Source organism: Lynx rufus, unplaced genomic scaffold, assembly GCF_022079265.1.
Source record: "Lynx rufus isolate CCGP_SWC_20201006 ecotype Redwood Valley unplaced genomic scaffold, mLynRuf1.p SCAF_15, whole genome shotgun sequence".
Classification (NCBI taxonomy): domain Eukaryota; kingdom Metazoa; phylum Chordata; class Mammalia; order Carnivora; family Felidae; genus Lynx; species Lynx rufus.
The window spans coordinates 21,889,718-21,959,162 of record NW_025814829.1 but is presented as its reverse complement, the minus strand read 5'-3'; the positions used below and the strand labels follow the sequence as shown (position 1 = coordinate 21,959,162).

Sequence of the window (69,445 nt, the reverse complement as noted above, 5' to 3'; positions counted from 1 at the left end):
TGCTGCCCGACGCAGGGTAGAGGTGCAGCAGAGAGTTGCAGGGGGACGAATGGAAAAGACGGTCACAGCGGAGCTGCTAAGGCCTCAGGGTTTGCTTTCGGGGGAAGATGGGGCTTAAAGACCAGCAACAGCACTTGAGGGTTTTCAAGGTACTGAGCCTCTCTGTCGGTTTCCTGATCTGTAAAGTGCATATAACAATCAAACTTCACTTAGACGATCATTGCAAAATCTGAATGATTGGCACATGAAGGATTTCATGTAGCACCTGGTATGTGTGAACGTAGAATTTCTCTTACAACCCTCGTTTTGTCTGTCAGCAAATCCGGTAGGCCCTTCCCTTAAAATATCCAGCCACTTCTTATCTTCCCATTGCTAACAGCCCATTCCAAGCTAGCATCATTTCTCACGGACATGATGGCCTCCTCCTTGGTCTTGCTTCCACTCTTGTCCCACATCATCTGTTTTCAACACAGCTGCCAGAGGAGATTCCTTAAATATGTAAGTCACATCTGGTCACTCTTCTGCCAAAATTCTCCTTTGGTCTTCCTACCTCACTGGGAGTAAAAACCCAAGTCCTTGATAGGGCCTGTGGGGCCCTCTGTGATTAGTCAATGCGATCTCTGATTCCATCTCCTTGCCTTCCCTCTTGTGCTGCTCGCTCCGGTCACACTGGCCAACGTGCTGTAACTCAACCCTGCCACACACAGCTCGCCCCAGTGCCTTTGAACTTGTCATTTCGTCGACCTGGAATTCTACTCCTGCGACTCCCTTGCTTACTTGGAGCCTTCACTCAAATCACCTTCCCCGTGCAGCCCTGGTTGGGGTGGGGTGGGGGGGAGGGGAGGGGGGACATTGTCACCCCATTCCCTTGAACGTCTCAATCATATACTTGCTACCAACACCTTCTAACTCCCTTCTCTCTTTGTTAGCCTTTATCATGCCCGGAAATCTAGATTTCATTTATCATCTTGTTCAGGGTCTGTCTCCCTCGATGGAATGTAAGCTCGAAGAGAGCAGGGACTCTGCCTGTTTTGTGCTCCACTGTGTACTCAGCCCCTAGAACGGGATCTGGCACAAAGTCAGTATTCAGAAAGTGCTCTCTGGAATAAACAGGTCATCCCAGGAAGTTTCGTTAGAGGGGAAGTTTCCCCCTCTGTCGCCGGAGCTTGGGGCCCCCAGACTGCCCCCGGTGAGGGCTGGTATTGCTGTAAAATACTGGGACAGCGGCATCTGGGCTGGGCCGGGGCCCCTCCTCACTGCCCCTGGGCGGCAGAACTGACTCAGGAGGCAGAACCCCAAACGAGGCTTCTGTCCTCAAACTGGATTTTCCCCTTCTTCCAGCCCAACCCAGTTGCATCTGGTAGAGGCTCTGGCCGGGAACTCCAAACTCATCCTTTTCCCTGGAGAGGCTGGGCATTGGGCCTGGGCCCCAGGAAGAGGAAATGGCATGTGAAGATCCCCCACAGCTCGAAACCTGGGGGGCGCTGCCATAGCCACCCCTGTCCAGTTTTCCTGGGGTTCCCACAGGGCCTTCCTAGGGGAAAAACCAGTGCCATGTTTCTTAGACTCGGTTTCCTAAGAAAGCACCACACTCATGGCTTCACATGTCTGGGCCCAACCCCAACCCCAGGCCTGCTAAATGAGAGTCCCGGAGGTGACACTCCCCCCAGCCCCCCACTCCCGCATCTGCCTTCTATAGCTCCCCCTGGAGGTTCAAACGAGCCACGAAAGTGACCTCCTGGAGCCCAGACGGTGACCTTCTCACATTCCAGCCACCCTTTCTCGCATCTCACCCCCTCCCCTGCTTCATTTTCCTCCTCAGCACTTCTCACAATGCAATCTGATACAGTATGTGTGTATTCCCTTACTTATCCTGTGTAGTATCTGACCTTCCCCCGCCCACCCCCACCCCTCACGCTGGGAATGGCTGTTTTGTCTGTTTTAGTCACTGTTGTATCTCCAGTGCCTACCACAATGCCCAACACACAGTAAGTGCTTTAGCAAATAGTTGTTGAATGAACAAAGCCCTCCTTGATGAGATCTCGTGGCGAAGGAGGGGGAGTGCAGGGAGGGAGACAGCGATCCTTTGAAGATCAGTAAGATTGTCCCTGCCCTCCCGGGATTCTCCGAGGCCCCAGGCAGAGCAAGACCCAACAATCTCACATGAGCTCGGGTTGAGTCAGCTTCCACCTGCCACCTGAATATTGAGCCACCTTGCACAGAGTAGGGATAATGGAGGCGGGGACGAGCTGCACGCTTTTCGCCTCCCAAGACTCCCTCCCTTTTGCCTTTACCACTCCCGCCCCTCCTTAGGCCCTCTTCCAGCCAGCAGACCTCCCCGGGGTTACTCTCCCCCTTCCCCTGGCTCTAAGGAGCACCAGCGGCCAGCGCTCGACGGTCGGGGGCCAGCGGGGCTGCAGTATCGTCGCTGGGCCCCTCCCAGGATCCTTCCTGCCTCCCTGAATAGACTTCGGGTTTGCCAACAGCACAGACCCTATCTTATTCACCTTCGTTGGCCAGAACCTACAACCCAGAAGGTTCCCAGTAAGTCACGAGTCTGTGGCTCTGGGGGAAAAAAAAAAGCCCATGGAACACAGTCATGTCCGGGGCTTTGTGTATGCTAGGGCCCAGCGGGCACCCACCAGAGGGGTTTCCTCCACCGACAGCAGCTCTGTCTACCGTACAGGGGGTTAACTGTGAAGCAAGGGAGTCACAGCGACGTGCCTTGATGTTGGGGCTAAGGCACCTGCCTATTTCCTCTGACCACTACCTCTGGCAATAATAGCCAACATTTATTGAGTGTTGACCGTGGGCTAAGTGCTATTCTAAGCATTCCATAAGGATTATCTCATTTAATTCTCATACCATTTTGGGGCAGCGACTATTATTATACACATCACACGCCAGTCAGGGCCTGAGCCATGGTGGGGATGGAGGGTATGAAGTGGTTGGTGGGGTTGGGGGAAGCCCCAGCATGGATGCCGAGGGGGCAAAGGAAGAGATGGGGGGAGGGGAGGGGACTCCACCAGCAGGGAAACCCCCGGTTCACACGAAGTCCCATGAGTTTTTCCGAGCAGAGAGACCTAATCCATGTCTCTCATGCCTCCGATCCTGATACCACGGGGTCTCTGGAGCGTCCTTTGAGATTGTCCAGGCTCTACAAGCTCAACCTTCAAACATGGAACCTGGGAAGCAAGGATCTAGGCTTGTGAATATTCACATGGTACACTGGCCATTCTTGGTCCGTTCAACCACTCGCTTCTCGCTTGAATTAGAAGCAAAATAATAATGCAATCTCCCTTCCCTGTCCCTGTTCCCCACGGCCTCCCGCAGAGGTCTCCCCTAGAGGGCAGGGCCAGGTCAATTTCACTCTGGGAGACCTCTCCACCCTCCCTGCGGTGCCAACCCCAAGACTAGGAACCTCTCTTGGGCCTCTGGCCTTTGCTCTGCTCCCAGACCTCTGCCTCTGTCCTGAGACCACTCTCTCCAGGCTCCCAGCTGTGAGTGACACATCAGATACAGGGGCACCGGGTGCTCCTGGCTACAAAAGAAGGTGGGAAGGTGAGGGATTGTGACAGGGTGTGAGAAAATCAGAGAGCGGGAGAAATCGGAGATGGCAGCAAGGCCATGCCCTCCCTCCCAGCCTGGAGGCCGGGTCATTAGACAGGGTCTGTAAATAACATCTGAGTGGCCTGTGGTGCGATGTCTGAACCATGACGTTCTACTCTCCAAATAGACCTTGACTGTGTGCTCCAGGCATTCCGTGGGCCCTGGGGGGAAGCACTGGAACCTGTTCCTCCCCCTCAGGGTACTTTAGAGGGCTTGGGGGCATGGGGACCCCCAGCTCGTGGGTTTATGGCAGGGTTCTGCCGAAGGTATGGTAAGAGCGACCTCTGCAACATGCCTGTGTCCCTGGAGCCCTCAAAGTCCTGTTTTCAACAGTTCGTAAGAGTGACAAATACAGTTGTGTTTTCCCCCTGAAAAGGACCGGATCCAGGTGCTCAGGGATCACTACAGTGGTCCCAAAGGAAGTCCCTGTGTAAGCCCTACAGATATTCATTCACTCTTGCCCTTGGGTTCTGGGCCTTCCAGGAAGGCTCTGAGAGAGTTCAGTGGGCAGACCCCGAGTGCTCGCTGCTGGGGGTGGCTGAGAAGAGGCAGGGTGGAGGAAGACACGGCCAGGGCCACGTACAAGTGCAGCCGAATGTTCTGTTCCCATTACAGTATCTCCCCCACCATCCTCCACACCTCCTGCCTTCCTGCCCTTCTCTCTCCAATAATCCCTCCTCCTCCCTCTGCAGGGCAGAATCTGCCATCTGCCGCCTCCCCCGGTGCCCAGGGCCCTGCCGGGGTAATCTAAACGACTTGGGTAACCAAGATAAGAGTCTTGCTGCAATTAAACATTGACAGGCCTGAGCGTGGTGCTCGGTTGCAGAGAAACTCCCGGGTCAGTCCACAGGGAGGCAGAGAGACCACAGCAGCTGGGCCATTAAAAATGGATGGAAACCAGCCCCTTGCAAAGGGGCTGTGTCTCTTAAAGTGGCAGTTCTCCAGTTGGCCGAGACGGAGGGACCAGGAAGACCCAGAGAGGCCAGCAGGACCCAGATCCAAGGCTCACTGCTCCTACCCTTCCCGTTCTATTAGTTGGGTGGAAAGAGCGTTGGCTCTGGCATCAGGCATCCTTGTTTGGGTCTTAGTTTGACCCCATAGCATGGCTTTCAGCACCCTGAATCTTACTTTGTTCATCTGTAAAATGGGCCTACTTCTCATCTAAAGGTCTTTATAAGGATGGACTGCAGTAGCATATATGAGTTATCTGGCACAGTGTTTGGCCAACAGAGATGATTACTGAAGGTGAGCCCCCTCTCTCCTTTCTCCGGGAAGGGGCTGACTTTCTCCCCAGGCTGAAGTGTCTTCAGGGAGCCGCTCTCGGAGTGGGTGGGACCTTCCAGAGACCCTGGTCTCATTACAGGTGTGCTTGTCTATCTCCCCCACCGAACAGGAAGAACCTTGAAAAACAGCTATCTCGACCACTGCTGATTTCCCAGTAATGTCTGGCATAGACTAATTGCTTGAAGAATGTTAAATTGAATGAAACTGAAAAAAATTGAAAGAAAAAAAAAAAGCCTTTAAAAGGACTCAAATCAGGCCAACAAACTGAAGGTTTGTTGACAAAATGTCCAAAGACGGAAGGAACGGAGATCCTATGGCACAGGGAAGGTCATCACAGGCTGCCCAAGTTCACGGATGGTCCGACACCCCTACTTCATAATGGAGGGGACTGAGACCCCGCGAGTCAGCCGCGGAGCCCAACGTTTCACTGGGCCCCCGACTCCTGGCTCCGGTCTGGAGAGCTGGGGCTGGGACCAGGAGGCACTCAGCCCTCGCCTGTGAATAGGGCAGGACTCTCTTCCTTGCCCCAGTGCCTGGAGGGGTGATATGACTGACCTCACAGAGTCACACAGAGTCAGCTGAGTGTGATCCTGGAGCCAGGTAGCTCTCTCTGGATGTCCAGGCCAGCACTGTGCCCTCTGTGCCCCCTCCCCAGGGCACCCAGAGTTTCCTGTTTGCGGGATAAAAAGGTCCTCAGCTCGTTTTCAGTCTTGGTTCTAGAAATTGCACCCGGGACTTCTGAACTCTGGGAGGTCAGGCGTTAGGAGGGAGTCTTTGAAGAAGGTAGAGGATGAGCCCTTTCCCTACACGCTGCCCCAAATCACCCACTGAATCAATCTGTTTATTAAGTCGCCCTGTCACTGTGGGACCTTGACCTCTACCTCCATGGAGCCACCTGGTAGCAGTGGGGTGACCCAGGGGCCAAGCCGGATGGGCCCCTCCTCCGCCCTGAGTGGCCTGCCAGAGCAGGGGTCAGGAGTGGGAGATCCAGGCCCAGCCAGCCTTTCTGAGGAGTCCAGCCTATTCTGTGGGATCATCGTGAAGATTAAATCACATATCATGAAAGTTAAATGCGAAAGTTCTGGGAGATAAACACTATCAGTATAAAACATATTTGGCTGGTAAGGGACTGAATGAGTCAGGTCAGAGACACTTGGCCAGGCAGGTTTCTCACACTGAAGAAACTCTCAGACCTTCCACCTTCCGGGCCCCCAGACTAGCTGTTATCACCCCCTTGTTGGTGGTGGACCCTCCTGCGGCCTTCCCCGTCCACAGGGGACGAGCCTTCTCCTCTTGCTAGACCTGGAGTTCAGAGGCCAGAAGAAATACCTGTACACATGCTGGCCTGATTTCAGTGGCATCAGAATCAGGGAGAGAGCCTCATTTCATAATAGCAGAGAAATAGATTAGAAGGCCTCTTGAGTGAGGTCCTATAATGACACTATTTACTGAGCCCGAAGTGTTGTTGAGACCCGTGGCCTCATTAGTCACAAACAATCGTGTGTGATATGTGTAATTCCCGCCTTACAGATGAGGAAACGGAGGCACAGAGACTATTAGGGAACTTGTTCAAGCTAAGATTTGAACCCAGGCAGGTTGACTCAGCAGCCCAAAGCCCTGACTCCTCCTTACACAATGCTGTCTCCATTTGACTACTCTGGGGAGCCCGCTGCCTGAGGGGGAGCTCTTGTTACAATGATCAGGCCCGAGGAAACTTCTCTGGACCTTTGGAGGGAGATTCAAATCTCTCTCCCATCCAGTTCCGGGTCTGCTTAATAAGCTAGGCATAGAGATATGTTGTGTCTTCTAGAACCTTCTGCTCCCCGGGGCGGTTAGGGTGTTTATTGGAATAGGGCTTCCCGCCTCAAGGGCTCATCTGCCCCAGCAACGCGGGCAGCGCACTGATACAGCAGTGACAGCTTTCAGACAGGGAGCCACCGGGTGCTGGGCTGCTTGCCCTTTGCCGCACCTCCGAGAGAAGAGACCAGCTGGGCGGGACAGCCACTGAGAGCTGAAAACCTGAGACCCTTGTCCTTCTCTAAAAGGAGAGATTTCCGCAGCCCCTCTCCTGAGGGCCCGGCTCTGCTTGGTTTTCTGGGCTCCTCGGGCAGGCAGCTGCCCTCTCGAAAGCCCCGTGAGTCCCAGATTCGCTCGATTCATGACGAAGATACACAAAACCCTTCTATAGCCAGAGCGGGATTTGTCCATCAGGTCCTAAGCGGTAGAGATAAAGTTTTGCCCCAAGGAGCTGTCTGGCTGTGTGTCCTCTCCAAACTGCACACTTTGATTCCCTACACTTATTGTTGTCCTGTGCTGCGGGGCAACAAAGAGGCACCGGCCGGCCGTCGATCAACAAGGAGCAAGCTTTTATTCTCATGACACTAGGAGCAGGCAGGAGCAGTTAAGGCAGGCGCACAAACCACGGAAAACACTTGAGGATACGTGCCCTACCCCACAAGAAACAGGTGTACCTCTCTGTGGCACAGCCTGAGTAAATGGGCCCTGAGTGAGATGCACTCAGCTACCCAAGGAGGGAAGACTACTTGGGTTTGAGGAAAGGACGGCCCCTTGTAGAGTCGGCAGTTCAGGTCGTAGTGACCTGGGCTCGGTGGGGCTGGCAGGTGGAAATAACGCGTGAGCTGGCACCGTTCATAACGCGCCTTCGCAGCCACATCTCATCTCGATCCTGACGGCCACTCTGTAAGCAGGCTTCACCACCCTCAGAGGAGGAAACTGAGGCTCAGAGAGGTTGCTGAGTGGCAGTGAAGGCAGGGCTGCTGACTCACATCCTTTCCCCTACGTGGAAAGCCGGCCCTCCCGGAGGGTGAACGCCTGGCTTCTGCAGAAGCAGCTTCCTCCCGGCCTCGGGCAAGGCCCGCCGCAGACCAAAGTCATGGTGGTAAGAAGTGAGTGTGTAGAGGGCCACACTGATGAGGGCTGGTGTCCAGACAGCACAGAGGCAGCTGTGAGCAGCCGGGAGCTGATCGCCCAGGGAGGGTGAGGACAGGTCTGGCCCAGTGGCCGGCGGGGCACCCCAGGGAGACGGGTGGGGCTCCAGCCAGCCCAGGGGCAGGGGCTAGCCAGACAGAAGCCGGGCTGTGCCAAGGTCTTCAGTCACCAGAGGTGAGGGCACGATACAGCCCGCCTCATTTTAAACCGATCGGCAGGAGGACAGCTGTTTTCTGTTTCCCGAGCCAGCACCCCTTGTGCCTCTTGAACAGGTGGCCTGGCCTTGTGTGGGTCCGGGAGGGCTTGGGTTAGTGCTGCAGCTGGGAGGAAGCAGAACTTGTGGCCCGAGCACTTCCCTTTTATTCTTTTATGTTTGCCCTCTTCCCGAAGAGGAGGGGAGCACGGAGGCTGGAGGCTTCTCCCAGCCTTGGGAACCTAGAGCAACACCACTCGGCACGACCGCTGGGGGTGATCCTGGGCTTTGGGAAGGGCAGGGGTCCCTGAGGCCCAAGGGTGCCTTCCCTCCTCTGCCCTCCTCTCTTCCCCACCCCCTCCCTCCCAGGGGACAGAAGTCCGCCTCCCCAAATTCTGTTGGGGCCACCTGCCTTGGCCTCCGTCCCTAGGATTTGCTGATAGACGAAAAGGAAACTAGCTTTTACTGAGCCCCTACTAGGCGCCCTGCCCTGGACACTGTTTGGGGAAATGAGGCAGACAGATTTCCCGCCCTACAGAGCTGTCCACCAGGGAAGCCAGAATTAAACAGCCGTGAATCCTGAGGTCTGAAGGGAAAGCCATCGACGGAGCCGTGCACAAAATGCCCACAGCTGTGAAAAGAGACAGACTCAGGTCCAGGAGAACGGGAACAGGAGGGAGAAGTCACCAAGTAGAGAATGGGTAGCTGGGGGCCTTGAGTTTATTTACTCCTTTTGAGAGAGAGCGAGCATGTGCACCATGAGTGGTGGAGGGGCAGAGAAAGAGACAGAGAGAGACAGAGAGACAGAGAGAATCCCAAGCAGGTTCTGCACGATCAACGCAGAGCCCAATGTGGGGCTCGGACTCACACCGTGAAATCATGAGCTGGGCCGAAATCGGACGCTCGGCCGACCAAGCCACCCAGCGTCTTTTGACACATGTTTATTCCCCTGCCTCTTACGAGAAGAGAAACCAGCCAGAAAGTATACTCCCCGTCTCAGGGGTAAGGAAACTGAGGCACAGCTGGGACATGAACACCTGTGGTGTTTCCACACTCACTGCCCCTTCATCAAGGCCAGGCTGGGCCCTGGGTGGAGGAAGGGGGGGCCGAGGTGATGAGGCGCTAGGGGAACAAGAGAGCCTAGGGGCGGGGGGGACCCCGAACACCTGGCATTTCTGGCTAACTTTCCCCGTGGCGTCCTAGAGAGGGCTTGTTCAGTCACCGCTGCTGCTACGAAAGGTAGTAACAGCTACGACTTGTTGCTTCTACGTGTCAGTTGCACATATATTGTGCAAGAGATGAATATTTTATAAGCACAATCACTTTGAATCCTCCGAAGAACCAGTAAGATAGACACTCGTATTCTTTAAAAAAAAAAATTTTTTTTAAATGATTACTTATTTTTGAGAGAGAGAGAGAGAGACAGAGCACAAGCAGGGGAGGGGGAGACAGAGAGGGAGACACAGAGTCCGAAGCAGGCTCCGAGCTGTCAGCACAGAGCCCCACGCGGGGCTTGAACCCACGAACCGGGAGATCGTGACCTGAGCCGAAGTCAGACGCTCAGCCAACTGAGCCGCCCAGGCACCCCGACACCCGTATTTTTAAAAAAAATTTTTTTCTTAACATTTATTTATTTTTGAGAGACAGAGAGAGGCAGAGTATGAGCAGGGGAGGGGCAGAGAGAAGGCGAGACACAGAATCTGAAGCGGGCTCCAGGCTCTGAGCTATCAGCACAGAGCCGGACGCGGGGCCCGAACTCACAAATCGCGAGATCATGACCTGAGCTGAAGTCGGAGGCTCCACCGACTGAGCCACCCAGGCGCCCCTCGACACCCGTATTCTTATTTTTCAGACAAGGAGATTGAGGTTCAGAGAGGTTCGGCAGAGCCAAGAAAGTCCACCTTCATAACCACTGTGCAGGACGCTTTTATCCAGCCCCAGGATGCTGGCCCTTGAAGGAAGCAAGGCCTTTTGCACTGTCTTCAATTCCCAGCCTCAAAGCCGTTTTTGACTAACCACCCTGAGCCTGGGCATCGAGGATGGTGTCCACAGTCAAGGCAAACTGGCCGAATCCTGGGCAGATCCCCCGCAAAGGACGGCCGCTCTCTGCCCCTGCCCCCTGTTCTCTCTCTCTACGCCTGCAGCTTGGGCACTTCTCCACCAGCAATCCTCCACGAGGGAAGTAAAGAGCGGAAGTGGGCCTTAGACAGGGCCGGGAGGGTGGGTGGGTGAGCACTGTGGGCGGGAAGGGACAGTCTGGGAAGCCCTGGGGACTTTCCCCTGGGCGGAGATCCTCCCCCAGAAGGGCCAGCCAAGTTACCCAACCGCAGCTCAGCCTCTGCCTGAGTTTCTGGCTCTCTCCTCTGTGTCCAACTTCTCTCACACCCTCTCTGCCTCCCAGCCCCTCCCCTCCTTCTTGGGACCCTTACTCCTCACTGCCCTCACCCTCTCCCTCACAAATTCGTGTGACACAGGCAGGTCTCTAAGAGCCACGCGCCAGCAGGCTTCACCTGAGCACAGCCGGATGCAGACGGGAGCACCTCCTGGTGGAAATGCCAGACCTGAGTTTCTCTCCTTGTGGTTTCCAGGCCTCTGCCTAGCACTAGGCATCCCGAAAACTTCCTTTTTAAGGCTTATCCTCCGTCAGCCCGTAGGCCAGACCTCTTTTTATTTGACTTGGCTCTGGCGAGGGTGGGAGGGAGGCGGCTTGGTAAAAAGGGAAACCAGTCCCTTACAGCAGCACCCCTCGTGAGGCTTTTGGGGGGGTCTCGGGGAGCACAATGGGTGTGAGCCGTGTTGTTTGTTTAAGAGAAAAAAGAGATGCGATGGTCTCCCAACACACGGCAAAGCTCCTCTTCTGTCTCCAGAGTAAGAATAGGCACCATCATCGTAAGTGAAACACACATCCTAAGTGAAATACACTTGGAGACAAAACAATCAGCAAACGCACTTGGTCGGCCCAGGACCCGCGCCACCCGGGGACAGAAAGTACCCACGCTCCCACATTTACACCGACACCCAAGGACCGATGCTGGATGCTCGGGGTTGGCCGCCCCGCAGGGGTTAGAGGGGTTAACCTGTCCCCGCTCCCCCTCCACCGCCCCCCCCTCCCCTCCCTGCCCCTCGTCAGTCTGCTCAGCGTCACTTGTTTTCCTGCCGAGGCGCCCGCTCCTCCCAGCCGCCCGCTGACGTGGCCGCTGGCGCGTCACAGCCCCTGCCGACTGGAAGCTCTGCCCTTATATGGGTGTAGACTCCGGAGGGGCCGGGCGACAGCTGCCCCCATCCCCAGCCAGGCGCTCCGCTTCCAAACAGCTCCCAGGCTGGGGCAAAGGTGAGCCAATTTGGGGAGAGGACGTGGCATTTCTATTTCCTTCGAGAGCTAGAGCCAGAGCCGGAGCAGGAGCGCCCAGGCGGGCAGTCTTGTCACCCAGACGTTAGCTCCCTGCATCGTCCCTCTTTGGGCTTCTCCAGATGAAAGGGGCACAGCTAGGTTGAAATGCAGAGGAGGAATTGGCCTTTAATGGATGCACTCAGTTCCTGAATTCCCCGTGTCCCTGAAGTCCAAGGCTGTGGTGTGGAGGCTAGTGTGTGTAGTGGGAAGGACCTCCTTGCCTCCGCTGGTTGACCTTCAGCCTCCTGATGCCTCCAGGCTCAGTTTCCTTGCTCACAACGTATAGAGGATACTTGCCTTATGGATCAGATGAGCCTTCCACTTGTTGGTGCAAAACAGCTTTGTAAACTGTGAAGCCTTGTGCAAAATGGTGGTCACTTTGTGCCCTGGAAGAACCTGTTCAGATGCCCCTTCTGAAGAAGGCAGGAGCAGAGGGAGGTCCACATGCTGACTCAACCACTAGAACCTGCCTCTCTGGGGCCTCACCCAGCTGCTCTGGGAAGGCCCTTTGACCCTGTTGAAAAGTCTAAGTTTTGTAAACAGAGTCACCTGTGTTTTCCCTGGATCCCAAGGCTGTGAACGGCTGTTTGGGGTCTCTGGTTAGTAAGCAAGTGGTGAGTGAGCTTGCTTGAGATGACCCTTCCGGTTAAACCGGGGAGGGAAACCAGAATTGCCAAAAGCCAGCAGGCCAGCCGTCCTTGTGTGAATGCCTCGCATGGTACTGGATGGGCCTGTCTGACCTCCAAATACAGCTCAGGTGCAGGATTCCCAGGCTCAACACGCTGTTTCCTGCTGGACACCGGCCGACTGCTAGCAACTCGGCTCCAGCCCCTTCCGTTAATTTCAGACTGTGTTTGCGCAATGCTCATCGGCCCACATTTCTCTGTCCACTGGCTGCTTGGCATACGGTGCCTTCCGTGGGCACGCTTCCTCCTCCTTGGCAACTTGAAGTTCCCTGAGGGCAGGGGCCATTTCTCCCCAAGCCAGACCGAAGAGCCCCCACTCTCCAGCCCTGAGACTGGGCACCAAGTCTGCCTCCTTTGATCGCTGGCTCTAAGACAAAAAGGACAAAAGGTGTTCAGATCCGGGGGTCAAGTGGTTGATTTATGAGCCATATGTAAATGGCAGTGAGTCACGGTGAGAACCAGACAGGGCGAATGAATCTCTATAGGGCTTACTCTCCCTGTCTTCCTCCCCAGCCCCTGACTTCAGTGATCCCCATGGAACAGCCTCACTGCCAAGTAGATTGCATGGCGTGCAGGGAGGAACCCTCCTTTGGAGGTGGTTGTCCTCATTAAGGTCAAGGCACTGGGGGGCAACACCCACAGCCATGGTCCCGATGGGTGAACTGCGTTAGCCGAGGTCAGCTGCACTTTAGGTGCTGGCTAAGAGTTGTTCAAAGATGCATTCCAAGATGTATGGGAGATCCGATGCTTTTCCTCACACTTTTCCAGATTCCTCCAGGAGTGGGGCTGGAGAGCGGGGAAGATTTTCCTTCTCATCACTGTCTCTGGCTTTGAGCTCCTGTTTTTCTCCAGGCGGACCAGATTGGGAATCGTCTTGCCGATCCCTGGGTGTTCTCGCTATTGTGAGCTGTGGATTTCAGTCCTTTTCCTTGGTGATTCCTCCTGTTTCTTTCGCAGAGTAAGTCAGCGTTTTCTACTCCCCACCCACACTTCTGAGCCTCCTTATGAATTCAGTGAAATAGTGAAAAGCCTTTGTGTATTTCAGTTCTTAAGCAGAGCCCTTCCTCCTAAGCCGGGCCAGGCTGGACAGGGGTGGTGGCCTTCCTGTACTTCTACGTATTTTTACATAAGGATGCTTACTTACTATAGATTCTTCTTTGAATTCAGAACGTGGGGGGCAGGGAGTTGTTATCTGGCTAGGAGCTTACCCATTCCCACTGAGATCGTCATCCTGCTCAAATCTGGGGGCTCCCCCTTCTCAAAACCCTCTTAGTCCTATCTCCTAGCATTCCTCTCTCCACTCACCTCAGGAGCTTCTGCCAGGGGACCCGCCTCCCTGCCTACAACTCCAGCGCTGGAGGGAGGCAGCAAAAACCACCTGCAGCCATTTGTATGACTCAGAGGACTCAACCCCTGACCCCAAGGGAGTTGTTTGAGCCAAGAGGGAGGGAGGGTAGGAAACTGTCAGCTGAGCACAGAAGGAAAGATGGGAAGGATGTTGCTTGCTATTTTCCCAGCCATTTATCCCTGACTCTGATTACTCCCACTGTCATCGTGGGCTCTCATTAAAGCCCAATTGGGGATGGTACTAACTGCCAACTGAGAATAACTTCAGATCCCTTGGCTCCAATATTCCAGCGTAGGGATTCACACCATAAATTTCTTCTTGAGTTCAGCGTGCGCATGCACACGTGTGTGTGTGTGTGTGTGTGTGTGTGTGTGTGTGTATGTGTGTGTGTGTGTGTGTGTGTGTATGTGTGTGTGTGTGTGTGTGTGTGTGTGTTGGGGGGCGTTAATTTAACAGGCTAACTTGAATGCTTTCTTACGTTTCACAATGGAAACTATATAATGCATGTATTCCTTTTTTGCCTTGGTTTCCTGGAATCTCAAAGATAATTAAGGGGTCAATAAAGGAACTAATTCAAACACATGAGCAAATACCTAACGTTATCTCTCTCCCTCATACTACCAATTGGTTTCTGATCTTTAACATAATATAAGTATATACATATAATTGTCTTCTTTTATATGTGGTTCAGTATTTTAAGCTGTCTCAAATTCTTCTTGGAAGGAAGCAAAATATAAATTATAAGTGATAATAGTTAATATGTACTGGCCACTATTATGTGCCAGGCACTAATCTAAGTACTGTAAACTCTTTAATGCAACAGCTCTATGAAGTAAGAACCACTGTTAGCCTCAGATTATAGATAAAGAAATTAAATAAGAAGAAGGAGGAGGAGGGGGAGGAGGAGGAGGAGGAGAAGAAGAAACAACTAAGCACAGAGAGGTTTAATAACTTGCTTAAGATTGCACAGCTAGAATTTGAGTCCGGGAAGTGTGGATCCAAGGGGGTCAGTCATCAGAACAAGGCTGATTGATCTACTAAGCAGCTAAGACCACCCGTTCTTAATCTGCAGAGAGACTCCTCCCCACCAATTTATTCTTAGTGTTGGGGGTGGATACAGTAAGATTTAGAATCCTTTCCCATCCTTCCCCAGGCCCACCTCCGCCTTTTAGTGCCTTTTCTGACATGTCCATCACTCTATCTGTGCTTACGTTTTCCTTCACTAATATGGGAAGAATAACGTTTTCTCTCTTTCTACATCACTTGCATGGAGATATGAATTCAACCAGATTCACTGAGTCCCTACTATGTGCTGAGGACCAAGGTGTGTGCCAGGCGCTGAAGTACAAAGGTAGAAGCCAGACCCCGCCTTCAAGGGGCCCCAGTGGCACAGGGCTACGCAATGAACCGCAACACCAGCATATGAGCTATGGAGTCATAGACAGAGAAGGAAGTGACTAATTGCAATGGAGAGTTGGAGGTTGTGGTGAATCCAGGAAAGCTTCACAAAGGAGGTAACATAGAAACCAGGCCTTGAAGGAGTGAGTAGCCTTTTTGATGGGCAAAGAAGTGGACAAAGAGAATTCTAGGCTGAGCGCATAATATGAACAAAGACACAGTGGTTTCCAAGGACAAGTGTATGTTTAAGAAACAGAGAATCAGGTTAGTTGAGCTTAGAGACTGGCCCAGATTATAAAGGCCTTGAAGGCCCAACAATGAATTTGAACTTCCTGTAAAGAGCCTTCGAAGGTTTCCAAGCAGGAGAGAGAGAAGATAAACCTGTGGTTAGAAGGAGCTCTTACAACAGAGGATAGACTGAGGAAAGGGCGTGAAGGGGCGTACTCCAGGCAAGAGAGACCGCGTAGGAAATGGTGATTGTTTAGGTGAGATCCGATGGCAGGGAGCGTTAGTGGTGCTGAGTAGAAGATATTTCAAAAGGATGATTGGCAGGGCTTGGCCCCTAACTGGATGTAGGGCATCAGCTCAGGAAGGAGGCCTCCTGGATATCTGCCATCGAATCAGGAGATCTGCAATGTGGCTGGTGATCACATAATCTCCGGGGCCCCCAGGAGTCATCAATGCCGAGCATAGATCACAGATTAGGGAAGAGAGAGGGTGGATCTCCGGGCCACACTCTCTTGTTACAGATATGCAAACTAAGGCTCAGGGCCCCGGACTCCCAGTCTGGCCATCAGCCCTCTTCCCCTGAACCATATGGATCAAACGCTCAGCCTCCCCTGGATCTGAGCCACAGAGCGCTTCACAAACACCTTGGGCCTGGAGCCAGGGGGCTGGAGGAGGGAAGCTCTCCTTCAGATTCTTCCGTGTGTCCCTCTTTCCGGAGTCTGTCTTTCTCCACACTTGAGGCCCCACCCCAGGGAGGGTGGGGGGCTGTCTCTGGCTGTCCCAGCTGTGATGCCAGCTTCCTGCCTGCCCCAGACACTTGGCAGCCCCGGGAGGCCCAGCCCCATTATGGTTCTGCCCAAACAACATCTGCGAAAGCTCTAGCAGTCTCGGGGCCTCTCCTCTTGTTTGCTGTCTGGAGATGAAGGAGGTTGATCCCGGGCCCCCAGGAGTGAGGATGAGGAAGGTTTACAACGTGTCTGCCCTCTAAGTTTGGGAAAGAGGCAATAAATTCAGCTTCAGATCTGCGGCTGCCTCCAAGTCCGTGTGTTCCCCTGATGAGTTTCCGGCACTTTCAGTCACACCTTCTAGTACCATTGGAGAAGACCCAGAGGGTGGAGGTGTGGGAGGTCACATTCTTGGGCGGGGGGGAGGCTCCAGGATAATAGACTTTTAACAGATAGTTTCCATCCTTTTGCTCTGGTGATACGCTTAGGGAGTCACAGAAGCAAACACACACCACTGGGGACCTTTCCAGGCAAATACTGGTCTGGCCATCTGTCCACAGCTCCCCTTCACCCCCACCCACCCCCCCTCCCCAGCTCCTGCCTCACCTCTTCTTTGCTCCCTCGCTCTCATACACCCTCAGCCATCCTGCCTTGCCTTGCCTTTCCCCTACCACAGGCCAGGCTGGCAAAGGAGGGAAGGAAACCAGAGCATCCCTTTGCCCGTGGATGTTAGTGGGTCAGTAGGGCGCAGCAGCTGGGAAGCAACCCTCAAGGGGATAGCTGTCTTTGGGGGAGCAGATTCCCTCCCTCCACGGGGCCTGGCATACCATCACATCAGTTGCGAGTCTGATGAATTAATCACGCTTTCCAGCTCTCTCCCGGAGGGAGGAGAGTGAGAGCGAATCTGCAAGAGCCAGCATGATGCAGAATGATGGAGGGGTGGGGAAGAGGTGAGTTTGGGGAGCGCAAAGCGGGTCCTAGGGGCCCGGGTCCAAGGACCTGAGGCTTCACCCAGAGGTCACCCTGCAGTCTCCCAGTTGACCCCACCCCCACCCCACGCCCAGAGCAGAAGTGGCAGTTCCCTGCCCTGCCCAGCACTCTGGGTCTCCAGCCTCCTGGCTGAGCCTGGCTCTCCTGGGGCCCTCGGTTCGCTTTTCTCCCAAGGCCCTGTCAGGATTACATTTTCACTCCTTCTCCTTGCACCGGTCGCTGTCTGGAAGGCAGACACTGTCATCCACACCCCGCTACGTACGTGCTCTCCCTCTCCGACAATCTGCCTCCCGCAGCCTCCCCTCCAGACCCCTTCATCAGGCCCTCTTCCATGTCCCCCATAGCCTCAACCCCTCCGAGCACTTTCCCTACCTCCTGACCTTAACCGAAGCCAGCTATACCTCGAAGGCCCCCTCGGGGGAGTTTATCTCTGCGTCATACCCCACACCCCTCAGGCTCATGCAATGGGGCAGAGTCCTCCCCACTCGGGGCCACTGCTCCCCATGCCCTTCTCTGAGGTCTGCTCTGTCCCCCTGGAACATCAACTTTGCCTTCCTGCTCACGCCTCATTGACCTAAGATCTTGCCCCTGCAAGCCTCCCAGCTTTTCTCTTTACCCCAAACCCCTGCTATGCACCCCCCCCCCCCCCAGGAAGCTTCAGCATCTGCTTGAGCAGCTGAACTCACTCTGGGCCTGGGCTCTCATTCTCCAAACTCCATGTTGCCTAGTGACCGTGTCCTGCTGTCAGCCTCCAACACTCCCCTGAATCTCCAGAGCCTAGCGCCCAGGGGGTACCTGACGAATACTCCCTGAGTGAGTGAATAAATGAATGCCTGAATGAAGGAAGCGTGTGTCACAAGACGGGAGTCTGGAAAGTGGAAAGAGCACATACTGCGTGGGACATTCAGGGGCTGGTCCATGAAGTTACTTCGAGACTTTGGGCATCTTTCCCCATCTTGTGGCCTCCTTTTCTTCATCTGAAGGATGAAATATTTTGTGTAGATGATTTTTTGAAAACCCTGCTTCTGACCATAACAGGAACTACAGTTTCCTGAGTATCTGGGATATGTAGGCACGGGGCGAAGCGCCCAATAACTCCGTGAAGAACTATGTCCCCATTTTAAAGATGAGAAAGTTGGGGATAAGAGAGATCAAATATTTGCCTTGTCATAAGCTAGTGGGTGGCAGATACGGGATTAGAGTGCAGGCTGGCCAACAAAAGCGAGTATGTCTAAGGGCGCCTGGCTGGCTCAGTTGGTGTATGCCACTCTTGATCTCAGGGTCGTGAGTTCAAGCCCCATGCGGAGCATAGAGCTTACTTAAAAACAAAAGCAAAAACAAAACAAAACGAAAAAACCAAGTACATCCCAATGAGTTTCATATCTTGAGATCAAAGAAGTCTCATGTTCAGAAGGGACCACTGTTTGTGCCTCTAAGCAAGGCCTCTGGTTATTGAAGTCTCTCTGAGGTGGCAGGGGGCGGCCTTCAGAAATCTGGCTGGGGATAAAGGCCTGGCTTTCAGCCTTTGCAAGGGGTCTGCTCCCCACCCATTCAGCTCAGCCAACAATTGTGAAGCAGGTGCTGGGGAGGCTGGTTGGGGAGGGGGTCATTGCCGGGGATACACAGGGATAAAGCAGCTCTTGGTGTCTGAGCAGATACATCGGATAAGTGTGGGCTTGTGCTCTGCGACAGGGCCACAAGCCGCTGCATCATTGCCACTGAGTTCTCGTGACCAGATGCCCGGACCCCTCATCGAACCACTGAATCGGAATCTGAGGGAGAGGCTGCTTCATCTGAATTTTTACCAAGTTCCCCGGGTGATTTGAATGACGGTCCTAGGAAGTCTCATGGTCGAGGGACTTGAATGCCTGATGAGAGGTTTTTAATTAATTCTGTAGGGATTGGGAAACCATCGAAGGTTTTTAAAGCCCCCAAATGACATGATATTATTCAAGGAAAATTAGTTTGGCAAGCAGTCTTCAGCAAGGGTTGAAGTGAGGGGAGCCTGGAAGGCAGGCAAAATACCAGCACTAAGCTATGGCAATGGTCTGGGGGGGGGGCAGAAGGACTGGGGGAGGGAGGGCAATGCCCACAGCAAGGGGTGAAAACAGGAAAGACATTGCTGATGGAGACTTTCTAAGCCTTGGCAACTGATTCTCAGGGGTAGGGGTAAAGAGGTCTGCTGACTAGGGAGAAATAGTAATGCCATTGAGAGAAAAAAAGAAGGGGGGGAGGAGAAAAGAGAGAAGTTTCTTGATTTGTTACATGTTGAGATTAAAATACCAGAAAAATATTTCAAAGATGCCGGGTTCTCAACCGGAAAAAACAGTTGTTGGGAGTTCCGTTGTAAAGTTGGGGTTAGAGATGACGGTTTGGGATTTCTTCTGTATCAGGAGGCGGTATAATTTTTAAAACTGTATCTCCTCGATAAACGGTCACCACCGTGCGGCCTCTGCAGGGACGCGGCACAGAGCGGTAGGGGCCCTGGGAACCCGGGGGACACGCTCCCTAGCTTAGATGCCAAGTCGGCGCTGAGCAGGAACGTGGGACCAGTGTTCACATATTCAGGTTTTTAAAGAGAAATCATAATTTGAGGGTTTTAAAAAATAGGACGCTTCCGACCAGTTAAATGTTGACAACTAATTTTTTTAACTTTTTAAAACATTTTTACTTATTTCTGAGAGACAGAGAGAGATGGAGCACGAGGGAGGGAGGGGCAGAGAGAGAGAGAGGGAGACACAGAATCCGAAGCAGGCTCCAGGCTCCGAGCTGTCAGCACAGAGCCCGACGCGGGGCTCGAACCCGCGGACCGCGAGATCGCGACCTGAGCTGAAGTCGAAGCTTAACTGCCTGAGCCCCCCAGGTGCCCCAACACCTAATTTTTAAAATACTTAAACGCTATGCAGGCCAGACAATATATCTGTGGTCAGCTCCACCTCAGGGGCTTCCAGGTTGTGGCTTTTAAGCTATACAGGTGGCATTTGGGAGAGAGAGTTGAGCAAATGGGCAAGAAACCCGGGACTGTGCTGTGGGGAACATGAGCCTCCCCAGCCCCCCAGCTCACCTGTGGGTGTGCTCAGGGCTTAGAGAGGCCCTGGGTGTTTTTGCCACTGCAAGTCTAGTGGGCTCCCAGCTTCGTGGCAGCAAATGGAACCCGCACCTGCCGTGGCTATTTCTGTTCATCACCTGGAAGTCATGAAGCAGCCGCTGAGGTTCTGATACTTTCCAGATGCCACTTGGGGAAGGAGCCTGCGGCCTTCACCCCACCACCTCCGGTGGCCAGCTCCGCCCTCCTTGTAAAGATGTCCCGCACCTCAGAGCGTCTGAGTCCTGACCGGAGCAGGCATCTTGTTGGCACGTCCTAGATGCTTACCTTCCTATCAGGAAGTTACTCGGTTGCCTAATTTAGGTGGGTGCCTTTTGTACAATCAAATCTTTTTGCTCGGAGCTTCAGAGCAAGTGGAGGAAGGGTTACTTTTTTAGCTTTCCGACTCTTCTCCATCCCTCCAGGGGTTCTCAGAAACTGTCCTCAGGGACTTGGAAATTGTCCAGGCCTGGAGATTAGGAAGCCCTTCGCATACTTATATCTTACCAAGACTTCCTTCAGTCCAGGTGGGTAGTTTTCCACTTAACCCCCAACCCTGATCACCTTTGCATTATCTATTTCCGTTCCTGTTCTCGGTTCACTTTGGGCTGGGGGAAGGGGTTTCAAGGCAGACCATTTGAAAAGGGCTGACACCCTCGCTTTCACGCACGCAGGCTTTGTTAACAGGTTTGAAGGACAGTGTCATTTTCTTCTGTCTTTGTCGCCCGCTTCTCATTGCAAAGAATAACCCCCAGACTGGCCGGCCTCGAGCTGCTCTTGAGAGATAACTTTGTGAGAAGATGGCAGGGGACCCTAAAAGACGTCTGGACATTACCCAGCGACATTGCAGACAGTTGTGAATATGTTTGGCAGTATTTGCGCCCTGATTAGGAAGTGAGGAAGAGGCGTCTCGTCCTCCCTGGGTGGTGTTTCTTATCGGCTCTGGGCAGCAGAGCGGGGCTGTCACCAATGAAGCCTGAAAAGAGGGAAGATCAAATTAGCATCTGTACCAGCCACGCTCAGACCTACCCCGCCAAATATACTCTCCCCGCCAAAACACACACTCCACCAAAACATCCACACTTCACGAAGCGACGTTGCTCAATATATATATTATCATAAGTGCGTTTGAACATCTACGAACACATATCTGTATTCCCTCCTACCCTCAAGCATCAGAGCACACGACACACTGAAGTATATACTCATTCAAATAGTTATGCTGCCCTCCCTATCCGCACTGACACGCACACACACACACACACACACACACACACACCTATAAGAACTACACGCTGCACGGGGTGGGAGTGAGCTGATGTCATTCATCCCCCTAGAATACCTCAGCCCAGCCTCTGCCAGCAGATCGGCTTGCTCAACCTCAGGGTTCTACGTGGGGTCAGGAAACTGAGAGGTAACCTTGGCAATCAAGCCAAGGCCTTGAAGGCCTAACAGGACACTGGGAAAGACAAGAGTCCTCAACAACGATCTGGCTGTTTCTGACTGGGGAATGAGCGGAGAGCAAGGCCTGTGTCAGGACCCTCCCCAGACAAGCTGAGGCCTGAGGAGAGGGACCCCGTCCTGGAGGGAGGGGGGGAGGGTGGGATTTGATCTGAGCAGGGCGGGGTGGGATGCTGTGTGTCACTCTACAGTAAGTCACATAGGTGCCCCGTGCAAGTGGGCATCCAGGACCAGGGGAGTCAGTGGGTCGGGATCACATGGCACCGAAGTTTCTGGTCCAGATGAGGCACAGACTGAGGTCCGCCCCCACCCCCACCACTACCTGCCCACTTGGCAATGGGTGGCGTCACAGGTTAGCACAGTGTATCAGGACATTTCATGTTCAAAATTCAACCCGAGGCCCTTGGGCGGAGAGGAAAGAAATGAATGAAGACGAAGAGGAGGAAGAAGAGGAGAGGGGTAGGGAGGGACCCGCTGCCTTTATCCTGTTGCCCAAATTACACCTGGACCGTGCCAAGGAAAGAGAGGCAGCAGGCAACATGCAAAGGGAAGAAGTGAAATCTGGACTTTTGAGCTCGTAAGGATCCTGGTCCTAGCAACTGAAGGGCAGCTTTGGAAATTTCAAAAAAAAAATTGGACTACTGTAATGTATTTGCCCTGATAAGAAGCTGATCGAGGGGGTGCCTCGGTGGTTGAGTGGCTCAGTTGTTAAGCATCCAACTCTTGGTTTCGGCTCAGGTCATGATCCCGTGGTTTGTGGGAGCAAACCCCTCCTCGGGTTCCTCGCTGAGCGTGAAGCCTTCTTGGGATTCTCTCTCTCTCTCTCTCTCTCTCTCTCTCTCTCTCTCTCTCCCTCTTACCCCCTCTCTCTCAAAATAAATAAATACACTGGGGAAAAAAAAAGGAAACTGAGTGAGAATCCAAATCCTCAGTTGGTCACAACTACACTGCACAGTGACTCGGAAACTTTGAATGTGGGATACCTCAGCCTCCTCTCCCTAGGCTTGTGAGTAGAAAGAAAAGAGACTAGGAAAGTCAGGGGAGTGTCTTCTGGCTCTTACCGATGCCCTACACGAGGCACGTCATCACCAACGAGGAGGCGAAGACCCATCCTGAGCAATGTAGAACAGTTCGCCTCATGTTGTCGCACCGTCCTCTGGAATGACAGCACTAGAGAGATCAGGTGTCGCCCAGGCCAGAACTGTCCAAGGTCCACCACCAAGGAAGTCAGGGGAACGGGGCAGGGAAGTCAGGGGAACTGACCACAGAACTGGGGACCATTCCCCTGTAACAACCGCCCAGGGACTCCATGGGCCAATGAAAAGTGCACCATATTTGAAGTCAACAGATCTCTCCTGGCTCTGTTGAGAACTAGCTGTGTGACTTGGTGAGTGATAAAAAAATCTACACAAGGACAGAGTTCTACTTCCTAAGGCAAAAAAAAAAAAAAAAAAAAAAAAACCCAAAACAACAAAACAAAACAAAAACAGGCAGTCTGTCAAAATACTTTTTTTTTTGCACCAGTTCTAGATAAAAGCAAGGCCCAGAACACCCAGCCCCTGTCGAAGACACACCCAGGAAGATGTTAAGTGTTTTCAGATTCAGGTGCCGAACCACCCTGTCTATACTTTGACCCGTTCCCCTGCCTTCCTTGGCGGTGGACCTTGGACAGTTCTGGCCTGGGCGACACCTGGTCTGTCTAGATGTTGCAGCAGAGGTGATCCTGTTTCCATTCCCAGCCCTGTTTTCTGTAACACAGCGTTTTCCTCTCAGCGAGCAGAGGTGAGGGTTTCATTGGGCCCCATCCAGGTTCAGGGAGGAGCTGGCGAGGGGGCCATCTAAAGAGATGTGTTCCAGTGTGTCTTCATGGGCCATATGAAGCATTGGAGTAGAATATTTGAAATCTAAACTGCCCTGGACAAATGTAGGACAAATGAGTATAGTAACCTGTTTTCAAGCAGCCTGCAGACGGTTGTTGAGATAAGATGTCAACCTCTAAAAATACCCCTAATAACACCAAACCACAGACTATGAGTGCCACATAAATGGTATGGATAACATTAATTCTGTAGTGGGAGAATGGTCGGTGCGGGTTTTGAGAGTGGAAGACCAAGCTTCAGCTGGGCCTTCGGGAGTGTGGGGGTTTGGGAGAGGTGAGAAGGAGGCAGCGAGGTGTCCAGGGCAGAATGGCATGAGCCACAGTGCACCAGAGCCCGGCACATTCAGGCACACCTGGAACGGGGGCTATGTTACAGGGCAGGGCTGGGGATCACGGGCAAAATGCTGGGGGCTCTGGGCTGCAGAGCCTGATGCTTAGAGAACAGCAAGGAGGATGAGCCTAGAGCACAAAGTGGCAGAAACCTAAAAAGGTGGATGGGGCCAAATTCCGAAAGATCTTAATATTAGGCAAAGGAGTCCAGATGAATGGGGGTGGAGGGTGCCTCAGAATGATCTGAGCTAAAGAGCAAGTGAATGCAGACCTGTTGGAATGCAGCTCTACCAACAGCAGGAAGGGTCATTTGGGGATGGCGTTTGACAAGTCTACTGCAGTCATCTAGATATGAAGAAGCAACTGGTCTTGGGGCCAGATCTGAGGAGCCAAGTACAAGAAGTCAGAGGTGAGTGTGAGTTTTCAGGGCGGAGTGCCTGGGGAAGGGAAGGCATCTCTGACAGCCATGGACATCAGGAAGGGAGCTGGAAAAGACCGTGGGCTTAGACTGACACTGTGCTGGTGGCTGGACACCCACGGGGCAGGAGAGAGCAGGTGGGGGGAGCAGCAGGATGAAAGGACACCAGGACAGACTATGCAGATTCGAAAGTCAGTTGTGAAAAAGTAAGCAGAGTGGACGACATGAATAGGGTTTCTGTGAGGAAGGCAAGTGGAGAGAACAGGGAGAGGAGGGAAGGGCCACAGAGAGGGAACAGGGGCAAGAAGGGGTCCAGGCGGACACAGCAGGGGAAGGAGGCTGAGAAGCCTGGTGCCAGGTGCCCCTGAAAAGGAGGAGAAACTGCTTCCTGAGGTGGTCAGCAGGGCCCAGAGTCCAAGGAAAGTGAGAATTTACAGAGGCCACTGGGTTTGACTCATTTAACAAATACGTATGGGGCACCCACGTATGCCAGACTCCGGGATGTGGGTTCGAAGTTCTCTGCCCATCCAGTGGACATCTGCCCAGCGCCTGTGACCGGGCCAGGTCCTGACGGTCCTGCATGTGGATCTCGGACACTGAGGCTGGGTTCTTTCCCCCAAGAGCCCATGTTTACAAAAGCTTCAATCCACAAGGAGGAAGGACATGAGGGAGGGCTGGGGGAAGAGGGGAGGAGGAGGAAAAGGGAGTGGCCAGGAAAATGTGTGCAGTTGAGAGCAGACCACTTATTCAAAAATTTTGGCATTCAAAGGAAGGCGAGACTAGAAAAATAACTTGCGGGGACAGAAAAGTCTTGCAACACTGCTCCCACCCTTCCGCCTCAAACAGGTAAGACTTGGATGCTAGCAGGCAAGAGAAAAGGCATCGGTGCAGAGGAAGGGCAGAACATGTTTGGGGGAGACGGGATTATTGCCTAAGTAAATACAAGACTTGGTCCACATTTCCGAAGAGCCCAGAGAAACCTATTTAACAAACAGGGCAAAGCGGTTAAAAGGTGACGAAGCGTCCGAGTGATTGGTTCTGACCGTGGGCGTTGGAAAATGTGGGAGCCAGAGAAGGGGCCGCGTGGGAGAGAGAGGTGTTATCAGCGGAGGCTTCTTGGAGGAGGCGGCCGGTGACCTAAATCTGGAAGGACCGGCGGAGAGGAGAGGAGGTCCAGGCATTCTGGCCGCGAACTGGACGCAGCACTCCTCCGCCCAGAGGCTTCGGCCCCTCCCCGGCTCCCCTTTTCTCCCGGCGCCTCCCTCGGCCCGCAAGCCCGGCTCAGGTTCCCAGCACTGACGTCAGCGGGCGATGACCTCAGCGCAGGGGAGGCGGCGGGGGCGGAGGCGGGGGCGGGGGCAGGGGCTAGCGGCCTCGCGGCCCCGGGAGCGCGCGGGGCGGGGCCAGGCGGGCGTCAGGCCACGCCCCCATCCGCTGGCAGTAGCCAATGGGCGCCGGCGCGGGCTCCCCCGCCTCTCGGAATAGTATGAAAGGCGCGTCCCGGGTAAAGTCCCCGCAGAGCCCGAGCAGCGGCCGAGCGCACAGAGGAAGCTTGAGAAGCGGCACGTCCCACCGGACACTTCCCTCTCGCTGCTCCCCGCCGCTGCCACCGCCTCCTGAGCCGAGCAAGACATGAGCCAGGCCCGCTGGACCGGGAAGAGAACAGACATGCTTCCGGAGATCGCCGCCGCCGTGGGCTTCCTCTCCAGCCTCCTGAGGACCCGGGGCTGCGTGAGCGAGCAGAGACTAAAGGTTTTCAGCGGCGCTCTCCAGGAGGCACTAACAGGTGAGCACACGCCGAGGATCCTGGCGTCCGTCGACCCCTGCCGCTGGGGCTCGGCTCCCCTTCCTGCCTTGGTCGTTTTCCTCTGCTCCCAGAGCAGGGCTCCGCTCACGAGCAGCTCCGGGACTCGGTTTCCTCCAGCCCCCGGGGCAACCCGCAGTCCCCGCAGTCCCCTGGGTCTGCGCTCGGGTCTCGGTCCGTGTCCGCTCCGGTCGGGCGCGTTCGAAGGCGCAGACCCTGGCCCTGGAGTGTGAGCCGAGTCGTGGCTTTTGCCCCGGGAGAGGAGGCACCTGCGGGCCTGAGCGCGAGCTCGTTGCCCTTACTGAGACTCTCCAGGGCGCCACGGACGACCCAGCCTGGCCAGCCAAGGGGTCATTATGGGAGAAGAAGGCGCAACTGAGCCTTCTTAACAACTTGGGAGTCTCGGCCGTGGTTCTTCCGGCAGTGCGGGGCTGCGCTGTGCCCGGGCCGATCGTTGATTCGTTCGAAGTTGGAATCCCGGCCCCCTTTGTATGCTTGGCCCCCCTTAGCCATCTGCCACCCATTATGGTCCCGAGAAAGCCTTGTAGGTCGTAACTGCGCTCTGCTGGCTTGTGTGTTGGGGGCGGGGGCGGTGTGAAACGGGAGGTGGACAAGAGATAAGCAGCCGCTGCCAGACTTATCTCCCAGCTGTTTTCCAGCCGGTTGGCCGACCGTGTTGGGCAGCGATAGCCATCTCCAAACGTGCCCACACAGATCCTGCCTTCTGTGGAGCAACATATGTTTCATCAAAACCAACCCGATTTCGACTCCCTTAGCCGCTGCTCAGGGGCTCTGGCTTTTGAAGGAGGCAGAGGGAGCCTCTAGGGCCCGGAGTGGGGGACACAATGAGTCGCTGTGGATCTGACAATGGTGGCAGCCTTCCTGGCCTCCCACTTCAGCCAGTAGGTCTCCAGAGGCCCTGTCTGGACATGCCCTCCCCAGTCTCACCCCTCCTCCTTAAACTGGGGTGTGCCAAAAGCACTGGCTACTTGGGACTGCCTCAGAGCTATGGGACTCCCTCCCAACACACACACATCCTCCTCCTAGTGGGGGGGGGTTCCAGATTCCATACAATTATCTCTGCTACAGCGACAGGAGGGTCTCAGGAAGGTCCTGGAGCTCATGAGAAACTACCTTGCTTACTTAAAATCTCTGCGTTCCTGCCTCTCCTCCTGTCCCTTCATCCCCTTCCCCCACAGCCCAGCTGCTCTAACCAGGGCATCTCCCTCTTGTTCCGTCTCCACAGAGCACTACAAACACCACTGGTTTCCCGAGAAGCCGTCCAAGGGCTCCGGCTACCGCTGCATCCGAATCAACCACAAGATGGACCCCATCATCAGCAAGGTGGCCAGCCAGATCGGACTCAGCCAGCCCCAGCTGCACCAGCTGCTGCCCAGTGAGCTGACCCTGTGGGTGGACCCCTACGAGGTGTCCTACCGCATTGGGGAGGATGGCTCCATCTGCGTCCTGTACGAGGAGGCCCCGGTGGCAGCCTCCTATGGGCTCCTCACCTGCAAGAACCAAATGATGCTGGGCCGGAGCAGCCCCTCGAAGAACTACGTGATGGCGGTCTCCAGTTAGATCCCCCGCCAGCCCCACCAGGCACTCTACTGTACTCATTCTGTCGTGACAACAGGCCGCTGCATACCTCAACCTGGGGAACTGTATTTTAAATGAAGAGCTATTTATATATATATATATATTATTTTTTTTAAGAAAAGGGGAGAAAAAAAAAAACCAAAAGATTTTTTTTAAAGAAAAATCCTTAAAGGGAGCTGCTTGGAAGTGGCCTCCCCAGGTGCCTTCGGAGAGAACTGTTGTGCGCTTGAGTCTGGGAACCAGCGTGTCTGCCTACGGGAGGGGGGAGTACGGAAGGGGGGGGGCGCTGGCTTGAGGTGAGGTGGGAGAAGCTTGGCTGGCACCCCAAGAAGATGGGGGAGGGAGCAAGCAAGGTTAGCAACTGTGAAAGAGAGGTCAGGATCTGCCTTGCGGGGAGAAAGAGGGGCTGAACTCAAACCTCTCCCTCTCCGGAACGGGACACCTGTATCCCCTGGCCCCTCTCTTACTCAGGGGCATTCAAGCCTGGACTTAAGTTATACTATGTTGCCTAATCGTCTTTCATGTTTCTGATGAGATCCAGGGCAGAGAGTGAAAAGTCCTCTCCTGATTGCTTCTGCCCTAAGCAGCTTTTCTTGAAATCATGACTTGTTTCTGATTCTATGCTCAGGGGCCTGGTAGATGTTGCTTCCCAGCCAGGAAAACAAAAGCTTTTTGTTTTGTGGGGGTCGGGGGAGTAAGGCAGGAGTTAGAGGTGATCGGGGTTGGGGCTGAAGGGAACTCTGCACGAAACCTTTGCTTTGCTGTGTGCTGCTCTGTGTGTGAGTATACGTGGTGATTAAGTTGGGGGTGACTTGCAATGGAATTTTGGGACCCAAAGAGTATCCACTGGGGATGTGTTTTTTTGTTTTGTTTTTGTTTGTTTGTTTTTTGGGGTTTTTTGGCCAAAACCCTTCTTTCTGGAATCACAGGAACGTCCTGATGCTGCTGCTGCTGCCACTATCCCTTCAAGAGTTGGCTCAAAAGCTACAGGGAACTCTAGGTTCTTTACTACTGCCTTCTTTTTAAAAGCACAACACTCCTCCCTGACTCTCCCGTTCTTCTCCCCTTCTGGTTGGGTCATGGAGCTACCCAGTGTTCCAGAACAAGAGCTCTCGACTCATTGTGCAATATGGCCTCCTGGGTCCCAGGAGAGTCTGAAGGAGACCCAGCTCTCAGAATCTCCTGGTGCCCTGGAGGGCTTCGGGAACTATCCCTCCGTCCTCGGGACTCTGGCTGGCTGGTCGGCCTCGCAGGTATTCCTTGGCTGAATGGGAGAACTCCCCGAGTTCTGCAGGACTACTTGGTATTCTTGTAGGGCTGACACTAAAAGCCAAAATCCTGGGCATTATTTTCTCCCTGGTGCTCAGAGCACCTGTGGGGAAGTTGCTGTCTCTCAGTACAACCCAGATTTGTCTGTAGACTTGTGCAATATTTACCATGCTGGGTCGGAGCCAGTGGAAATCTATACTGGGAAGAAATCGCCTTCCTTCGGTTTTTCAGTGACATTAGTGAGGGGGTCCTCCGAAGGCTCTGATTTTCCTAACCTCAAAATCACTTTAGAAGGACGTAGCTAGAGCGTCCATTCTACCTGGCTACCCTCCGGTCCAGCCCACCAGGCTGTCGCCCCTTAGTGAGGAAACTTTCTTCCCTGCCCGAGGGTCCCCCACTCCACAGCCAGTCCCCTTCCCTGAATTTCTTAACCACTCACTTCTGATTCAAAGGTGCTATTTACCAAACACTGTCCCTACCCAGTCCTGCCAGTCCTGCCTCCTTTTCAACTCTAGACTCCAAGCTGCCTTCCCAGACCCTGCTTCCAGCCTTTATTGCTTTAAAGCTAACTTCAGACCCACAGACCCAAGAGCTCATTTTCTGGCCTGTGGGTTGAGACAAAGCTGTGAATCACTGGACGTGGCATTGTTGCATCCTGTCTGCAAACAGATCCCTGCCTTTTTAAAAAAAGAAGCAGCCTCATGGTCTCCTGCTTAATCTTTTCTCTCTTCTCTCTCTCTCTCTCTCTGTCTTTCTTTTTTTTTTTTTTTTTTTAATGTTCACTTTAAAAAACAGCAAAATACCCAGAGCTGGACTGTTGAGCAGGCCTGTCTCTCCTATTAAGTAAAAAGAAATAATAGTAGCACGTTGGTAAGCTATTCTGACAGAAAAGACAAAGGTTACTAATTGTATAATAGTGTTTTTATATGGAAGGATGTACAGCTTTATGGACAAATGTATGCGCTTTTTTCTTTTTCTTTTTTGGTTACTTTAATAAAAATGTAGCAGATGAAGCCGTGTGGTGTAGAGAAGCCAACATCCTCAACTCACTAAGCGTTTTCTTCAGATGCAAATCCTTTTCTTGGTGTCTCATGGTATTTCTCTTCAGTTACACTCAGAAGACCTATAGCAGGTGGCTGGTGTAAAAGAAAAATCTCGTTATGTGACAGAGAGCCAAGAAGTATTCCTTACCTCATTCCTTAGTGCGCGTTCTCACTTCCCCGTGAAAATGCTGGACGGGACGGGGTTCTAGACTGAGCACTCTTTAGCCAGGTCTCACGCATCCTGCCCTCCCTAGGCCTTAGCTGTGTTCCCTTGTTTGTTTGTTCAGCAAGCATGTACCGTCAGTCAGTGCGAGGCATTGAACACATGACCAATGATTAAGGCTCACAGCCTGAGTCTCAGACTGAAATGGTGAGAAGGGGGCATGGAACCCCTTGCCAGGCCGGGGCAGAATTGTTGGAAAGTTCCCGGCACAGGCTCTCTTGTCATCTCTGGGACTGCCATTTGGTACCCACCATTTTTTTTTTTTTTAAGTTTATTTTTGAGAGAGAGACAGAGTGCGAGCAGGGGAGGGGTAGAGAGAGGGAGACACAGAATCCGAAGCAGGCTCCAGACTCTGAGCTGTCAGCCCAGAGCCCGACGCGGGGCTCCACCTCACCAGCCGCGAGATCATGACTTGAGCCCAAATCAAGAAATCGGACATTTGACGAAGCCACCCAGGTGCCCCAGGACCCACATTCTTATTAGACAAGAGCAGTTGGGCCTCAGGATCTGGGCCCTGGAACTGAATGTGTAATGGACAGCCAAGGCTACCAGTCAGCTAAAGAGCAGCTACTCCCAACAGCAAAGATTTGAGAGCCAAAGGTTACCAATTTATTACTCCCTTTGTATGGATAGGATATATGTGAGGAAATAAGAACAGTCTTTATCATCCCCGACTCTTGGGTTTGGTCCATGAGGTTTTGACACAGGCTTCCGCACCCCACCCCCCACCTGCTGTCTCAGCAATTTCCGCTGAGGTCACAAGTACATCACTGACCTGGGCTAGTTTTCTTCTTGGCCAGAGGTGGGCTGCACTTAAACCACATTCTAAACACATTGATTCGTGAACAGAACCACCCCTCACCAATGTACACGCTTCATTTCATGCCTCCATGACCCTCATGAACAAACATGCGGTTTGACCTGGGCGTCCTAGGTGGTAAGTAGGCCAGAGAGGCTGTGTGTGGTGCGTTTGGGAGGGTAGCGGAGGCCGGAAATGGGGCTGCGGGGAGCCGGCTCATCTGTATCACAAACAGAATTAGTTACAGGGACACTTGTGTCAAGAGGTCATTTGAAGGAATGGCCCCGTTTTCATTTGTAGCTTCTAGCACAAATGTCCTAGGCACTCATTTGTAAGGACCCGCCTTTTGGGATGTAAGGATGGAGTTAGGGTTGAATTTTTGCCCTTCCTGGTGTGCTATTCTTACCAGCACCTACCTTCTTCTTTCCTAAGAGGCTCCACTCATTGGTTTTCATATTGTTTAGTAAAAAGCCTGAAAGGGAGGGTTTTCGGAGGCCAAGGGGCCATCATCACCCACCTCTGTCTCCGAGCGGGGGAGACGGCCGCATAGCAGATTGATTTGGGGATTGTTCTCGGCTCCTGGTAGAAAAACACTCCCTCGATTTACATGGGAGTGTTCTGTGTTGCTTACTTTAGATCTGGCCAATTTCAGTAGTGGTGGGGACTACCCCTTGGCCAGCTGGGGGTACAGGGGCTGTAGGCAGGAACAGTTTGAGTAGCAGCTGGTGGTTTTCACGTGTCCCGGGACCGGGCATTGGGTGGTTGGTCCATCCTGCTCCCAGCTTCCCCACTTGGTACACTGTGCCAGCCGAGGAGACCTGGGCTCCGTCAGCTATTTCTGGATGATAACACGCTGTCCAGAGAGTGTAGACGTGGCCTGGGAGCTACAGATTAAGAGCCCATCCCAGTTCCTGATAAGGAGGTTTGGGTGGGGGAGACCTTGATGTTTCAACCAGCAAGCCCAGGGGGAAGAAACGCTCCTCTGTGAGTCTGACATCGGCCCCATAGTGGCCTTCCGGGAGCACAGATAGCGAGGACTCCTGGCTTCCAGGCCAGTACTGGCACTGAGGCCCAGCAGAGCAGGATGCAGTAGAAGAAGTTCTGGGCTGGGAGGGAGAATATATGGGTTGTAGCCCAGGTCCTTCCTAACCAGCTGTGGGAATTTGGCCAAGCCCCTCAATTTTCCTGTCTCAGAAATGAGGGAGTTGGATGAAATGACCTCTGTTCCTTTCTTCAGCTTTTGATTCTAAATCATCTCCATTATCCTGGCAGTCACTGGAGGGCAAATTAGGACAATTATTATCATTATCTTCAATTAGTTGAACTGGAAGGTCATTTGGGTTGGGAAGTGAAGTAAATAGTCTTCCCTTGCTTGAGTCCGACTGCTGCTGGGTAAAGTTTCTATTTCCAAGCCCAGTGGGGCAGGGCTGCAAACAGGTTAGCAGCTCAGGCAGGCCCCGGAGTTAGGCTGCCCGGGGGTCTGATCTCCTCTCTCCCACCTACTTCCTGTGTGCACTCTGGAACAAGTTACTTCAACCAGGCCTCATTTCCCCATTTGTAAAATGGGACTAAGAATACAACCCATCTTGGAGCACCTGCGTGGCGCACTCAGTTAAGCTCTGGTCAGGATCTCATGGTTTGTGAAATCACGCCCTGAATTGGGCTCTGCAGCTGACAGCATGGAGCCTGCTCGGGATTCATTCTCTCTCTCTCTCTCTCTCTCTCTCTCTCTCTCGCACAATAAATAAATTAATTAAAAAAAAAAAAGAATAGAACCCATCTGAAAATGTTAAGGAGGGTTGAAATGAGATCTAAACCACTTGGCATAGTGCTTTGCATATTTAAGTATGCAACAAATGAAAATTGTAGTTTTAAGTAGAAGTTAATCTGAATTGGTCCTGAGCTGAATAAGGACACTGACATTCTGGTAACTGGGAGGAAACCATTATTTAAGTATTAGTCCCACTAGTGCCTCCGAGAATGGCCGCAGCGAAGAACATCCAAGCAGCCTTCGGCCTCCCCATTGAAAGATGATTTTCAATCCTTTGCTTGAAAGTCTTTACAGTCCAGGGGCACCTGGCTGGCTCAGTCAGTAGAGCATGTGACTCTTGATCTCAGAGTCATGAGTTCAAGCCCCGTGTTGGGTGTGGAGCCTACTCAAAATCAAAACAAAACCAAGAAAAATTCTTCACAGTTCAAAGAGCCCTTCCCGGCATCACCTAGCCTGTAGTAGGTACTCTGTAGGTACCTGCAGAATGAATGAATGCACTCATGTCTGATCTTGGCCGTTCTGGCTGAAATGTACCATGTGCCCGCCAGACATCCGATCTCATTGGCTGGAGGGGAGCTTTGACCTCTTGGCTCCATGGTCTGCTTGTAAATTAATACCAAACTGGGCTATGTGCCCATTCACAGGCAGAGTGGGTGGGGAACGGATTTTCCAATACCAGCCTTGCTTACCTCCTTCCTGCCCACCTGTGGAATCATGCGGAATCACGTTCTCCCTTCCAGGAAGAGAGAGAAACGGGGAAGCTGGGAAGGGCAAGCCTGGTGAGCTCTGGAGAGTTCTGGCTTTCTCTCTGTACCACTTCTTTGCAGAGCTGGTATGAAAAACATTTGAACTCAGTTTAAGAGGCTACCAGGGCCCTGGATAATGATCTTGTACAAACAAGCCTTGCCCAGATGTGTTGCCTGTCCTTTTTCCGGCTTTGAGGGGGCCCTGTTCCCTGGGCGCCCACCGGCTCCAAGTCATTTTGCTCCCAGCTGAAGTGGGTCTACTAGTCCCCACCCCTGTTCCCATAAGCAAGGGCAGGCCTTATTCACCCCTTGTCCAGCAGACCCAACAGGCTTCCCGGGGCACATCAGATAAGAGGAGGTGATAGCCAGGCAGGTTGGGGCTCCTTTATTTACCAGCACCAGCAGGGAGGGGCCGTTTAGAGTTCAGTGAGCACCAGAGGAGCCAAGGTAGGGCCAGGCTGTCAGTGAAGAAGGACAGCCACACAGAGGCTGTGGTGAACTTGGGGAGTGAGCTCAGGCTTTGTCTGAAAAAGACCCTGTTCCTTAGCGCCAGTCCACTGTCCTCCTGGGAGACCAGTGATATCAGATACTGTGATTTTTTTCAAGAGAAACCTGAAATATAGACTTTTATTTCACATCTCCCTAAATTCTAACGACGGCCACTAATTTTTTTTTAAGGGGTAAACTGCTTTTAAGTACTTATTTGCATAGGCTTCCAGTTTGTGACTTATGATGTGCCTTGGACCACCTGGAAATGGGGGTGTAGGGTTTTCTGACCCCACCCCCATACTCGGAGTGAGGCTCTGCATTGAGGACATCAATGGCACACTGTCACCACGGCTGGGATCTCTCGAAGGCACATCCCAGTATGTTCCCGACAGGACAGCGAGCACGCTTGAGGCCTGTGCTTCCCCTCCAAGGATTATACTAGAGGCAACTTGCCCACCCTCAACCGGTGCCCATTAACTCATGCCTGGGACTGCAGCCTCTGGGCCTTTGCTCAATGCTCTGCCCCCACCTGCCTACCCACTTTTGTCTGGTTAACTCTGGTCTCTCAAGATTCAGACCTTCTCTTCCAGCTTTGCAGTGACACTGTTCCTTCCCATGTTACTCAGTCTTTTCTTCTGTCCTAGTCCTTATAACCCCGATTTTTTTTTTTTAAACAAGGATTTTGTTTTTAAGTTTATTTTGAGAGTGAGGGCAGGGAGAGAATCCCAATCAGGCTCTGCACTGTCAGCACAGAGCCCGACGCAGGGCTCAAACCCACAAACCATGAGATCATGATGGGAGCTGAAATCAAGAGTCAGATGCTCAACTAACTGAGCCGCCCAGGCACCCCCTTATAACGCTGAATTTACAGTAGAATGTAAGCCAGGGATTTTACCTGAGCAGTGTTTGGTGTTGAATAGGTGTTAGTGAATATTGGCCGAACAGATGGGTCTCAAAGTTGCCAAGAGTAGAGGCTAATAGATGAAAGGAGTTTAGGTAAGGAGTAGAAGAAAAAAAAAATCAAGTTCATTCAGGGTTTGCCAGTGAGGGGTCCCAGCTCCGAAGAGCTAACCTGTGACTGCACCTTTTTTTTTTTCTTTTTAAAGCTACTTATTTATTTTGAGAGAGAGAGAGAGAGAGAGAACAAGCAGGGGAAGGGCAGAGAGAAAGGGAGCTGTCGGTGCGGAGCCTGACGGAGCCCGACACGGACTCGAACCCACAACCCGTGAGATCATGACCCATGAGATCATGACCTCAGCCAAAATCAAGAGTCTGACGTTTAACTGACTGAGCCACCCAGGTGCCCCTGTGATTGCACCTTCTTAAGAAAACAGTCCTTTGAATCTTACAGGCTCTTAGGTCTTTAAGCACCTGCTATTGAAACGTAAATGTTACTTACAGAGGGGTGGACACATTTTAAATCATAATGTGGGGGAACCTTAGTTATCAATTAACTCCCTAAATGGGTTTACCCAGACGGTAATCACACCTGGAGAGAAGGCTGGGCTACGTGTGCGGAAGGAATTCTGACCAAGGTAGCTGGAGAGAGAAAATAGACTCTGTGATCCTGTCCACAGAAATCCTCCCCAATGTCTACTCTGGAGGTCAGCGGCCTGGTGGTAGAAACACCCACGGGCTTAGGAGTTGGGAAGTAGGAGCCCTAGCTTCGGGTCTGACAATAACTAGTACCAGATTCGTCTCTGACATCTTAGACTAGTCCCTCCTCCCTCCTGAGCCTCAGTTTTCTCATCCGTAAAATGAATCACTTGTGCTAAATCACCTCTCACCATTCTATTTCCATTTCCATACAGGACAGGGGAAATCCCTGATTCTTCTTTTCCATTTAGGCCAGTGCATAGCCCTGGTCCTGCTCCATCGTATGGAAATAACACACAACAGCCTTCTATCTGCCTCCCTACCCAGGCTGGCCAGCAGCCTGGGCAACCACAAACTTCGCTTTCATCAGGCCATTCCTTTCCTGCTGCCTCTCCTGGCCATTCTGAATGTCTAAGATGGGAATACAAGGCGCTCCCCAACTTTCCAACCCCAGACTCCCTGTGCAATGGCCTAACCGTGCCGGGATACCCCACCTTCACAACTCTCTCCTGTTCGCTTTTCCTTGCCGCCATGACCACATCTGCAAGACTCCCTACTCTGCCAATTATCATGGCCCCAAACCCCTTGTCAAAGTATTTTGATGTGCTTTCTTCTAGGACACGAGCACCTACTGGGTGCCGAACACCAATGTGGCCAGGCACTCTGCCTGCTGCCTTACACACAGCCTCTCTCGCACAATCTCCATGAGCACACTCTGAGAGATGGTCGCCTCAAGCTCGTAGATGAAGGGAGCAAAGCACCAGTGACTGGAGGGGGAGGTGGTGGAAACAGATTTAAAATCTGGACGTGTCTGTCTCCAGAGTCCACGCTTTTTCCTTCCCCTGTTGCCTCCTCAGGATGCCTTCCCTGGATAATTCCACTTGCATTCTTTAAAAACATTCTGACCTCAAGGCTTTTCAATGTCTGTACACATGGTTTAAAACCGCTTACCCCCTCATACGACATGCCTTATTCCAGCGCCTCTTAAATGATGTATACACATCATTTATCACTGTTTACGTGTTCATAACAAACACAGTCAGCACATCTTCACGTGTCACTTTTGGTCGATGTCTGGAGGCTCTGCAAGCTCGCGTCCCCTCTCCCACGATTACCACACACGCCTCCATAGAAGGATCCCTTGCCTTCTGTTTTTTACACCCTCGTGTGCTGCCCACGACTTGGCGTGCGACAGTCTGATGCGAGTATGCTGGCTGTTGAATGAAAAGCTGTGGTTGAGTAAACTGTGGTGTACCTGCAGGAGGCTGCTTCCAATCTTCCCACTCCAGACCCAGAAAGGAAAGTGCCCTATCGGGGGGTTTCCTAAGAGGGGGTGAGGGAGCCCTGTGGGCTGCTGCTGCTACATACATACAAAGTTTCCAGCACATGGTTTATGCACCCCCAGACATGCTCTTGGGCGGATGCTGTTGGTAGGGTGTCATTGACTCTCCTCAGTCAAGTCTGTTCCACCCCGAACCACAACCACTTGAAGTACTAAACGACAAGTAAGCAGATGTGGATGTAGATCTAGATAAATAAGCTTGGAAATAAATGGAGACTTCTCTTCGGAATAGACTTTGACATAACATGGGCGGCTACCTTGGTTAAGGATTCTGTCTTCACTCCTGGACATTGGGTTTAAATTTACATCGTCTAGGGGCGCCTGGGCGGCTCAGTCGGTTAAGCATCGGGTTCTTGATCTTGGCTCAGGTCATGATCTCCTGGTTTGTGAGATCGCCGTGAGATCTGACGGCGCAGAGCCTGCTTGGGATTCTGTCTCTCCCTCTCTCTGTCTGCCCCCGCCCCGCTCACAGGTGCAAGCTCTCTCTCTTGCTCTCTCTCAAAATAAATAAACTTAAATAAGTAAATAAATTAGTCAGTTTACTTGCTCCAAAGAGGATCAGACTCTCTGGCTGAGAATGAGGAGGGCCACAGAAGGGAGGAGAGGGGCAGAGGGAAAGCCCTCTGAGCAGTCTTTTCTTTACGGGTATTTGTGCCCTTGTGCTAGGAAAGCTGGCACAGGAAGGGATGATCCCTTTACTGGAGGCCCGGAGGGAGGGTGCCAGGGATGGTGCATTTGAGCAACTCAGCGACTAGGTCTCAGCAGCTGGCGGGGGGCCAAGAGAAATGCGATTAAGCCCCGGGCGCCCACCCACAGCTCCTCACCAGCCTAATTCCTCCTGCAAACCCTTTCTTCTTTCCTGCGGAGGTCCCCTTGCCAGCTGCCCTCTCCTCCAGGTGTTTCCTGTGCGCTCTTTGTTTGCTGGCTGGGTGGCTGCAGGCGGGAGAGGAGTCTGTTTTGGCCTCCTGTTGGCCAATGGCAGCCGGCCTAGGGGGGGCCGGGCGCTCCTGTATCTGGGGAGAACCGACCGCAAGCGGCAGCTTCCTCCCAACACCTGCCTTTCTGAGAGTCTGTAAACAGCGACAGGCCCAGGAAGGCTTCCTCGGCAGAGCAGGGCAGGGACTCCTGTTGGGTCAGAACAAAGGGGGTCATTGCACAAATGAAATGTCCAGAAGCTCTCCACCCCAGAGGACGGGTCAAGGCCTACAATGTGGGTCATCCCAGGAACCTCAGGGCAAAGGCCCCGTTGCCCTGGACTCTAATTCCTACAGGTAAGGGGCAGAGTTGAGCTCAAACCCAGGACTGGCTGAATAAACTGAGGAGAAACAACAAGAAAAATGAAGGCAAAACTGGACCCAGGACTTCTAATTCTTCCTGTCACCCAGTGACACCCAGGTCACCAGTGTTCTGGTCTTCTGGATTCGAGGGACTTCTACACCAAGCCCCGGTTCACAGTGCAGATAGTCAAAAAATATTCTTATATTTTTTGGAGTGGAATCTCACTCCTACACATTTTTTTTTAATGTTTATTCATTTTTGAGAGAGAGAGCATGAGCAGGGGAGGGGCGGAGAGAGAGGAAGACACAGAATCCAAAGCAGGCTGCAGGCTCCGAGCCATCAGCACAGAGCCCGACGTGAGGCTCGAACCCATGAGATCATGACCTGAGCAGAAGGGGGACGCTTAACCGGCAGAGCTCCCAGGCACCCCATGTTTATGTATCGCATTTCAAATGGAATATAAGGCCCTAGAGATCACCTGTGATATTGCTCACCATCTCCCAGAGCATCTGGAGGTGCCTGGGTATGAATTTGACAGCAAGAGAGCTGGGGGACCAGGTAGTGTAGGCTAGACGTGCCAGTGACCAACCCCTCCTCTGCCTTTTGTGTCTTTCCCGTTGGAGAGCTCTCGATCCAGTAGAGACAGACCAGCCAAATGCATTGCTTCACCCCTGCTGCAAAACACAGGAACTCCTTGTATCCATTGTGACCCACTTCCTCTCTCACCCGGCCCTGTCAGGGCGGAGGCCCGGGCCCCAGTGGCTTCTCTTGTTTGCACAAAAGGAAAATCATCTACCTGTCATCGTCACTGCTTGACCAACAGACTTCTCCCATGTCACCTCCCGGGGGTGGAGGGGAACGGAACACTGATGGTGTTGTGGGGTGAGATTCAAAGACACAAGGGCGGAACAGGATGTAGGAGCGCTTGTTAGAATTGTAGTGCTATCTGAATGTGGGGGGTTAAAGTGGATCAATCGTGGCCTTGGAGTCCAGGGTCTGAAGTCTAGCACAGGGCCAGCTGCACACGACACCTTGCAAGACCTTTTTCTGGTCCAGTTTTCTGTCTGCCCTTTTATGCCTGGAGATGGGTCCTTGTGAGGAGCACCGGGTTGGGGGAAGGCAGAGATGAGGATATAGGGTTTTTGGCCTCAGGGCGTTGCCAGTCCAAAGGAGGTGATGGGATAATTGCACCTGAGAGAACAGAAAATACTGACGGCATGGATTAAATGCAAACAAATGGAAATTACACAGAAGGATACATTACACATAAGTTAGTGCCCAGATGGTTGTTAGACAAATGCAAGTGATCAAAGATGGGTGAGGTTAGTTTGAGCAAGGGTTGGGAAAGAGAGATGTTTTGAGAAATGCCTTTACTATCTTATGCCAGAGAGAAAAAACCCAAACCAGCTGAGCAGAGTCACCTTGGCCAACACAAACAACAGGAGGTCAGGTGGGTGGATGGAAGAGAGGGCATGAAGCCAGGTAGGAGGGGAGTCCAGAGCTCTGCTCTCTACCTCCTGCCCCCCAACCCAGCCCCCTAGCACCACCAGCTCAGCCTTTCTGCAGAAAATGCAACTTGGGGGGGGGGCGTGAGGTTAGCCCAGAGGCAAGCCTATGGCCTTGGAATCATAACTTTGCATATGCTACACCTTTTTTATTGTTTTAAGACACAGGGGAGGGGCACCTGGGTGGCTCAGTCAGTTAAGTGTCCAACTTCAGCTCAGGTAATGATCTCGAGGTCCGTGAGTTCGAGCTCTGCATCGGGCTCTGTGCTGACTGCGCAGAGCCTGGAGCCCGCTTCGGATTCTGTGTCTCCCTCTCTCTCTGCCCCTCCCCCACTCATGCTCTATCTCTCTCTGTCAAAAATAAATAAACATTAAAAAAGTTAAAAAAAAAAAGACACAGGGGATCTTCCCTTTTATTCTGTATTTATTGAGATCTCTTAGCCCCTTAACCTAGAGTTCCCAATCAGGCTGGGCTGAAATTGGAAGGCAGAGAGAGAAGGGAGACAATAATCGGAGATTCAGGAGACTGGTGGGGGGAGAGGGGAAGGGAAGCAGGGGGAACCTCCAACCTTATTGCATAAAAAAAGATCTTTCCCTGCCTTAGACCTTTCTGCTTTCAGTTGCCTCACAGAAGAATAGATATGAAGTACTTCAAAAACGTTCAAAGTGCCAAGCCCACTCTACCTCTTGCGGGGCATGGGTGTGGGGAAATGCAGAGTAAATCCTTATATATGCCCAGCCTCTTCTGTTTGTAGAACGTGGGCTTGCATATCTGCTTATTCTCCACAGTGTTGGAGGCAGGGGCAGCCGGGCCAGTCCCTTTACCCCCAGTTGACAGAGCGGAAACTGGGATTCCGTCAGCCCAGAATTACCCACCAACCAGAGGGTGAGCTGAGACCAGAGCCGGGTCCCCTGGTTCCTGGTCCACTCCTCTCCACTAGCCTCTGACGTTTGAAGGCACGTGTGGATTATTTTGATGGGATCCCATTCTAGAACAACTCAAACTTGATCATCAATGGCAGAGGACCCAGATCCCCCTGTTCTCCACCTCTCTCCAAAGCCTTGGATTTTCCTTTTAACTCTGTTTCTGAAGAGTCGAAACAATGCCAGGCGGGGGATTTGGCCTAATGAAAGCCTCAAAGTGCAGAGCCCCAAACTACCATGGCATAGCACTGCTGCCCCAAAGTGACGTCTCCCTTCCCAGGGCCCCTGGTTCCGCACAGAATGGGCCAGAAGCTGAGGAGGAGCGTGGGGGCAGAGCCTCCCCGAAGGACAGATGGGCAGGCTGGCCCCAGCGCCAGGGCTTTGAACAACCTTTTTGTTTTCCAGCCAAACATCCAGTCTCAGTCCCCCCCACCTCCCGCTCCCCTGGCAGCCCCCGCCCCATCCCCCCCCCCCACCACCAACTTGTGTATTTGGGCTGGAGCTGATGTGCTCTGGAGGGAGGAGGGCTGTTCTTTATGACTGGGAGCCGATGAAAGAAGGCTGGCAACTGTTGCCATCTGTCTCGTGGGGACGTCACCAGGGAGGTTCTCGCCCATTCACTCCTTCACGCACCACTGGGCTTGGGCCTTTTGTTTGGTTGGCTGGCGGTGGGGGGGCTTCTGCTGGGCAGTGAAGGGAGGCAGCGGGGGAGAGAAGCAGCTTCTTTGTGTCTGGACCAAACTTTCAGTGACTCACTAAGATAATTTGCATGAGGACTATGCCCAAGCCCCAAACCACTCAAGTGATCGACAGCCTCCAGCCTGCTCCCCCTGCCACACCCCTCCCCCCCCCCCATTTTCTGCCTACAGTTCCCCAGGGTGGGAGGGAGTGGCCCCAGCTCCTGCAGGGATGAGGAGCTTGAAAAGCCATTGGGGTCCTCTCTCTCCACTCTCTGTCCCCAACCCTTTCCCAGTTCAATGTGGGTCTGGTGTCTTCCTCCTTCCCCACCCCCAACGGATCCCTTAGAGCTCCTCGCTTTTTGTTTGGTTCCTGTGGCCTGGGCCTGGCAGGCGGAGGGGCCAAAGCAGGAGAAAAGGCCCATTAGCTGCCCGGCAGCTGAGAGCAGGACAAGAAAGGAGCTGAATAGAGGCGGTGGGGTTGGCAGCCCTCCAGCCCAGCTCCTGGTCTTTGAATAACACCCCAGGCCAGGGGCTGGGATCCGAGTGGGGGAGGCTTTGGGGCATTTAATTATTTAAAGGTCTCAATAAAAGGAGTTAAGTCCCTGGGGAAGGGGGAGGCTAGGCAGATGGTGTGCCCAAGGAGCTGGGAAGCGGGTGCGGGGTGGGTGAAGGTGGGGGTGGGGGAGGTGCGGAGTGCTGAGCAAGAGGTCAGGGCTAAGGGAGTAAAGAGAAGGAGGGACAGAAGGGGGTCAGGGATCGCTCTCCAGACACAAGTAGTGCCCAGCAAGTAGCCTTTCCCTACACCAGGTGGGAGCAGGGGCTCAGCCTCTCCTCCCTGAACTCTTGCCCGCCACTTCCCGCCTCAGAGTTCATGTCTGCCCTAAGCGGGGTCCCTTCTGGAAGCATACAACAAAACTGTGAAGCGTGGGGGATCACCCCTTCACCTCTCTTTTGGCACTTAGGGATGCTTCAGATTGACCCAACGGTGGTGATCAGGACTGGGCAGGTGGGTGGGAGGATTTCTCTCTGTCTCTCTTTCTTTGTTTTGTGGTAAAACTCCTATAGCATACAATTCGCCAGCTTACCTGGTTTCATTTTCTATGGCGAGGCCATACCGCGAGTCCATACCGCGAGTCCGTGGAAGTATTGAGAAGGCAGATGATTGGAGTTCCTTCCCCCCGGGGGCACATGCTGCTTCAGAAGGCAACCCGTTCTGGCCTTTTTCTCTGACCACATTGCAGCAAGGGCAGCGTGGTGAAGGAGCAAGTTCAGATGGGGCCCCTCGATGGAAACATACCAGCTAGGTTCAAATCTGGCTCTGCCATTTATTAGCTCTGTGACCACAGGCAAGGTTCGCAACGTCTCAATGCCTCAGTTTTCTCACCTTTGAGATGAATATAAAATACAGTTCGCATTGAGTGTTGTTGAGGGAATTCACAGGTGTGAAGGGCTTAGACGAGGGTCTGGCTTAGTAAGTACACAGTGTTATTAAGTATTATTAGCACCCTCACCAGCCCAGGACGCATTTACACAGGCTGCACGTTGGGAACCGAGACGAATGGGGAGTCTGGGAATTGGGTACGAGGCCAAAGGAGAATTTGGCGTGGGCATCAATTTGCTTCCACCTTTTCTGCCATTAGTAATGAGCTATGGTTGGAAATGTGGTCTTCACTGTTCCTAAGATCATAGAGCTGCTCAGGTAACCCTCTTTCCCACCTGCACCCCTCTTCCACCTTCACCAGGCTGAGCCAACAGTTCGGGTCCTCAGGCTCTGAGACCCTCGGGTCCAGACCCTCTCTGTGTGCCGGTTTAGGCATTATTGGTAGCCTCATTTTACCCGTGGAATAACCAATCCAAAAGGTTAGGGCACTTCTGCCTCCTGGGTTTCCCCCCCCCCCACCCCGCCCGTGTCTCTCCTTAGCCCCTCACAGGCCGCAAGGTCACCAGGCATGAGGTGGTCACTTGGTCACTGTGGGGCACAGATTGCAAGACAATATCTTTGTTAGCCCGTCTTCAGGTCTCAGTCTGGCCCTAACCGTGTCAGGTGGGGTTTGTTTTCCGCATCTTCCAGCGGAGGCAGTTCTCTCGTCCTCAACTCCTTTGGGGGACAGTGGAGATGCCCTTCAAGCCGGGGACAGCGGAGGATTCCACCCCGGGCGGCCTGGAATCGGACCTGCCCAGCGAGGGTGGAGACGCCAGGAGGAGGGAGAGAGGGCAGGCCTCGGGTGTGAGGGCAGGCAGGTGTCTGGCTCCCTCCCTTCTCGATGTGGGTCGAGGGAGGAGCCCTGGGCCACCCACCCACGTCCCTCAATCCCCACGGAGCAGCTGGCTGAGACCTTGAAGCGCGACCAAACGCGCTCACTTCTGCTCTCTCCTCTCGGCTGGGGCGCCGCAGCCTCCTCCCGCTCGGGGAAGCCCCACCTTGGCAACAAGCTGCTGATTGGCTGGCCTGGGAGCAGAGCGGGCCAATCAAAGTCCTCCCTGACGCTAGAGGTGCGGCCGAGAATTTTTTTTTAAAGTGGGGGTAGGGGCGGGGGCGCTAGGTAGTTGCGGAGCGCAGTTGCTCAGCAGGTTGGCTGCGGAGAATGAGGCCATTCAGAAAGCGGGGGGGGGGGGGGGGGGGGGGGAGGAGGCAGAGGGCGGAGCCCTGGTGTGGCGGCTGCTGTGCCGGGAGCCCCTCCCGCCCGCCACCTGCTGACCGAGTGCCTCGGGTCCCTAAAGGTTGGGTGATGTCCCCATTTCGCAGCCTGTCTGCGGGGCCGGCCCAGCCATTCTTGAGCAAGTCTAAAGATTCTGGGTTTCGGAACCTCTAGTCCTTCCCGGTTCTCTTTCCAAAGGCCCTGTGGATTTGGGCATTTATTTCCCCAACTTTGTTACTCGGGTCCTCTTCGTTTTCTTCCTGTATGTCTGTGCACGCTCACGCCTTCTTCTGCATTACTAATCGCCTACCCTCTAAAACTAAGTTGACCATCACTTTATTATACTGTACCTATTGGCACCAGCCTCAGATTCTCTGATCCAATATATATTTTCTGAGGACACATTGTAAGTTTTGTAAGAGGAAAGTATCTTGAATAACGGTTCCCACACACGCCAACATACACAGATATATATAGACGCAAGGGACCTAGCGTGGTAGGTAGCATAGAGATTAAGGCTAAAGACTGGTGGACCAGGGTTCGACTTCAGCCTCTTCCACTTACTGGCTGGGTGATCTTGAGCAGTTACTCAACCTCTCTGAATCTCAGTTCCTTCTATGAAAAATACTACTAATAAAAGCACCTGCCTCCTAGCATTATTGTGACACAATACCTGGGACATAAATGCTTACTAAATGATGCTATATCAGGTATTGATAACAAAGGAATGAGTTTTCCTTTCCCACATTGAATCTCAGCCCTCCATTATTTGTTTGGCTGCTATGGAGAACTCCAGATTCTAGAGAAATTTAAGATTCCTATCCATCAAGCAATATAAGACACAGACTAAAACTTAGTATAGGCTCAAAGCCCCCAACCTAGCATGGGTCCTGCTTTTAGCTCGTGGATTTTTACCAAGGGAGAGATGTTTTGGGAAGATGGGATTCCTCTTTTCCTCAAGCATTTTTCTTCCAAGTCCCCTCTCCCAAAAAATGTTTACAAAAGCAGCATCTTAGGATTTACAATGTCATTTTAATGAATTTTTTTTCAGCGTTTATTTATTTTTGGGACAGAGAGAGACAGAGCATGAACGGGCGAGGGGCAGAGAGAGAGGGAGACACAGAATCGGAAACAGGCTCCAGGCTCTGAGCCATCAGCCCAGAGCCCGACGCGGGGCTCGAACTCACGGACCGCGAGATCGTGACCTGGCTGAAGTCGGACGCTTAACCGACTGCGCCACCCAGGCGCCCCTACAATGTCATTTTAATAGGATTTGACATTGTCTTTTTTTTTTTTTTTTTTTGCATGGACTCATGGAGTGACCTACCTCATCTCTCCATATACCTACCTTAGCACCAAATCGTGATTGTTTTTCTCACACCTCTCTCCTGGAGCCACCCAGAGACCCAGGTCTTCCTCAGACTTGGCCTCCCCCCCCCCAATATTACACACTGGCACATGGATTTTCTTCAGTGAACACAGAGACTAGGATCCCTGGCAACCATCTAGTTCTATCACCTGCTGGGCCCTGTTGATATCTGAAGTGGGCCTTTGTTGATGCTTTGTATTGTTAAAAAGAAAAGCAATGGTGTGTGGGAGGCACCTCAGTGGCGCAGGGTGATGGGGACAGGAGGAGGGCAAGGGGCACACAGCACCTGGCAGTTCAATGGAAGGTAATAGACCTGGGTTTCAGTGTTGGGTCTATGCCACCAGGGGCAAAGCAATCAAAGGGGGTAGGTCTCAATTACCCTGTCTGTAAAATGGAGTGAATCATACGTGTCTCCTTACCGGGGAGATATTTTAGGAAAAGAACTGAAGTCATACAATTGAAAGCACTTTATATTTTTAGCAAAGAAAAACAGGTGTGTGTGTGTGTGTAGGTGGGTGGGTGGGTAATGGGCAATTAAATCCATTTCATGCCACTGTTTTCACCCCCAAAAGAATATAATCCAACAGGTGTTACTTAAAAATTTTGAGGGGCGCCTGGGTGGCTCAGTCGGTTAGGCGTCCGACTTCAGCTCAGGTCATGATCTCGCGGTTCACGAGTTCGAGCCCCGCGTCGGGCTCTGTGCTGCCAGCTCAGAGCCTGGAGCCTGCTTCCGATTCTGTGTCTCCCTCTCTCTCTGACCCTCCCCCCGTTCATGCTCTGTCTCTCTCGGTCTCAAAAATAAATAAAAAAAGTTAAAAAAAATTAAAAAAAAATTGAATTCAGCTCTGTGCTAACTCTTGTGAGCTATTTGGAGGAATCATATGACATGGTCTCTACCTTTAAAGAATTTACAATCTAACCAGGTTGCTCAGCTAACACACACAAAACATTGACGAGACGCGGTGCACTGTGGGTTTGTAACGATGTTTCACAACCATCCTATTCAAGGCGATGAGGAAAGGATTATCTGGTGATGTGACAATGGAGCCAATAGACGGGTGTGCCCCTCTTGGACCAGCACAACCGCCGGCCTCCTACTGTTGCCTTTCTGTCCTTGCTGGGGCACGGGGGTCTTCCCAACCATCCTCACCGCTGTCTTCACCAGGGCTCATGAGTCATGGCCTGATGCCTTGTGACTTGGGCTTGAGGAGATGCCAGTGCCTTCCCCGGGGGTCTCCTCTCCTCATCCCTTTCCACGGTGCCCTTCACCTACAGTCACTGACACCTCCACCCCGTACCCTTTCCCCCGCCGCTGGCTACAAATGCCATCACGACTACAGTAACTGCAGCAGATGCTCTAGGGTGGCCCTGGGTGGGTCACTGCGGTGCTGTCGTCCCCATCCCGTCTGTGCTGGCCGAGAGAGGCCACCTCCCTTGCCCCTTCCACAGGAGGAAGAAGGGCGCTAGCGTATCCCTTCTAATTTCTGCATTTGCCCCAGGTGGATTAGAAAAGATGCGAGGGGCTCCCCCTTCCCCCCAGCACGGAGCGCTGTGTCCCCTTCGGGGACTGCCCCCGGCCTTGGGTGGGGGAGCCAATTTGCAATGGGGGTAAAGGACCAGTTTCATTGGTCATGCTTAGCCTGCAGATCCCGGCTCCAGATTCTCCAGTGCTGGGCCAGCAGATTTAGCTCCTTTTCTTTTTTGGGGATTGCCAAAAAAAGGCTCAGCATAACTTCTGAGAAGGAATAGGTTGGTGTGATTGCTATCAGCTTTGAAAATAAAAATAAAAAAAAAGGGAAATGCTAATTAAAATAAAAATCACTACCAAGTCTCACCCATCGGACTGTCAAAATTACTCATGTCTGAAGCAATATTTGGCAGTGTGGGGTGTGGGGACCGGGGGCTGTCAGGCCCCCTCGGTGCCACTGGGGAGAGCAGGTTGACGACATCTAGCAGAGGTAAACTGCTCATATGTCACAGCTCAGCAGTTCCCTCCTGGGCATATGTACCAGTGGTTCTTCGTTGGTGGTGCTTTTTGCCCCGCCCCGCCCCCCCCCCAGGGAATATCTGGAGACATTTTAAATTGCTTTGTTTTCTATTTATACCAACCCAGAAATATGTTCCCCCTTCGTTTCCTCTGTTGTTCGGTGCATCTGCGATGCTTACCTGGGACTATTTTTGCTGTGGTCAGAATGTCATCCACAGGACGTGGTCTATGGGCAGGCCTTGGGTCTGTGGTGCCTGGGTCTCAGTGCCTGTCTGGTATTCCATCCCCAAGCCCCTGGAAACATCTGTCTGACATCCTCTGGGAAGCTTTTAGGGAAGTCCCCTGTAGATGAAATTATGGATTGAGTAGCGTACCTCCAAACTCATATCTGTTCAGACCCTTAGAAAATGACCTTATTTGGGAACATGAAATTAGTTAAGGATCGGGATGAGATCATTATGAATGAAGTCCGGTGACCTCTATCCTTATAAGGAGAGGAGAAGACACAGAGATACAGAGAGGGACATGTGAGGACAGAGGGAGGCAGAGACTGGAGTGACGTGGCCACAAGCCAAGAACACAGGAGCCGCCAGAAGCTGGAAGAGGCCAGGAAGGATGCTCCCCTAAAGCCTTCAGAGGAAGCCTGGCCCTCGTGGCACCTTGATTTTGGACTTCTGGCCTCCAGAAATGCAAAAGGATGAATAATTTTTTAAAAAAATTTGTTTCACACCACCTAGTTTGTAGAACTTATTACGGCGGCCCTGGGAGACTAATTCGATGGGTTCTGCAGATTGGGAAACAGACTCAAAGCAGTGCTGGCCAGAAGGAAATATTTCCAGAGTAAGAGGAAGGAGGTGTTGGCATGCGGGGGTCCCACGGTGTATGAGAATACCCTACTCGCGTGTTGGTGTCTGTTCCCCAGCTCCACGGAGGCGTGGAGGCAGGTGTGGGGACCGGGGCACCTCACAAAGCTCCTCCCCCAGATTTCCCAAAAGGTGACTGTGCCATTTGGCCCCTCAGCATGTGAGCCCGTCATTTCTTATGGGTCACTCTCCCCCACGTGAGACAGCCTGCCTCCCGCTGTCGAACATGAGGTGCCCATGTTGCCCGGTCTCTTGCCCGGTCTCGCGTACTGGTAGGGCACCAGCACATAATGGTTCTGCCAGTTTAGCCTTGAGTTGAGAGTTAGTGGCATGCAAAAGCCGGGGCCTCGTGGAGGGTGACAGAGTGGTGGCAGCCCCTGCCATTTTCCACACGCAGGAGCGACAATGGCTCCCCTGAAGCATCCGTCATCTACTTTGGATGGCCTTGGTGGAGCGAGCTCCAGGGTCTGTGCCCTGGGTGGGGGGGGAGGCGGGGGTGGTGGTGGCTGTGGCGCCTTCATGGGCCTGACCTTGGGCCTTGTTTCTGGCTGCATGCCCTTCAAGCCTGCTTCTAGAATAGTCTATCAGCTACCTGATGTGCCACCCTCTTTAAACAGACAAGCAAGCAAGCGAACATGTGAATAAATGAGTTCCTTTCCTGCTTAACTAGCTCAATTCAATTGCTCTCGGGCACAAGCTAAGAATTGGGACTGAGACACCCAGGCCGTCAGGCAGTCTGTCTTAGGATCTGACCCTTACGTGGTTCTTGTTGATTGCATGCCTTAAACTTCCCTGGACACAAATGTTCTAAAATATCCTGTTTTATGGTCCCACAAAGACATACATATTTAGTGGAATGTGTTAGTTTTGGGTTCAGAAAATGTGATCCTTGAAGCCAGTGAGGATTGCTTTCTCATATGCCCAAGGTGTCTGTAGGCTGAGAGCCTCTGCGTGTGAGGCTGGGCCAGGAAACACCCCCTGACACCCTGAAACCAGGCTGAAGCCACCAGGGCTGTGCTGAGCCCTCTCCCATTTGCCACCATGTCATCTCCCTGTCTTCCTGAGTCACTTTTACTCCTGGGCTGCTGGTGTCCCTGTCACCCTGACCGCATAAAGCTCGTTCTGTTTTGGGACTTGGGTTTTGTGGCCCCTTCCTTGGGATCGCTTTCCCCACACCTTCCTATACAAACTGCCCTTGTTGGCCCTCGTATCTGACTCGGGTCTGCCCCAGAACTGCCTGACAAAGCCTGGCGGGCATCTGTTACTGTCCCAGCCCGACGGCCCCGTAGGACACAAGTGGAGGAGGTGTGGGGACTATTGGACTAGAGTGTTTCCTGCTGGTGGGCTTTCTAAGAGCGATCGACACTAACCCCACCTGCTTTCTGATGCTTTTGCTCATGTAGGTAGGTCCTCTTACCTCCTCCTGGGAGTCTGGCCCGTTTCCTGTTATTATTTCCACAACCGGGTCAAGTGTAATTCTGTTCTTTCTCCTTGGAGCATAGCTGGTGACCGAACACACAGGTGGGCCTGCTCATTAACGTTAGCATCCGCAGTTCCTGCCGGACCCCGGCATGACTGGGGTCCTTTTGTCCATTTCGGCCTTTCTGGGCCACGTGGGGCCACAGGCAACCAAGGAAGGACCCGCCTTCAGTCTCCCATGTCAGTCCTTCTCAAACCACCCGTGGCCTGTCCCCCAGGGGGTTGTCTAGTTTCCAGGAAGGATTGCTTCCCTGGAAACTCAGGCTGCCACGGGATCGATCAGTGCGTTTGCTTTCTTTGGGCGCCTCATGGTGGCCCGGGGCACCCCGAGGCTCAGCCAGTGGTGGGAGCCGTGTCTGCCGGCTTCCGTTTGTCTGTTTGAGGCAGAGGACTTTCTGGGAGAGTCTGAGAAGCTCTACCCAAGACGCCGAATCTCCTGATGACACACGTTCAGCTGTGGACCCTCCAGCAGACTGCTTGCGCAGGAGATGGCGGGGCTGGTGAAGAAAGGAGAGCTTCCAGGCCCCCCTGGGGCGAGAGGGTGTTTGGGGCTCCTCCCCCGGCTTTCCTGGCCATTCAGCCCTCATCATTTCCTCCTCTTTTTTTTAAAAAAAACGAAGAGACATTTTGTCCATATACCTCATTCGGCACTTACAGCCAACTGCTTCAAGCGTTGTCAAATTAGCTGTCTTTTAAATGGCCAAGACAGGGGCACCTGGGTGGCTCAGCTGGTTGAGTGTCCGACTTCAGCTCAGGTCATGATCTCACCGCTCACGAGTTCGAGCCCCACATCCGGCTCTGTGCTGACAGCTCGGAGCCTGGAGCCTGCTTCGGATTCTGTGCCTGCCTCTCTCTCTGCCCCTCCCCAGCTCATGTTCTGTCTCCCTCTCTCCCTCTCAAAAATAAACAAAAATGTTAAGCAAAATTATTAAAAAATGGCTAAGGTGAAACACAGGTCAGTTATTACTATCTTCACCAAACTCCTCAGCAAGTATCAGGAGAGCTTTATACTCATAGTTTTATATGCGAAATACACTACTCACTTTTGCTGTATGTTTTGCATACAATAAACATTTGTCGAGTGATGGAGCCATCCTCCTGGAGAGAAAAGACCACGATTTGCCTTCTTTTCTTGTGTTTCTTCTATCATCCACCTTTTTGCCTCTTTCCATGGCTTAACTTAGTCTGGGATCTTGGATGAGAAAATACTGTATCTTGATTTTTTTTTTTTCGTGGTGAATGATTTTTTTAATTTTTTATTTTTATTTATTTTTTCAATATATGAAGTTTATTGTGAAATTGGTTTCCATACAACACCCAGTGCTCATCCCAAAAGGTGCCCTCCTCAATGCCCATCACCCACCCTCCCCTCCTTCCCACGCCCCATCAACCCTCAGTTTGTTCTCAGTTTTTAATAATCTCTTATGCTTTGGCTCTCTCCCACTCTAACCTCTTTTTTTTTTGCCTTCCCCTCCTCCATGGGTTTCTGTTGAGTTTCTCAGGATTCACATAAGAGGGAAAACATATGGTATCTGTCTTTCTCTGTATGGCTTATTTCACTTAGCATCACACTCTCCAGTTCCATCCACGTTGCTACAAAAGGCCATATTTCGTTCTTTCTCATTGCCACGTAGTACTCCATTGTGTATATAAACCACAATTTCTTTATCCATTCATCAGTTGATGGACATTTAGGCTCTTTCCATAATTTGGCTATTGTTGAGAGTGCTGCTATAAACATCGGGGTTGTATCTTGATTTTTCACACAGGTAACTGAAATTTAGCATTCTCTCCAATGACAAAGGTAACAAACCACTGCAGTATTTGTGGTACCTGAGGTTCCGTCGCCAACTGAAATCACAGAAATTTTTATATCATATTATAATGATTGAAAATACTTCACAATGCTATCTGTGCCCATTAGTCCTTCCCTAGGACCGTGATTAGACTTATTGCTGGATCCTGTCATTTGCCACATTGAAAACAAACATACATACTATGTAAAGACGTACATATTTTACACTTTGATAACTATTTAAAAATGCAACTGGTTTCCTTTGGAATCCTACCTATTTTAAGTCTTTAAGGAAGAGGTCCATAGTTTCACCAGCCCGCCAAAGGGTTCCACAGTACACGAAGGTCGAGACTTGTTGGTTACACAGTGCCTTCTGTGCCTTGATTTTTCGTCAGTGTCCAGAGGGCTGGTGGATCAGAGCAGGTGGCCAGAAAGTGGAGCGGACTAAACCTTTAAAGGTTTTAGAAAATGCTCTGACGGTGCAAAGTGAGATGCTGCCCACTAGTGGCCGGAAGTCGGAACTGCGAGACGGAATATAACGCAGGACCTTAGGGGGTGTGGGGTTGTGGATAAGCTTCCTGGTACAGTACTTGGGGGTGAAATAAGAGAAGAGAGGCAGCGGATGATTTTGCTCCCGCCCTTATATCCCTGTCGCTTGAAACCCTCGCCCTCGTTCTCTGCTCCAGCCACCTTCGCCGTCTTTCAGTGACTCAGAAGCTTCCTCCGGCTTAGGAAGTTGGCACCTGCTGTTCCCTCCGCTGCACGGCCCCTCCCACCTCGTCGTCTAGATAACCGCGCTCTCCCTCCGTGTCTACGATCTGGCCCTGAACTGCCAGTCTGGGTCAGCCTCCACGATAATCTCCATTTAAACCTGTGCTCATGCCCTTCACAGCCCTTTCTCAGTTTGTAACTACATAGTCCCCCTGCAATTTTTTTGTGTGCCATGTTGATCATGGAATTAGAGGGTAAAGACCCCGAGGCAGGGGCTGCCCGCTTTTGTACCCTCGGCGCCTGCCCAGGGATACTCATTTATTGATGAAGAGTACATTTTAATTGGAAAAGTCATAAAGGGACGGTGAAAGCTAGCAGAATGGATTTAGGTAAGTAAAAAACTCTAGTCAGATGGCTTTCCTCTGTCTATGGCACCCTGCGGACCACCAAGGGCCCTCTACATTCCTAGCAGACCTGCTTACACCAGTGACATGGAGACGTCAGGTCCACCACAGTAGAAACAGTATAGCAAAACTGGCGGGCCAAAGATCAGATCCTGGCCTCCATACTTCCTTCTGGGGTTGAGCTCAGCTTCTGGGTGCCTCAGTTTCCCCAACTGTAAAATAGCAAAAATAATAGCACCTATGGCACAGAATGGTTAGGAATGCTAATGAGGTAATGTAAGTAAAGAACTGAGCACATAATAAGTACCCACCAAATGGTACCAACCCAAAGGAAAGCCACATGAGCCTGATGGATTGCCCCCTCTTGCCACCCTCTTGAGAAGCGCTGGATTTAGAAACCAGGGGCAACTTGCAGCAGGGCAGGCCTGGCTCCTGATTCTTCCCCCTGCTCTGTCTTGGGTGGGATGTTCACGGAGCCTGCTTAGGAAGGAAAACAGAGAGGCAGAAGATTCTTCCTTGTAGCTTGGCTGGATCTCTGGCCGTGTGTCTGTTTCACACGGCATATCTGTCCGGCACTAAGGCAGGTGCGCCCAACTTGCTGCTCCTGGAGAGAGGCCTGTGGTTGACGTTAGGATTTGCTCCCGATCTTTCCCACCCTCCCATTCCTGCCTAACTCTTACTTCAGAGACGACTAATCAAGTTCGTTTACTCTGGCGTAAGTGGAGGTGTGACATTTGAAACAGTCTTGGCATAGAGTTTCACAGAATAGATTAATGAGCATGTTCGGTGAGTCACATATTCAGCTCAAGAGATATCAGTTGCGGTTATTTCCCTATTATAAATCAGTGGGTTGTCCCCAAAGCGCCAGGCTAGTTGGCCGTCCTTACTTATGTAACATCTGCTAAGCATCTGGCGGCCGAAGGTTTATCTTCCTCTTCCGGGACCAACTGGGCTGTGCGGGTTTGAGTACCCTCAGTTCTGGAAGTTGCCACTAGAGGGCGGCAGCAGCCAAGACAACTACACTCAGGATGCGCCAGACCCAGAATTAATCCCCCAGCAAGGAGGGAAGATGGTGAAAGCAAGAAAAAAATGTTAACAAGGATGACTGAAAACAAACCCAGGTGTTCTTTCTCTCTTGGGGACCAAATGGAAGGAAACGGGTACCTAGCGGGGTTGAAGTTCGACTCAAAGAAGGACTTCCAGAACACCAAGTTTGCTAACGAGAAATTTTTTACAGGTGACTTTTTTTTTTTTAACCCCTTCGCTACATCTGTGGAAGCAGAATAGAGGGGACAGTGGGCTCTTCCAGTCCAAGGCCTATGTGACCCAGTAGGTTCCCTTAAAGTAACCCTTCTGTGTGTGTGCCTTAAATGACTCCATTCCGGCAGATGCAATCATAAAATAACTTTATTGGTCAGGTTAACCACCACTCATGCGTTTCCTGTAATAAGGATCCTTTATAGAGGCATGATGGTGTTCACATGCAGACGCTTTCTGAAGGGCCTGGGGGCAGGGGCAGCCTTGCCCCCTCACATCAGAGCTCCTTTGTTGAAATGAGCTGGTTTGGCTTTTGTGGATTTTGGAGTCTGGAGCCAAGAACAGAATCCAGGGCTCCTCCCCTTCACTTCTCAGGGAAGCTGCTTCAAAGCACACACAGTATCAGGGATGTAATGGCATCTGGACAGAGGCCAGGCGAGGACTAGCTCTTCTCAGGCCAGCCCCTGCCCCCGGCCCCTCCATCCCAATGGCGCCCAAAGGAACAGGCCGGTTCGGCCCCAGGCAACATCACCTTTCAGACATGGGGAGAATGAATTGCTCTCCAGCCAAGCTATAAAGCAACAGCCATCTTCAGGAATGAGGGTGTAGCTCAGAGATGTGACAGCAGAGGGTTTCATCCTCAGCACAAGCCAGATTTGGCTGCCTGGCCCGGGCTTCACAGACCCAACGAGCGTCTCCAGCCGGAGCTTCCACTACGAGCTGTGGTCTCAGGACAAATCAATGCGTACAGCTGAACTACAGCCTCCACCTGTGGGCTAGCCAGGCAAGTTCAGGGCTGCCTGGACTCTGTTTCTCCCATCAGGGTGTAGACCTTTCTGCCTGGACAAGAGAGGGAGAAACTACCTTTCTCGTGCCTTGAGAACCATATGCCTTTGAGGACGAAGACCCAAGTTGGGAGCTGCTGGGAATATAGAGGGTTCTGGGCAAGGGCGAAACCCCAGGGGGCTGCTTCCTTAGTTCGGCCGATTCGGGACGTTTGCCCCCATTATGGATGCCGATGTAAGCAAAGGCTGTCCTTTCCTGTTCGGAAGTCTGATCCACCTTCAAAGAACTGCCCCGCTGCTAAAATATAGCCCCACCCATTTATCAAAGCCTAAGGTTGCTTGTCTCCTCCCGCATCAGTCCCTGAATGTTGTCATCATGCTGGTGACCTCCAATCTGGTGGCTTTCAAGGAGCGGAGTTAGGGACGGTGTAGAGGTGACTCCCAGTTTCCTGCCACCTCCAGACACTAGTGTGAATTCTCTGCATAGGCCACCAGGCAGATGCCCGCACACCTTGGGCTCGCATGCCTCTGCCTAAGGCACAGAACAGGTGTCTTTGGAGCAAGGCTGAGTGGATGAGGAGGACAAGGGAGGAGGCAGTTGGGCAAAGAGGTATATTCCGAGGAGCACTGAGTGGGAGCCCGGAGTAACCACACCGTCAGCCTGGCATGCAGGAGAGTGGTCAAGCGTTGCTCACAGAGAGAGCCAGGGATTGTGGGGAAAGCACGCTCTGTGCCATTGCCCGAGTGACTTTTAGAGTTCATGACACCAGATCATTGGGAAGAACTTAGAATAGTGAGGTTTCTGGGGTTGGGACTTCCACGGATTACCTCCTCTGCCACCACATCTGTCCTGGAAAAGAGAGCTGCGGCCGTGTCCCTCAGTAAAAGGCTGCCTGTCCCCTGATCCCACCTGACCCTGCCTACAGGGAAGAAGACTACAGAGGGAGCCCATGGAGTTCTGTCACATGGTCTGTCCCAGACCTTCCAGCAAAAGCCAAACCAAACCATCAAGCCAAATGCAGTGGGGCGCGGGGGGCTTTGGCCCCGTGCCCCGTGCAAGGGCCACTCAGATCTCGATGAGGCTGGCAAGGCGCAGGCAGAGGGGCGCGTCCACGGGCATCGCGCTGCGCTTGATCTCGTTTCCGTCCAGGCGAAGCACCTGCAGCTTGGAGAAGTTCATGACGTCCACCACGGTGCAGAAGCTGCTGATGGAGAACTCTGCGGGGACAAGAGGGGCGGGGTGGGGGGCGGGAGAAGCCGGGATCAGGGACCAGGATCCACAGGGAAGCGGGTCGGCCCCGGTGAAGCTGCTGCAACCCTTCCGAGGGGAGGATGGGACTTGGCTGGGTGGGGCAGCGTCTTCCGCGATCGAAGTCATACCGACTGGGACCGCTAGGGGGCAGCGCCGGGGCCACAGTGGGGGTCTCCGCCTGTGTCTGTCACCCAACCACCCCTGATCCTCGCATCACTTTGCAGACCCCGGAACGTCCTGGAGTGTCCTTCCAGCGAGGACGCGATCTTTTCCCGCCTGTAAGCGGCAGGGGGAACCAGAAGGTAGTCAAAGATCAGCTTTAGCGGTTTTGAAGGACTTGATTGCCTTTGGAGAGGGAGGGCTTTGCTGAATTGCTGAGAAGGAAAACTGGGGAAATGGAGGGACCTAAATCTGGAACATCTCCTGACACTTTGCAGATAGAGTGGCAGGAAATTAAAGAGAGAAAGCCCGGGCAGGGAGACAACTGTCTTCGCGTGCCGGAGCTTTGAGGGGGTGCACCTCTTCCTTCCCGGGACTGCCAAAGGAATGATGAGCAAGGCCCTGAGGTCTAGGAAGGCGGAAATCCATAGACGAATACGGCTGCCATGGACCTCAAAAGTCAAATAAACAATTCCCTTGCCTCCTGCAGTTAATATATGGCTCACCCCCGCCCCTTCTTTTAATCTCAAAAGAAGTCCCCCTGTTTTGAAGATATCCTCCCCCCCCAAAAAAAATCCCCACACAATCTTAACAGATACAATAGTTCTCTTTGGTTTTAACGTAAATCCGTCTGTTTTGCCTCTGGTTGTCCTTTTGGACAAATCAGCCACCTCTGTCTCAAGTCTACCGAGTTAGGATCTTGAAGGGAGAAAGCCAGGAACTCGACTGAATCTCCAGCAGGGGTGGCAAAGTCACCACAAAGAGCTGCTGGAGCCTCCACTGGTGGCAGCGTGTTGTCTGAGGGACTCTGGAGGCGGCTCCTGTCGCAGGGGGTCCTGGTGAAGTCGCCTGTCGGATCCCAGTAGGATCTATCTCGAGGGCTGTGACATTGGGACCCAGGGCTTGCTTTTGCTTCTGCCAGAGGGATTCCTCAGCTCGTGGGGCGGCTGGAGGAGCTGGGAGGAGGCTTTTCTGACTCTCTTCCTGGGGGCGACCATGGAGGGCCTCAGGGAGGGTGTGATCACGGGTAGGAAAGGGAAGGTTGCAGGGAAGACAGCGTGGGGAGCTTACGTAGGCTGGTGAGCCAAGTGTTTTTCAATGAGCGCGAACAGTTGTTTCCAGTCTCTCTTAAGAACTGACCAAGAGGAGATGGGGCGAGGCTGCAGCCCATTAACTTGTTCAGCAAATATAAGACAGGAAATCCAGCCCCAAAGAATAGTGGAGCTCTGGACTAGAAGGAGGGGGGAGGATAGGAAGTGTCCTTCTATGGACAGCATTCCGTGGGGCGGGGTGGGGAGGGAGCGTGGGGATGATGGAGATCTTTTGGATGCTTTTGGATGTCTCCATTCTGGTCCCGGGAAGTAGATTACATGGCCTCTGAGGGGGCAGGTTGGGGGCAGAGCCTCGGCCAGGGGCTGCATCTGTGGTGGCCACAGAGAAGGGTAGAGTGGGGTGGGCTGCGGGGAAGTCAGGTGGGTCGGCTTATGGATCACTTCCAACTCCACTGCACTAGATGGGGTCTCTACCCCAGCCTCGGGCCCTCCGGCCATCTGCTAAAACCCTGGCTCCCTGAGCATGTGTATACATAGGGGGGATACTGGGGCGCCTGGGTGGCTCAGTCGGTTGAGCGTCCGACTTCCGCTCAGGTCATGATCTCACAGCTCGTGAGTTCGAGCCCCACGTCAGGCTCTGTGCTGACAGCTCAGAGCCTGGAGCCTGCTTCAACTTCTGTGTCTCCCTCTCTCTCTGCCCCTAACCCACTCGCATCCTGTCTCTGTCTCTCTCAAAAATAAATAAACACTAAAATATTAAAAAAAAAAATAGGGGGGTACTTAGGGGCTTCCAGGCACACCATGCGCATCGATTCTGTCCACGCAGCGGACGCCCTGTGCCCCCCCCGTTTGTCTTCCCCAAGCTCAGGAATAGGACAGGGCTTCTGCCTGGAGACTCTGGAGGACATTTTCCAGGCCAGATTAAATACTGACATAAGTCTTTCCAAATTCCTCCTGGGGTACCCGCCCAGCTCCACAGATCCCACAGCTCCCGAATAACATTCCGAGCTGTGTTCCCTGACGGTTGCCAGGCTGGAAAAACTGAGGGGGTTGCTAATGGAGGAGGGAAGGGAGGGAGGGGACTGGCCTGATTCCCCTGCACACCCTTTAGTTCCTGCCCTTCTTTTAGCTCCTCCCCCAGAGGGTGGCTTCCACCCCACCTTCACCACCCCCCCACCAGGTGGCGCGTTGGCCCTGGGAGAGGGACCCCAGCTGGGGGACTGGGCCTTCCTGCCGGTGGTCTGAATCTGAGAGACACTCCTCACATTCTCAGCCAGAGACACCTGACTCTAGGTCTTTGGATGCTGAAGGCCGGCGCTCAGGGTGACCACTACGTCATCTGGGTGACCCCAAGAGATGGCTACTCCTTCTCTGAAAAGACCTCCGTGTCCCCATCTTCGCAATGCAAAAAGTGAAACAAACGGAGTCGCCCGGGGCGGGGGCTCAGTCGGTTAAGCCTCTGACTCTTGATTTCAGCTCAGGTCACGATCTCACGGTTTGTGGGTTCGAGCGCCACCTCGGGCTCTCCACGCTGACAGTGCGGAGCCTGCTTGGGGTTCTCACCTCTCTCCCTCTGTCTCTGCCCCTCTGTGGCTTGTGTGTGCTCTCTCTCTCTCAAAATAAATAAATACTTTTTTTTTCAAGTAAAACGAAACAAAAACTCTGCCTGTCAACTTCAAAGTGGCAACGAGAGGAAAAAGGTAGGAATAGTTCCCGTGTGTTGCCTCTCGGTTACGTGCCAGGCCCTGGACAAGCACTTCACATGTATTAATTCACTAAGAAAAATTAAATGCAGGAGTTGGTGTTATTTTGCCTTAAAAGGAGACTGGAAGAGAGACCAAAATGATAACTAGATAAGGGAATTTGGCTTAAATTACATGAGAAGGTGGGGGGGCACCTGGGTGGCCGAGTCGGTTGAACATCCGACATTGGGTCAGGTCACGATCTCACGGTTCATGCAGTCTAGCCCCGCATCAGGATCTGTGCTGGCCGCTCAGAGCTTGGAGCCTGCTTTGAATTCTGTCTCCCTCTCTCTCTCTGCCCCTCCCCCACTTACCCTCTGTCTCTGTCTCTCTCTCCCTCCCTCTCTCAAAAATAAACATTAAAAAAATGACATGAGAAGGGATTTGGGAGAGACACTGAACATTTTTAGGTTGTTTGGCTTAACGGAGAACTTTCTGGCAAAGCCTTGGGACGCTTAACGGAAGTGATTCTATCTTCTGCAGAGCTTCTGGAAGGGGCGGACCACCCTGTATTTGAGTGGCAGATGTGCTCCGCAGGAAGGCGGAGGGCGACAGGATGTTGCGATAGAGCCCTGCCCTCCCCAGCTTTTTCTGACTGTATATAGTCAGGCAATAGCTAATGGGTTCCCTCCCGTGACAGCTGCTCTTTGCTGTCACAATTTCAGGGTCAAACACAGCACGTAATGTGACAGTTCTGGTGTGACAATCCTCCTGGATGTGGAGTAGGGTGGCAGGTGACTTCTGGGTGGGATGACGGACAGCCACGAGTAAATGGCAGAGCCTTTGCGGCACGCGACATCTCAGAGACGTCTCCGAGGACTGCCCCGCTTGGGAAGGAGAAGACGTCCCCGCAAAGAAAGACTTTACATAATAAAACAGTTTGGGAGCCCGTGATGGTGTCTTGCCCTTCAGACCAGAGGATCAGACACCTCTCACCTTGCCCGCCCCACTGTCGGCCTCTGGGGCCAGGTGCCTGTCTCGCTCAGAGGGCTGTGCAGTGCGCGAACGTCTTGCCAAATGACTGATCTGTTCCCTGAGCACAGCGAGAGAAAGGACGGGAGGGAAGATTTGAAGGCTCCGTCCTCGTCAGTGTTTTGATGGTGCCATGTGCTCACAGCAGGCTCCGCTTCAGAGCCCTTTGCCAGTGGTCATTAATGAGTCCTTTCCCAGAGACGGGGGGACCTTGCTGCCTGAGGAAGGGAGGTTAAATGCTGGCTCAGTACCTTCCAGCTGGGATTAAAGCATCAGAGGCCCCCCGGGTAACGTAAGCACATTCGGAACACAAGATCCTGAGACGGAGCTGAAAAGCAACTAGATGATTCTCTCCGAAATGAATATTTTAGTCCTGAGAGGCAAAGAGGCAGGCTTTTCGATTCCTCGAGGCATCCGCTGGGAAGTGCTTGGAAAACAAGAGGCCCGTGTCCTTGCCCACCACCCCGGGGCCTTGTGGTGATAGGGCTCCCATTACCCCGGGGACCTCTGCCCTACCACCAGGGGCTCCTTGTACTCCAGGGAGAAGGGACCAGAACAAGTACCGCATTCAGCTCTGAGAGGCTGCACATTCTTGTCCAACAGCTGTTAGGTTTAAAAAATAAATAAACAGCCAAAACACAAGAGTGACTATAGAGGCAGGAGTAGAGCGTGTGGAAACGGAGAGCTCATCCTCTTCTGGCTCAGGAAATAAGTACAAACTCCATGGTTTCTTAACAGCCCACCTTCCTCCCGAGACGGACCCTAGAAACCCCACTTAGATCCGCCTGTCTATGAACTGCTTTCATCCCGACCTCTGCAAGCTCGCCCCTCACTGCCCCTCAACATGCCAGCCCTTCCTCTCAGACACCCAGATTTCCTGGCTGTCCCCTGCAGGTGGCCTGTTAAGTGGCTGGTCCCTTTGTGGCACTCCACTTCCCAGAATGGCTTGGTCCCGTTCCTCCAGCCCACGCTCACCTCTCTCTCCAGTCCTAGACGGAAGCTTACCCCTACTGGGAAGTCTTCCTCCAAGCCAACCCACGCCCCCAAGGAATTTTCCAGCACTGCTGTGTAGTCTAGGGGCCATTTTGTCCCCCTTGTACGGGGGTATAGCTTCATTCGTGACCTTTGTCTCCCCTACTTCTGTGTCGTTTGCGTTGCTACTGGCACCCGGGACAGGGGTTTTCTAACGGAACGGACAGCCGCTCCCCACCCCCCCTTTGTCAGCGTCTCACCATTGATCCTATTGCCTTGGAGGTAGAGATTCTCCAGGTTGGTGTTGACCGGGGGGATCTTCTGCAGCTGGTTGTAGGAGAGGTCAAGCTCAAGGAGGCTGCTGGAATTGAAGGTGTTCGAGGCCAGGCCATTGTTGGTGAGACTGTTATGGGACAGCCGCACATAGAGCAGCTTGGGTGACCCCCGGAAGTAGCTGTCAGGGACGGAATAGACGTTGTTGTGCTCCAGGTACAGTTGCTCGAGGGCTGAGGGCAGTCCGTCGGGCACCTTCCGCAGGTGGTTGTAACTCAGGTCCAGCAAGATCAGTGACCGGAGGCCCCTCATCGCGCTGCCCACTTCCTGGATCTCGTTGTGCTGGAGGTACAAGGCCGTGAGGTTCTCCAGCCCCTCCAGAGCGTTGTTGGGGACCCTGGAGATCTGGTTGTGGTCGAGATGCAGCTCCCTCAGGGATCGTGGCAGCGGGCCGGGCATCCGGGTCAGATTGTTGTGGTCCAGGTACAGCCTCTCCAGGTGCCGCAGCTTGGAGAAGATCTTCCTGCCCACCTTATCGCTGGTGATCTGGTTGCCATGGAGAGCAATCCAGAGCAGCCCCGTGGCGTTGTCGAAGACACCTTCCTGGATGGACGAGATCTGGTTGTTCTGGAAGTAGACGTACTTCATGCGGGACGGGACGAACGGCAGGTACTTGAGGTTGCGGTTGTCACAGTACATGGCTGTGGGGAAGTTGGGGGGGCAGTCGCACTCCTGGGGGCAGTCGCGGGGCTCTGGAGGGGGTGGAGAGCCGTAGGCATAGGCTGGACCTTCCTCCACCCCATAGGGGTAGGGCTCATAGGGCTCGTAAGGGTAAGGGTCATAGGGATCGTAGTAGGTGGACTGCTGGCTGCGGAGGTAGTGGAACCACCAGTGGGGGTCTTCGTCGTACTGGGCCCGGGAGAGGGAGCAGAGCCCTGCCAGCAGCAGGAGGGAGGCCCACTGCATTTCGTCTCTCTGGAAGAGGGGAGAGAGAACAGAGCGAGCAGGCATGAGTGAGACAGTAGGGAGGCAGGACGACGGGTCGGGAGGGGGCTGGGGGCTGGGGAGCCTCGGGCTGGGAGCGGTGCAGATTTCACGGGGAGCCCCGTTCTCACTTCCTGCGTGCCGCCCCTCCCCCAGTGCCGACTGTGGCCACCTGGGGGAGCTGGGTGGGTTTTACGGAGTCACAGAAACAGAGCCTTCAAGATTAGAAGGAACTTGAATGGGGGGGGGGCACTGCATTTTTTTTTCTAGGGGCAGGTCCTTAGGAGCTTCTAGCCACCTGAAGGTTCTGGTGGCGGAGCTGGAGAGCCCACGGCAATCATCCCTGTGGGGGTGGGGGTGGGGGTGGTGGGTGCTCTTCAGGCGCGAATTCGTATTCAGTCTGCATTTCTCGGGGATATGATATTTTCCAAGAGTCCAAGGAAAAAACCCTCTGGTTCCTTCCATGTCTCTGGGAAACCTCCAGAAGCAGCTTGAGACCTCCAAGGGGAAGGTCTGAATTACTTCTGGAAGATCTTTTGGTCTCTTGGGCAGGCTGGGGGTTTCGGGTTTCCAGTCTTGGGGGAGGGGTGTGGCCCCCCTGCAGTCACCGCAAGGTTTGGGCTACCCTCCAAAGCGCCAGTGTCTGGAACAGTCTGCTGGGTGAGAAAACTCTCCGGTGGGCAGTTTGTGGCTACACACGCAGCCCGGCTGGCACAGGTCTTCATGTAACACAACAGCCACAGTCCCCTCCAGACGGGGGACCCTGACACCAGGTATGGCACTTGTCTTCCGGTGTGTGGGGTCTGGGTCTGTCTGCCCGATGTGGTCTGTGCTGTCTGGTAAAGTGTTAGCCCCCCCTCACGCTCCACCATGGACATTATGCTAGAGCCACGTGAGGCCCAGAGAAATGAATGAGGAACACTGAAAAATGGAATCATAATTGAAGACACTCGAGTGTACCCGAGAGAGCGTGGCTTTGGAATGGGATTCTGGCCTCCCCTCTCCCACCCTAAGCTACCTGTGATGCCATCCGGATCACCAGCCTCCTCCTAGGCCCCCACTGTGCCAGGCAGCCTGTTGCCTTGAGCCTGTGAGCCAGTGAGATGAGAACAGGGCAGGCTTGGAGAGAAAGGTGGGTTTGGTGCATGCTGGGAGGGAAGCCGAAGGTATGGGGGGACCAGGGGCTGGCATATCAGGCCTGGGCACCCTGCTCTGAATGCCTATAGCCAAGGCACCAGCTAGCCCTTGCAAGCAGTGGGAACCTTCCGGAGCTGTGAGTGTCACCCTTGTTCCGAGGAACCTTAGAACCTTTCTTGGTCCCGGAAGGGTCACATATGTCCCTCACATTGCTGTTGGGCCTCCTGGGACGGGCAACTGCAGACAGGAGAAAGAAAGGAATCTAAAAGTCAGCATCAAATCCAACGAACTGATGGGAAAAGACCCTGACTGCGGCACTCAGTCTAGTCACCTTCTGCCACCGTTCCTCCCGGGGCCCCCGAGCTCTCTGTTTCCTGAAAGTGATTCCCTTAGGCCCTCTTCATTCCATTAGCCTCTGGGCTGCGGAGGAGAGGCACCTGGCTCATCCTCAAGCGGCCTCAGGCCTCAGACAAAGAGCCCACAGTGTTTCTGAGAAGCCAACCCAACTGCCCACTGCCTGGGCACGCTGGCTGGGCCCTGGATCTGGCCAGGAGGGAAGACGGATGGAGTGGCCCACCGCCAACGGCGCATTTTTCCATGCACAGCCCTGGGCTGCTGCAGGACCAAGGTGGCACAGTGAGCCTCTGTCTCCATGTCTCCTTCCAGACCGGGCATCTTGGCAGACAAGAGCCACCTTCCTCCTCAAGACCCAGCTTTCCAGGGGCTGTGCATCCTACCCACGTTGGCCTCTCCTTAGGAGCCACGAGTGCTAAGAGGGCTGGATGGGAAACTTCTGCCTCTCCTCTCTTCCGAGTCTTAGCAGTGTTGCTCCAGGGTCGTATGCTTTTCAATCCCCCCGCCCACCCTAATGGTAGGGACCCTCCTGTGCTCAGAGATTTGTGAGGTGGAAAGTTTCTGGGATTGGGGCTCCATGAGTTGTGGGAGGCTGACTCAGGAGTTCGTGCTGTTCTTTTATGTCTCTACAGCCTTCCCCTCCTATTAGGATCCAGGAAGTCAGACCAGAAGTCATCCCCTCAGCTGGGTTGGACCCTCCCTCACAGTTCCCTGAGCATGGTCAATTCTCAACTCTTCTCTTTATTCCCTCCCTTTCCCCCCAGCAACACACACACACACACACACACACACACACTCACACTCACACTCACACTCCCTCCATCCTTCCCCTATAACAGCACTTAGGTACCACAACTTGCCTACAGGACAGACTGGAGGGCTGAGTGGTGGATGATGAGTGCTGGCTTCCCTAGATACCTAGGTCCTCTACTTTTTCATGCCTGAGAAATGGAGTCCCCCTCTCCCCCCAACAACCAGAAAGAAACCGTAGGACAGGGTAACATGTTCCCTCTCCTCCTCCTTTGCCCCTCTCGGCATCCTGGGGTCATGGCCCAGATGGGAGAATGAGGAATGGTTCCTCCCTGCCAGCCCCTCTCCCCACACGCCAGCCCCTTTCCTTGATTCCCGTTATGGAACCACAAGGGACCAAAAAACTGAAGTAAAATGACTAAACTTACCTCCAGTTGAACCTTGCAGAGAGTGACCACGTCCCTCTGTCTGGCCTCCTTGGGTTGGAGAACGTGTGAGAGAGAGAGAGGGAGAAGACAGAATGTCTACTGAGAGTGTGCGGGTCTGTGCCAGGCCAGGGTCCCGCCCCCAAATTCCTAATCAAATATTGTGAAGAGAGGGACTGAGGAGGCCGGATCCTGGCTTTTTCGGCTCTGCTGCAGGGGCGGAGCTCACACTCAACCAGGCAAAATTCTTCTGTCCGCCTGACGTTATAAAAACCACCTCTTTCCACTCACTTATCTTCCCTAAAGCATTGGCAGCTCTGAGTCTCTTTCTGCTGAATGAGTTAGTGGCGCCTTAGAAGGTATTTGTACAGTCTCTTACCAAGTGCCTGGATTTCTCATTAAACCCACAGGCCAGATGCAGGGCTGGGGAGGGCAGGGATTTGGGAAGAGGCATCTTCACGCTTTTAGCAACCCATGTGTCCCCCCCAGAGAGCCAGGACTACTTAGCCTTCTTGGCTCCCCTTCCACGCAGGTGGTCAGACGAGGGCGTAACGGCGCATGACACAGGACGGCTGGCTCTGGCTCTAGTTCCATCCCTTACCAGTGTAGACTCGTCTGGGCGGCAAGTTTTCCCTCCTCCATCGGAATTAACGGAAAGGAAGGGGATCTCACGTTGGTTGATCACTTACTGTGCACTAGCATCGCGCACTGTCCTTTAATTGCCTGGCAACCGTTCTGCTTGCCGCCTCTGTGAGTTTGACTAGTCTAGAACCTCGCATCGGTGCAGTCGTACGGTGTTCGTCTTTTTGTGGCTGGCTTCTTCCGCTTAGCACGGTGTTCTTAAAATTCCTCTGTTGTGGGGTGTGCCAGAGGCTCCTTCCTACCACATTCGACTGTGCGTATTCGCCGCATTTTGGTCATCCAGCGATGGACATTTGGGTTGCTTCTGCCTCTTGGCTCTCGTAACTAACACTGCAATGAACATGAGGGGACAAATATCTTTTTGAGACCCTGCTTTTGATTATTTTGGACAGATGCTCAGAAATGGAACTGCTGGGTCACATGGTAATTCTGCGTTTGATTTTTTTAAGCCACCCTACTATTTCCCATAGTAGACGAGAACACCAACGGTGTGCAAGGGTTCGAGTTTGAGACGCTCCTGATGTAAAAAAAAAAAATACATACCGATTGAGAAAGACTCAGATTTGAATTAGAAGACTTTAGGGGGGGGTCAAGGCAGATGCGACTTCTGGTTGCTCCCATCGGTCTGAACTGTGGAGGCCATCGGGAAGGTCTTTGTCAGGAACCCACTCTTCTCAAGACTTATGAAGAGTCTTTTAAAAGATTAAACATAACGAATGGTTGCTGACCACCTGCTTTAAGCTAGGTGGTTTACTTATGTTATTGCATTTAATGATCACAGGAGGTATTTTGTTTTGGAAAAGGAGGTGCAGGGATGTGGTGTGCCTAGCTAGAGAGTGGTAAAACAAGGATTTGACCTTGATCTGCCTGATTCTAAAGCCCACAGACTTTCCCACATCACAAGGCCAGAGGACTGATGGAGTGGAGGGTGTGATCACTGCCCTACTGTCCCAGTCGGACTCAGTGACTATGGAGCCCAGCTAATTATAGTGGCCCAATCTGCTGGAAGCTGGAGACAGGGGAGGATAACAACGAGAGGGGGCTGGGATACAGAGCATCTCTTCTGGAGCCCACACATGTTTCATTTCAGTTTAACAAATATGAGCATGTACTCCACGGCCGGCGTGGTCTTAAATGTTGGGCACACATAGAAGGTTCCCATATAATGCCTACTCACAAGAAAGCAGGAGCCTGTGTGGCAAACTCTGATCTCGTGAGTGAGGCAGAGTGGCCTTAATATGAATATGGTTTTCAATAATGCATGGATAAGCTTCTCATCATTTTTGAGTCCAGAAAGCAGACCCTGGTTTTGACAACAGGGCCCAAGAGACACTTCTTAGAGGGGCCTAGACAGCCGGGCACATTCGCCCACTGGGTACAGATGGTTATTGTTTTAAACTGCAGCGTGGTGAACAATACTGCATTTGCTAACAGTGAAAGTCAGGGGAGCCTGGGGACCAACCATTGACTGGGATCCTTCCCAACAAATCTCCACCCAAAAAAGGCAGTATCTCCATGTGTTGTGCTGACCATTGCTAAAGCTGTGAGATTTGCACCAAGTCTTTAGTTATCTGTCCTTCCTTAGGAGGAAGAAAGAAGAGAGGATGACTGGGACCAGGTCAGGAGGCAGGTTCCAGGGGACCAGCCACTGTTCAAAAGTTCCTTTGTCAATGGGCTCTAATCTCCATTTGGACTACTTCTGCTCTGTTTGCCTGGGTCCTGGATCTAGGCCCTCGGAGCTTGGCTTCAATATGGGAAACCAAGTAAGGGATACTGATGTCCTCCAGATTGCCGAGGGAGTCCACATGTGAAAAGGGTTCATTTGGGACACTGGTGCTCTCTGGGAGGCGTCGAGCCAGCCCTACCCAGTCACCAAACTGCAAGCAAACTAAAAAGAGAGGCTCTGTTATTCAGTTATGTAACCCCTAGCTCCAGCTGGGCACACAACGTCTGGTGCTTAGTAGGTAATCAGCAAAGGGTTATGGAATGAATTGTATTTTTGGCTCCCTACAGTCTGCCTGTCTTCAGTACCCAGCGCAGGGTGGAATAAACAGCACCAACAAGGCCAGGAAAACCGTTTGGCCTTCGGACCTATTTGACTTTCCAGGGGTTCAAGCCACTGCTATTTCCTCTCTACCCAGAAAAGTACAGGTTAAGCCACAACCGCTAGGCAAAGCTGATTGTCTCTGATGTTGGACCCACCCTGTCTGGAAGGGATGAAACGTGTTCTGATTCAAATCCCTGTCCGCAAAGACACCGTGATGCTTCAGTGGCCACCACCCCCTTCCTCTTCCTCCATAAGACCCAGTACCCCCTGTTTTTGTAACATAGCCTCTGATCCCCAACAATCAGGGGATGGAGGGATACGGCTGGAAATCCACCCAAACAGAATTAGTGAGTTGAATATAAAGAGGTCAGTAGAAAGATGATCATGGTGGTACAATCCAGACTCCACTGCTGCCCCATCCTGAAAGCTCTTGACGCCAGAGAGGGATTGTTTACTAGTCTGATGTTTTGGTGGAAAGTCTAGGCTACACTGGCACCCAAGAGGAGTGTCCCGAAGTTTCCAGTGCAGATGTTTCTCTTTATTCCCTTAGTATTGAGGGGTCATTAGAAGTCCTCACCATGGATAGTCTCCTCTTTCCAGAAGGATGAGACAAAGATATTGGAGCCGGAAAGACTCGTTTTCTTTCAAATGGAGTTGAGGGCTTCAGAATTTTCTTCTAATAAGCTCCTTAAAATAAGACAGAGAACAACGTTTCTCTTTTAATGGATAGCATCCCTTATTTTTACCGTGTATTTATTGCACGCTTGGTGTTGTTAATCTGATGGTGATATGACGGATTTCAGAAGATCGCCTTCTAGAAAGTATGAATGCATTTGAATTGGGAAATCAGGGTTGGCTCAGGGAGAAAAACCTAAATGAGGAAGGAGGCAGACGAGATAACCTAAAATCTGAAGTCTGGAGGTGACTCAGTGTATGACATACTTCTTGTTTTGCAAATGAGCTAAGAATTAATGATGTTCCTCGGGCTGTACTGGGGAAGGGAACCAATATACGACAGATCAGTTCCAAGGATGCTGGCACTTGCTACAATTACCTGACTTTGGTAAGACCAGGACTCGATATTAGCTCTAAAATACCAGCTACCATTTCTGAGATCCTCACCACAACCCCATGCAAGAGGTATTATCATACTTTATGTTTACAGATAAGGAAACGGAAGTTCAGAATGTCTAACAGTTCGTGAGATCAAACCTCACGTCAGGCTCTGCACTGACAGCACAGAACCTGCTTGGGATTCTCTCTCTCCCTCTCTGCCCCTCCCCTGCTTGTGCTTGCGCTCTCTCTCTCTCTCTCTCTCTCTCTCTCTCAAAATAAATAAATAAACATAAAAAATAAATAGCAGTCACCTTTGGTTATTTTAGTAGATTGCAAGTTCCCTGGGGAGGGAGGCAATGTCATTAGTTAGCATAATGTTTGGCCAAGTACCTGGCACTTATTAGGCCCTTTCTAAACATTGGTTGAATAAATGGAAGGTGTGAAAGCTGGATTTTGCCAAAAGGTAGTAAATCTACTTTCATAACTTAAACCAATCAGAGAGAAGCTAGCCAAGGATAGAGGTGGGACTTTTGGTGGCTGGCATTTTCATCCCTCCTCCCCCACCCTGCCAAGGAAGAACAAGAAAGGCGCCTGCAAGGTCAGTGTAGAACTGCCGATCTGGAGAAATATCTTTGGTGGGAGTGGGGAGGGTGGGGGTGGAAGGTCAGGATTTAAGAGCCAAGTGCAGAGCAGCCCAGAAGAGGAGACGTCTGGCTCCTTCTCAGACAGAGTTTAAGAGTCAAATTTAGGGTGGAGAGGGGGTAGAACAAGAATACTACCTAAGGAGTAGCATCGTTCTGAATCCCTTTGGGCTGAGGAAAGAGATCGGTTCCTACCTGAGGATGGACAGGTCTAATTCCTCAAAGCAAGAACCAGTGACATGGGGCCATGCAAAGGTTTAAGGACTCAGATCTATTTCTACTGGAGTTCAGAGAATAATGGAGAATAATGATCCTTAGTAATGTGTGCGATGTCTTGAACTCTGGTCCATTCTATTGTCTGCTTACCTCTGTGTGGTCCCTGTAGTAAAGTAATAGTTTAACAATGAAATAAAAAAATAAATAAGGAAAACTCCTTAAAAACAAAAAGAAGTTTAGGAAAGGTAATGTCTTGTCATTGTCTTGGAAAAGGCATGGATTTTGAGTCAGACGGAATGGCTTTGAATCTCAGAAATTTAGAGCGTGTTCCTTAATTTCCTTGGTCTTCAGGTTCCTTATCCATAGAATGGGAATGATTAACACCCAGCTCATTAGGTGGTGTTAAAGCAATTGTAAGGGTCTAGGAAAGCACCTGCCAC

The 69,445-nt window shown here is 52.6% G+C and overlaps 2 protein-coding genes and 2 long non-coding RNA genes across 7 annotated transcripts; 2 read left to right on the top strand and 2 right to left on the bottom strand.

Annotated features, from left to right (window-relative positions):
- Nucleotides 1-10,345: 10,345 nt before the first annotated feature.
- LOC124510005 (uncharacterized) lies at nt 10,346-21,469 on the top strand. Of its 4 annotated transcripts, none has more exons than XR_006961567.1 (4): nt 10,346-11,366; nt 12,965-13,070; nt 20,031-20,413; nt 20,561-21,469. It is a non-coding gene; the product is annotated as an uncharacterized LOC124510005 (long non-coding RNA). The 4 variants fall into 4 exon arrangements; XR_006961569.1 differs by having other exon boundaries at nt 10,346-13,070; nt 20,031-20,210; nt 20,312-20,413; XR_006961568.1 differs by having other exon boundaries at nt 10,346-13,070; nt 20,031-20,210; nt 20,285-20,413.
- A 4,015-nt stretch (nt 21,470-25,484) lies between these two features.
- On the top strand, nt 25,485-29,659 carry BTG2 (BTG anti-proliferation factor 2). The gene is made up of 2 exons (XM_047076657.1): nt 25,485-25,760; nt 27,025-29,659. The coding sequence occupies exons 1-2, from the start codon at nt 25,607-25,609 to the stop codon at nt 27,357-27,359; spliced, it is 489 nt and encodes a 162-aa protein (XP_046932613.1). The 5' UTR covers nt 25,485-25,606; the 3' UTR covers nt 27,360-29,659.
- Nucleotides 29,611-33,293, bottom strand: LOC124510004 (uncharacterized). The gene is made up of 2 exons (XR_006961565.1): nt 33,172-33,293; nt 29,611-29,782 (listed from the first exon to the last, which is right to left on the bottom strand). It is a non-coding gene; the product is annotated as an uncharacterized LOC124510004 (long non-coding RNA).
- A 22,104-nt stretch (nt 33,294-55,397) lies between these two features.
- On the bottom strand, nt 55,398-64,466 carry FMOD (fibromodulin). The gene is made up of 3 exons (XM_047076422.1): nt 64,407-64,466; nt 60,741-61,728; nt 55,398-55,549 (listed from the first exon to the last, which is right to left on the bottom strand). Exons 2-3 carry the CDS (start codon nt 61,717-61,719, stop codon nt 55,398-55,400), a joined length of 1,131 nt encoding a protein of 376 aa, XP_046932378.1. The 5' UTR covers nt 61,720-61,728; nt 64,407-64,466.
- Nucleotides 64,467-69,445: the final 4,979 nt, after the last annotated feature.

What these genes read in the sequence shown, in the direction of transcription:
- FMOD (XM_047076422.1), bottom strand. Translation starts at nt 61,719, where the DNA reads ATGCAGTGGGCCTCCCTCCTGCTGCTGGCAGGGCTCTGCTCCCTCTCC. An exon ending in CCAAGGCAATAGGATCAATG is followed by an intron (nt 55,550 to 60,740) that starts GTGAGACGCTGA and finishes TTGTCCCCGCAG; the next exon opens with AGTTCTCCATCAGCAGCTTC.
- BTG2 (XM_047076657.1), top strand. Translation starts at nt 25,607, where the DNA reads ATGAGCCAGGCCCGCTGGACCGGGAAGAGAACAGACATGCTTCCGGAG. An exon ending in TCTCCAGGAGGCACTAACAG is followed by an intron (nt 25,761 to 27,024) that starts GTGAGCACACGC and finishes CCGTCTCCACAG; the next exon opens with AGCACTACAAACACCACTGG.